Here is a 72089-nt window from a genome sequence, read left to right on the forward strand (position 1 = left end):
GATATCACAACATATGTAATTATTATTATTTTTTTTTTGTCTAAACACATGCATCTTCATTGACATAATCTTGATCGGGGTTTAGTCACAATTAGAGTTCCTCAACTCTGTATTTAGTAGGAATCCAACATGAAGTATCTTTTTACAAATTTGGTATGCATTGTCAACTAAGCTACTACCCGTAAGTTACGTAGTCAATAGTTTAATGGGCTAAAACTAATTTATTTATTTTTTTGGTAGAAAAGGAAAGGAAAGCAAAGCAAAACAAGCAACTACACCGGGATTAGCCTAGAAAAGCTAACCCCAATCCTATCCTCTAAAAGAAGAGGAGAAAGAGCGATAGGGGGAACGGTAAGGGTAGAAACACCTAACACCCCCTCATGGCCTGCCACCACCAAGTGATCTGCAACACGGTTCTACTCCCAGAAAATGTGGTTGAACTCAAGGATATCAAATGAGGGGCTAAGCCTCTTAATAGCTTTAATAAGGTTGCGGCTATGAAGACCCATGGCATGACTACCCAAAATCATATTGATGGCCTCCAAGTTATCTGACTCCACAGAAAGCCTCTTAACACCCAGCCTAATCGCCAGCTGGATCCCAAAGAGAATGCCCCAGAGCTCCGCAGAGAAGGAAGAACCCAAACCCAAATTCTGGGTAAACCCAGAAAGCCAGGCGCCTCCCGCATCCCTAAGAACACCTCCGGCAGCAATCTTACCATTACTGAGGCAGGAACCATTAGTATTCAGCTTCACAACCCCCTCTCTCGGCCTGCTCCAGCTCACGAGGTGGACATCACTACTCGGGGAAGATCTGGCAAGGGACTCACCTTTGAAACTATCAATAATAGAGGAGAGTTTCTTCAAGAAGAACTCAGCTAAGTTAGGCAAAAGCACAACTTTATTATCAAAAATCTCCTCGTTCCTCCATTTCCACACTTGATGACAAATAATGGCAAAGAAAATGTCCCCATGCTCCATATAAGACAATAACTTTCCCTTAATACCATCTGAGAACCAGTCGTTCACAGAATGGGACATGAAGGAAGAGAAAGTATGATGAGGGAGAATTTTCTTCCAAACCTCTTCACTCTTAGGGCAATCCCTAAGAGCGTGGCACAACGATTCAACATGGCCTATACATCTACCGCAAGCTCCAGAGGTCGCCAAATGCCTTCTGTATCTATCTGAGTTAGTAAGTAATCTGTCTTTAACGCCCAGCCACAGGAAGCTCCTCATGCGGTAGGGGATTTTAAGGGACCAAATGGTCTTCCAAATATCCGAGGGATTATCAGTCCTGTTAAGGGAAAAAGCTTCAAAGGCAGATTTGCAAGAATAGACTCCATTGTTAGTCAGCGCCCAGCAATGCTTATCCATGTCTTCCTCTTGATTACTCACCTTCACTCCTCTAATTCTAAGGAGAGTCTCAAGGCTAAAGAAAGAATCAAATTTAGGCCAAACCCAGTCCCCTTCAGAGTCCACCACATCGGCTAACCTCCAGTTTTGGATATCACTAGGCGGGGGGGAAGTGCACACATCCACTAAAGGTTTATCCCCAATCCAGGTATCAAACCAGAAGCTTATGGACTTACCATTACCCACATCCACACCAACCCCCGAGCAAAACTCAGCAAAAACGGCGCTAAGCCCTTTCCAGAGGAAGGAACAATTGATAACTCTCTCTTTCGGCCCCCCAAAGATCTTATCTTTTCGATACTTACCACAAAGAAGGCGAACCCAGAGAGAGGAGGGGCATTGCCACATACGCTAAAGGAGTTTCATTAATAAAACTTTATTATTATCCTTAGCTCTCCTAAAACTAATTTATTAATTACATAATATTAATATTTTATTTATTAAAATATAATATGTCATTCTCGTAAAAAAATATAATGTCATTAAATTATTAATTTAACTAATAAAATAGAAGCTAAAAGAGCAGTGGTATATTAAGCAGCGCACGGCATAATGCATAAGAAAAACAATTGGCTTAGTGGTAAGTGGTGTGGAGTGTAGATGAAGAGTGCCAGGATCAAACCCCATTAGTAGTAGTGTTTTTTTTTTAAATTTTCACCTTAAGGAGGTGTCCTTACCTAAAAAAGGGTTCTCACAGAAGCTCTCATATATATATATATATATATATATATATATATTCCTCCTTAATTAATCATAATTAATTAATATAGAAGATAAGTTGTTGCCACATCCTTTAGCAATGTTGTATTTTATCTTAATAATCAACACGGTTACCTTTATTTAATAAAAAAGACAGATTGATACTTAATTATTTCTCATAGATTGGTTAAGTAGATTATGATAAAGTTTTATTATATGCGTAGCAGGTTATTCACGCGTTAAGTTAATAATTTGATATCACAATATATGTAATTATTATTATTATTTTTTTTTGTCTAAACACATGCATCTTCATTGATATAATCTTGATCGGGGTTTAGTCACAATTAGAGTTCCTCAACTCTGTATTTAGTAGGAAACCTATCTGGTGCCTGTAGCAGATGCAGCGGCCATGTGGAAACCTTGTGCCATGCTTTGAGGGATTGCCCGAATAGTAGAAAGGTTTGGGAAGGGGTCCTTCCTCACCACATCATTCCTTCCTTTATGGGGTTCTCTGATATTGACTGGTTCTCTGAAGGTGTTAATGGGAATTTGTTGGCCAGTATGAAGCACGGGACTATTCTCTTTGCTATTATTTGTCACCAAATGTGGAAATGGAGGAATGAAGAGTTATTTGCTGAGAAGACTGTCTTTATTCCTGACCTCCGGTTTTACTTCTCGAAAAAACTCTCTGTTATTACAAAGAGTTTTGAAGGAGAGCCCCTGGTTCACCCCTCCCCGGTTAAAGAGGTCCAGTTAGTTGGTTGGAGGAAGCCCATGGAAGGGGTTGTCAAGTTGAATACGGATGGCTCCTGCCTTAGTAATGGCAGAATTGCTGCTGGTGGAGTTCTTCGGGATGCTGGTGGCGCCTGGCTGGCTGGGTTTACCCATAACTTAGGTACGGGCTCCTCCTTTACTGCGGAGCTCTGGGGGATCTTGTCTGGCATTAAACTCGCCATTCGCATGGTTGTTAAAAGACTTTCGGTGGAGTCTGAAAATTTGGAGGCTATCAACAGGATTTCGGATAGACAGGTTGTTTGTCTTAAGAGTCAGAATCTCATTAAAGCCATCTTGAGGCTTCGTCCTGCCTTCGATTCTCTTACCTTCTCCCATATTTATAGGGAGCAAAACCGCGTGGCGGGTCGCTTGGCAGCTGCTGGGCATGGGGGGATGTTAGGTATTTCTACCCTTTCCGTTCCTCCTTCTTTTCTGTTACCTTCTCTTCTTGAAGATAGGATTGGGGTCAGTCTTCCTAGACTGATCCCGGGTTAGGTTTTTGTTTGTTTGTTTTTTTTCTTCCATTCTTACCAAAAAAAATAATAATATGTGATTAATTTATTGTGGATTAGCTTTATAATACGAGTTAAAATGGTTGGTATTTAACTAACTAATAAACTGATCAAAGCGATGACTTGAGTGCTAAGAAACAATAGAATATTTTCTTTAAATATGTTAGACTAAGCCGCCAATAATATTTTGTTGTCTTGTCATGCAGTTTTCTTAATATATATATTATTAAAATTTAAAGATTATATTCAGTCATCTAATTATGTTTTCTTTATTTTGAATATTAATATATATTAATATTTATGTTTTCTTTATTTTGAATATTAATATATATTAATATATATCGAAGTGATTTACAGTAAAACCTCTATATAAGAATATATTTAAGATCAGGCTATTTATATAATAATTGTGAGATTATTACTAAATAGAGTTTGATAATAAAGGTTATTACCAAGTTGGGACCGAGTTTTTTTTATAACAAAATAGATGTTATTCCTATATAGAGTATTCATATATTGAGGTTTTACTGTATAAATTAAGCATTTATTTATTTAATATATATAGTTAATTATATTTTGATTTTTAAAAGTTACCAATGCCGGAAGAGGGAGGAGCAGAACCAGAGGTTCAAGGGCGGTCACGGCAAGGTGTAAGTGATAGATTATCATCAATTCCTAATTGGATCCCGCCACCGTGCAATTACCTGAAGTGCAATGTTGACGCCGCAATTTTCAACGAAGATGGAGCTATCGGTGCATGAGTTGTTCTACGCGACTGCATGGGTAGGCTCATTCAAGGCTATAGTACACACAAGCCGGGTGTGGTATCGGTCAAAATGGCGGAAGCAATGTCACTCAAGGAAAGTTTGGGTTGGGTTCTTTCTTTAGGTTACAAGTCAGTTATGGTCGAAAGCGATGCAAAAGTTATGTTGGATTCGATACGAACACAACATCGAGATCTCACTGAGTTTGGACAAATTATTCAAGACATTAGAGAGTTTCTTCATAATCACCCCATTTTTAAGATGAAGTTTGTTTTGTAGAGAATTTGTCACGTGATGGTCATCAATTGTCATGTGCTGATATTAAATAATACGGCACCGTTTTACTTAGTAGTATCTAGAAGCTGAGTTGTTTTCCTTCTTTGCTTTCAAGTTGTTATCATCTGTATATAAGACACTCTGGGCATTTTATTTTGAATAAGAGAATCCATAATTTCCTCTCCAAATTCATCTTTCGATTCATAGAATTTGAGATGTTTCAAGGTTAGCGAATGGGGCAGCTCATGCTATGGCACGAAATGCTCGTTCCTATGTTAATTCTTTCATTCATTGGACTAGTCCTGTATTCATTCGCAGCATTCTGCTTTTTTCTCTGTTATTAATATATTGCGATTTAAAAAAAAAAAAAAAAAGTTAATAATTTTTTTTTTTGGGTATGCATATATATATACTCCGTAGTATTAGGTGCTGTGCTGCATTCGACATTTTGGACTTTTTTTTTTTTAGATTTGACTTTATGGACTTAAATAAAGTATATTGTCAATTTTTTAGGACGTTGGCACCAGATTTTTTTTTTTTAATAGAAAATAAAACAAAAACGAATCAGATCTTTTTGTAGTAATATACATAAATATATAAATATATATAGTAAGTTATATTTATGGTATCTTAATTTTAGCCTTATTACTTTTATGGTCCCTAAATTAAAAAAAATCAGACATAAAAACTCTGTACTCTTTATTATTGCAGTAGTAGTCCCTTATGAAAGTAAACAAATTCAAAATAACTAATGAAAATTTCATAATAGAAAAATTCAAAGATTAAAATTGTTTTTTTTTTTTGGTTGGAAAAGATTAAAATTGTTTAAAACAACATTTATAATGACCAAATGAGTATAGCTTAGTTAGCACACTTTAGTTTTAGAGGTGGAAGCTGTGAATTCGAATTCATTCTCTAAAAAAATAAAAAACAATATTTATTATATATCGAGCCAACTTTTTTTGTCTAAACAATCAATAATTAATTTTTTTAAATATAATTTTTACTAACTCTATAATAAATGGTCCAATAAACGTAGATGTAACAGTAAATTACCAAATTTATTTGGTGATTAGGGTTGATTTGAATATTACAGTTGCTATTGGAGTGACCAAATATTAATGAAATTGGAGTGACCAACATCATTTGAATATTGCAGAGATGTTGGCTGCGGTTCATGGGCTCCGGTTGGCTCGAGACAGAGGTTGGAGACATGTTGAATTGGAACTGGACTGTAAGGCTGTGGTTGACGCAATGAATGGCGAAGGGCAGCAGTTCGGAGCTGGTTCAATGATCCTCGCGGACCTGCAGTATGAAGTGGACTTACTTGAAGACGTTGGAATCGGGCATGTGAAGCGGAGCGGCAATTGCGTGGCACATGAGCTTGCTCGACGCGCAAGAAGCCTAACTTTGCCTTTAATTTTAATTGAAGAAGTACCTGATGGCATGGAGAACTTGTGTTTAGCAGACAAGTATAGTGCCTGCTGAGTTTTCTGCAATTTTTGCAACTTTCCTCAAAAAAATCAGAGTTTCAAATGATGACTGGGTGAAAATATTAAATTTTTTATAAATATGCTTTTTCTACACATAATTAGAAAAAAAAAAAGATTCAGTTGGTGAAAATACTATACGATTTATAAACATAGGGTCAAAACCCTATAATTTTTTTTTTTTTTTTTATAGATACAATATATATATATATATGTTAATTTTTTTATACACATGAATATTCTAGATTCTAGATTTGAAGCTATTCCACAATGGAATCTTTAGTTTTGTTTTTTCGTAAAAACAAAAGGGTTATTTTTTTTTTAGAAATAATCGCACCTTAATTAAATATGAGCATCATCATGCACTTGCTATCTCACATATTGACTCATTTAGGAAGATTAATGGATAATAACAAAAGTTACTATTAAATTTTAGGGATAATGTGTAAAAATACTCCTAATATTTGTAATTAGAAGAAATTTTACCTAACGTCTAAAATTGTGCAATTTTATCCATAATATTGGCAGCCATGAGCAATTCTATCTCTAACGTTGTCAAGTTGGGTCAATTTGAGAAATAATTTATCAGACTGTTTTCTCGGTTATGAATTTTGTTATCTACACTTCACATATGAGTCATTTTATCACTTATACTTATTAGTAACATATTATAAATATATGATTAGACGTGGATTTTTTTAAAAAAATTTACTATCTTTTGTACGAGTTGGACAAAATTTTAAAATATTTCACAGAATTTATAAATATTAATCTCCAATTCTATTATTAAATCACAGAAAATATGAAATCTTTTTTTAAACAAACTGATATGCAACTGGTATAGAATAAGGTACACAATATCTGTGTTTTATAATAATGTCTGAAATTAACAAAACTTACCAATATTATAAGTAAAATTGCTCTTAGTTGACCAATGTTAAGAGTAAAATTACACCATTTTAAACGTTAATGATACAGATTAATTCGGGACGAGTTAGTTTTAATCGTAAACTAACAAAGATGTTCTTCTCAAGCTAAACTTGAAAGAGTGAATCCCGGGTTTTACGGACTAAATCCGTAGGAAATCAAAGATCCCCCATTGTTGAAGGTTTCAAACCTTAACAAACACTTCTTGAAGAAGATGATATAATTTTGATTGATAAAAAGTTCAGTATTACAAAGAGAAAGAGATGAATTTATATCACCTCAAAACCTAAATGACAAATTACAATAAAGAACAATTACATAGTTAATTAAACATGTAAAGATAAGGGTAAAATGAGTTGAATATAAAGGGGTGGCATGGATGGTAATTAAGGAGTGACATTTGTTGTAAATATGGAGGGATAGAGTTGTAATTAAGGAGGAAGCTGGAATAAGGAACAAGTTTTTTAAAATGAATCCACGTGGAGCGTGAATTTTTCGAGCGGAGCGTGGATTGATTGCTGGACTTTTCTCCGGATCATTCCTTCATTCACGCGGAGCGTGCCCAATCCAAGCGGAGCGTGGATTGGCTACTGGACTTTTTTTTTCTGGATCAAACTTTCCTTCACGCGGAGCGTGCCTTAGCTGCTGACCTGCCGTGTGACACTGTTTTGGCCTCTTTACTCGCTTGTTCGTTCGTGCTTGGTTCTTCCTCGGACTTTCCTCACCTGGACTCGATCCTCCAAGGAGATGCTCCGCATCAGTTAGGGATAAAATTACTCATAATATTTAATTTATTTAAACGACATATTGAAAAGGACTTTTGTATTATATTTCTAAAGTCAACTCTTATGTAGAATACATTCTTTTATATATAATTCTACGCATGTAGAGTAGATTTCAACATATAAGAGTTACTTTTGCTGATGCTAGAGGACTTTTATTATCCCATTCGTTGGGTGTAATATTTGTTTGCCTTCCACTTTTTTCTTCTCCTGATCTTGAGTCTTCCTTATCTATATATTAAAAAAAATTATTTCTTCAAAACCCGAATAAAATAAAATTAACTTTCAATTTTATATTAAATTATAGTAAGATATATATATTGTCTTCCAACAATCAGAAAAGGGTCAGGATCCAGCGAACCTTCTACGATACTTAAATCAGAATGATAATGGAGAAAGTGCAAAATTAATTTGAAAGCAATTGAATAAGAGAGATAGTATTGAGAATGACGTACCTAAGGTCTTGATTCCCAAGCTATTTATAGGTAATTCAGTTAGTTATACAAAGTTTATGTGCTTTACACGTGACAATTTCTTATTGAGTTCAAATCTTATCTTTCCTATTGTTCTGCATTAAGTGTGAGCTGGAAGCGTGTTTTTAGGATTCAAGACAATTATTGGTCCACGTGTTCATCTAGGCAGCTCCCAAAAAAGCTTTTTTTGATGTTAAGCTTTCTCGCTTCAACTCTTTATGGGCTTAATAAACTTACACCCAAATGCTAAATTCGGACCTTAAATTATTGCTTAAGCGTTCCAGGCCCATTTATTTGCTATTGTATATATATCCTAATTAAACACGTTATTTTTAATATTAATTTCTTAAATTTTTAGTGTATACACTACTGCTTAAATTAATTTTTAGTATATACAATTAACTTTTTTTTTGTTAGTAAAATTAATTGAATTAAACAAATATTACATACCCATTAAGTTATTTATATTTAGAAGTTTGGGAGAGGAATTGCCAACATAACTTCCACAAAAACTCTATTATGGTTTTGATCCATTATATTTTAACAATGAAAACAGGATAATTGTACCACCTTTTTCTTCGGGGGAAAGTATAAAAATAAACCTGTGGTTACACATGTTTTTGATCGCAAACACATACCAAATTTGTATTTTGAGGTTCATTCCATTAGCAAACACATACCAAATTGATTAATGGTGTTAAAAGTCAAAAGAAAAAGAGTTAATTTGGTCCTTATATTTATTTATTTATTTTATAAATTAACCTTCTTATTATCTAATTATCACAAACAAATCCCAAAATTAAAAATAAAAATCAAATACACCTTCTTCTCCATCTCTCTAATTTCTTATTTTTCTTCTTCTTTCTCTCTCTTATCTCTTTCCTCTCCAAATACAAAATCTAAGATAATCAAAGATACTATGGACTTAAAAGAAATATTCATTTTAATTAAAACGCCCAAAAACTCAAACACTTAAGTAAATAAGATGGACATAAATTCAGATAATGATATAGTAGCTTCACCTTCTTTAAGATGAGGAATGCAACATTAAATTCAATGGAAAAGACATTAATCAAATTGATAATTTAAGGCTCAGAAATTATAGATAAACAGAGTCATAACCGACAAAATTAAGAATATGAAGAGAGGAGAGGAGGAAAAGTTCCCTTACTAGAGATGAAGATCTAAAGGCAGAGAAGATGGAAATTGAGGGATCATCCTTCTTCAATGGCAATGTTGTAGGTCTGGAGAAAAATAAGAAATTAGAGAGAAATGGAGAAGAAGGTGTATTTGTTTTTTATTTTTAATTTTGGGGTTTGTTTGTGATAATTAGATAATAAGGGGATTAATTTATAAAATAAATAAATATAAAGACCAAATTAACTCTTTTCCTTTTGACTTTTAACACCGTTAGTCAATTTGGTATGTGTTTGCTAACAGAATGAACCTCAATGTACCATTTTATAAATTTTTAAACCACATGGCTGCGATCGAAAACAGATGTAACCACAAGGTTTATTTTTGTACTTTTTCCTTTTCTTTACACCAATGATTTTTCAATAAGGTAATATGTATCTCATTTCATTCATCGGATTTATTGCATCCAGTTTGTGTCATTTTTAATAAAATAATATCAAGTTCAGCATTCACCTAATTTTTTTTTAATCTTTTGGGCTAATTGATTTACCAAATGTCACTATAAATCAATTTGGTACTTAAAGTCTAAGTTTGGTGAATCAATTTAACCTCAGAACTAATGTTTTTGGAGTTTTAGTGTGATGTTGCAGGTCAAATATGGAAAGGGTAAGACGTCCAACACATAAAGGAGAAGAAATTCGCATTTTGGGACCCTAGGAGCCAGCTCGGCAAGCTGGACACCAAGGATGGCTTTTGCCAGCCAACAGGTTCAACTCGGCGAGTTGGACACCAGGGCTGGCTTTTTCCAGCCAACAAGTCCAGCTCGGCAAGCTGGACATGCGAAGCAGTCATAAGTGATTGATTCAAACCCCTTTTTAAGTGGGATTGAGTCTGTTAAATCCCATTTGATTCTTGTAACATAAACTTAGGTATTTTTAGGGTTTTATTTTCCTATTTAAATGCCTTGGGTGTTTATTCCTAAGGCACCGTGTAAATTATCCATCAATTAGTTTTCTTAGTTTTTATCAATTTATAATTAGTTTATCATCTTTTGCCATTGTAATCAATATTCCCCATCTTGAGAATTCATCCCTAAATTCCTTCATCTTCCATTGAAGCACAAAGGTTCCTTCCATCTCCATCTTCAATAATTCTCAAGCTCCATCCTACAGTCTCAGAAAGACGACTGCTTTAGTTGACATGTTTCAAAAAGGGATTTCTACCCTTTTAGTATCTGTTTACTTTAGATCTTTACTATGAATTTTGAGTTGGTTGTACCTTTAATTTAAATTTCAATTTGATTTCCCAATTGAGTTTCTTATTTGTTTGTTTATGTTTTACCTAATTGAATTGAATCATTCAAAAGTCCAAAGATAGACTAGGTTCATATTGCAAGTCTGATTTGATTTTCTATAATCAAAGCCTATGGAATTGACAACTCCATAGTAAATATGACCTAAATTCTTGAACCTCAGATCTAGCTACGACCTGTAACAAATGAATTGTGTGATAGAGACCTTAGAAAGTAAGTCAGTTTAATTGCCTTAGGTTTATGAAACTCAAATTAAATGATTGATTAGATTGGTTAATTAGGTTGATTTCTATATTATTGTGTCATTCTGCTTTGCTATTAGATTGATTGCTTGGCTTAAGGTCACCTTAGGAGCATAATAATTTAGATACAAAACCCCAATTCAACTTTCCACCACCTAAATAACATTAGAAACCGAGTAGTTTGGTAGTTGCGGTATATATCATGTGGATTCGATACCTTGACTTTCCAGATTTATTACTTGATAACGAAGGGGTATACTTATCCCTTAGTGAGTCTTTGAGCGTCAAATCAGGGTGTATCATTGGTCCAGAAAAATTCCAGTAAGGACTGTAGAGTTCGTGAGAATTATCACGCAGCAGGTAAGGTAGTAATTGAGTATGATAATGGTAACCCCTTGTCTCCAATCCTGACCAACGATCCTGCACTGAAAAAGAAGCTTTCGCGGCCTTGGTGGTCAAGTTACTGGGAAGAAACCTATGTTTTATTGCTTTGGAATGAAAAATCATGGAGCTCTGGAAACTGATAGAAGAACTGACGTTGATGGATATTGGAAACAGATTATTTTTAGCAAAATTTGATAATGAGCTAGACAGGGAATATGTGATCAAGAATGGACCCTGGATGGTCCAAGGGAATTACCTTATTGTACATACTTGGTGTGACTCCTTCTCCCCATCCGAGGCTCTTGTAGAAACAATTATAGTGTGGATACGACTGCCAAAACTCCCACTATGCTACTATGATGAGGATCTCCTCTTGGCCATTACCGAGGCTGTGGGTAAACCTGTGAAAGTTGATAAGAATACTACAAAGGCAACTCGAGGCAAGTTTGCTAGAATATGTGTGGAGTTTGATCTCATGAAACTATTGGTGGCAAAATTTCAGCTTGACGGGGTTGAACAATATGTGGAGTATGAAGGGTTGTGTATGGAATGTACTAAGTGCGGACGGTACGACCACCTTCGACAATCTTGTCTATTTGAGAGTGTTGCTTAGGAACCTGAACTCCTTGATTCGGCTATGAATATGGAGCAGACGGGTCTTGCGGTCACCTCGCCTTCGGATCAACCATAATCTCAAGAAACTGTATATGGCCCCTAGATGATCTTCTTGAGATGTAAGTTCAAAGCTCAATCTCGTACCGTGTAGATACCGAATGTCACCCCTCATCCTTCTATCTTAAAACGCCCAAAGAAGGAAATTTTGGAAACAATTCAGTTTTATTTCTCGGTAGAAGGAAATGGCGGGGAAAGCTCGAATAGTCGAGGTAGAGGTAAACACAACATGCATCATGCACGGGGAACTACTGTTTCTCTTATGAGTAACCGAGCATCGAGTTATAATTCGTTTGCAGCTATTGGGTTCTCGACTACCAATATACGTTCTCCTCATACTCATAGTGAGAGCGCTCTCGCACCCCATCAGAACTTGGATAGTGGTCAGAAGGGGAAGTGGTTTAGAGTTGACAAAGGGCCCGCACCTGACAATGGTATAGACATATACGGAATGGAAGAAGCTACTAGAGTCAGGCATGGGGTTACAGGGGACTTGAGAGGGTTGAATCTCACCTCTAATAGGGATGGGTTGGAAGTCAGTTCACTTTAGGCTAGAGCTTAATTTTGTTCGTGAAATTTCGACCTTTTAGCTGTGCTAATAAAATACATTTTTTTGGAATTGTTTTGCTACGGGGGGAGGGGGGGAGAAGCTTTCAGCGCATGCTTTTGAATTTGGTTCATTCTCAGGGGCCTAGGATGCTTACTCTATTCGAGACACAGATCCTAGGGTCTCGAGCTGCAAGCCTTTGTCGAAAACTAGACTTTACGGGATATGGAGATTATTAAAGTAGATGGATTCAGAGGTGGGATTTGGATGTTCTAGATGATAGTAGGGTTTCTATGTCGATTCTAGATCAGAATGAGCAATTCCTTCACTCTTTGGTCACTGTTAAAGGCAGGAGCCACCATGGCACGAAGTTTGAATTGATTGTTGTTTATGTTCATCCACATGCGCAGTTCAAACATGTCTTTATAGAAGATATGAGGAATCTAAAACTGAATATTTCCCCTCAATGGGTCTTGGCGGGTGATTTTGACTGTATTCCTTATGCTGATGAGAAGCAATAGGGGTCAATGTTGATTGTGAACTGATGTGCTCGTTTTGCAAATTGGATTAATGAGATGTCCCTGCTTGATGTTGGCTTTGTTGGACCTCCTTTTACATGGTTCAGAAGGCATTCCCCGGACGAGGGTTGCATGCAGGCTTGATTGTGCATTGTGTAGCATCTCATGGCGTCATCTATTCCCAAAGGCGACCCTTAGGCACCTTCCCCATTTCAACTCTGATCACGTTCCAATTTGTCTCCATATTTTGAGTGTGGTTCCTCCTAGGCTTGAGACACCTTTTCGATTCCAGGCAGCCTGGCTTCTGCACCCCAAGTTTTCGGGAGTTCTATGATAAAAATTGGGTGGATAGTGGAGACTCTAGTTCTGACCTATCTGTCATAGCAGACAAATTGCAAGACTGGAATATGAATGTTTTCGGGAATGTATTTTATAGGAAGAAAAGGCTCATGGCTCGGATTGATGGTGTGCAGCATAGGTTTTGTTCTCGGGTTTCCTATGGACTGTTGAAGTTAGAGAGGAAGCTACAAAATGAGTTGAATGCCGTCCTCAAACATGAGGAGTTGTACTGGTGTCAGAAATATAGGTTGGAGTGGGTTAGGTGCGGGGATCATAATACTTCATTTTCCCATTCTTTGACAATGATCAGACGGTGAAGAAATAAGATCGACGACATTCAAGACAATTTTGGAGGTTGGGTTTAGGAAGCCGTATGTCTGAAGTAGATGGAAGAGCTGTTTTTTCGTTCTACTTTCATGAAGGAGCAGCAGGTTGGGCCGGTTCTGCAGACTGTGTCTTCTTACCTGGGCTGGCATAAGGGAAGTTGTGGGAGGTAGACGTCCCCTTTCTCTTAGGAGTAGATCCAACGGGCTGTATTTTTTATGGGCCCCTGAAGGCTCCTGGACCCGACGAATTTTAGGCATCCGTTTACTAATGCCTTTAGCTGGTGCTACACCCTTTAGCGGGTAAATTTCATCAATGATGTACAACCTTTGCCTCATTTTACACTTTGGTGTACAACCTTCAATTTGTCTCACTAATATATACGACCTTACAGGTGACCTCCCACTATAGTGTACATCAGGTAAAAATGACCGGTCAACGCTCAGTCAATGCGCCACATCAGCTTTGACCGGTCAAAAAGTAAAAAAAAATCATAAATTACTTATATACTCTTTATTTAAAACTTTTTTCTTTATTAATTTTATCTTTCTCTATTAATTTTATCTCTCTTTGGGTTTTCTTTTTCTCTTACATTCTCTCTCTTCCTTTCTCTCTCTATGATAATAAGCTTGCAAAGCTTTTTCTTCATCTTTCTCATACCTGAAATACATATTTTCGCCCAAACAAAACTCTAATTCACACTTTCCATAATTCAATCAAAATGGAAGTGAACCACAAATATCAGATCTTTGTCCATTCCATGATGTGCTGGATACATGTGAGCTACTTCTGTTCCTTTCATTTTTTATTTTTATAAGTAACTAGAATTTGAAGAAAAAAAGAAGATCTAAAAAGGAGTAATGAATAAATTAATGATTATGACTTTCGCACATTAAACCATTCTTTTTTCAGTGAGGCGCAAAAGGCAAGGATGTTTCCTGCTATTTAAGAAAAAAGGGAAAAACTTAATCTGAATAGATAATAGGGTAGCAGCACCGGAGAAGCAGAATAATAATAGGGGAATAGATATCAACACAACCCTTGTAAAAATGAAGATGAAATTAGACTCATATAAAGATTTTTAGAGAGAGGGAGTTAGAGAGAGAGGGGTTAGAAATCAGTGGTCGTGGAGATTGGATGATAGACGATGGCCGTCAATAGGAAGTTAGGAATTAGTGGTGGTTCATTTATACGAGTTTTTAAAGAGAGAGTTAGAGAGAGAGAGAGAGGGTGTTAGAGAGAGAAAGGGAAAGATAGATAGAGGGTTCCAAGGAAGGGGATAAGGGTATAATGGTAATTGAATATAAGATAGGTCCCACATTTTGTAAGGAATGAGTTGAAAAAAATGTGAAATATCAGGTTTGACCGGTCATTTTTACCTGTTGTACACCATGTTGGGAGGTCACCTATAAGGTCGTACATATTAGTGAGACAAAAGGAAGGTTGTACACTAAAGTGTGAAATAGGGTAAAAGTCGTACACCATTAATGAAATTTACCCCCCTTTAGCTGGTGCTACACCCGTTTGTGCTTTGTTGTGTGAAAAGAGCCCCGAACAAAGGGATTTTGGGTGCTGGTATGAATGATACTCTTATTGTCTTAATTCCTAAACTCTCGAATCCCACCCAACAGTCACAGTTCCGGCCTATTAGCTTATGCAGTGTCATGTATAAAGTTGTCACCAAATGCATAGTCCAGAGATTGAAAGAGCACTTGTTGTGTAAGATTGGTCCTTTTCAGAGTATTTTTGTGCTAGGAAGACAAATAACTAATAGCTTCGTGATTTTACAAGAACTGATCCACGCGGCTCGGAGAAAAAAAGGGGAGGAAGGGTATAAATCTTACCTCTAACATTGATAAATTGGATTAATTTGAGAAATAATTCATCAAACTGTTTTCTCGATCATAAATCTTGTAATATATATTTCACATGTGCGTCATTTTATGACTAATTAGTAACAGATAATAAACATACGATTAGACGTGGAAAAAATAAAAAAAAATATTGTCTTTTATACGAGTTGGATAAAAAAATTCATATATTTCGCTGAATTTATAAATATTAATCTCCAATTCTATTATTAAATCATAAAAAATATGAAATAATTTTTTGGGAACCAACAGATATGTACTTGGTGCAGAATAAGGAACAAAATATCTGTGTTTTATAATAATGTCTGAAATTGACCTAACTTACCAACTTTAAAGATAAAATTGCTCTTTGTTGCCAAAGTTTTGGATAAAATTACATCATTTTAGACGTTATGGGTAAAATTGTTCATGGTTGTAAACGTTAAAGTATTTTTGCACTTTATCCCGTATAATATAAATGACAACAAAATGATACTTTTATCAAAATAGTTGCATTACCGAGTTATGTTATAAATTGCATGGTAAATAATTTATTAGTCCTTTTTTTACTTAACTTATTGTCTAGCTTTCCTATTTTAAAAAATATATTATAAAGTTCTTATCTTCTTTTTTTTGGTAAGAAGGGAAGAAAAAAAAACAAACAAACAAAAACCTAACCCGGGATCAGTCTAGGAAGACTGACCCCAATCCTATCCTCAAGAAGAGAAGGTAACAGAAAAGAAGGAGGAACGGAAAGGGTAGAAACACCTAACATCCCCCCATGCCCAGCAGCTGCCAAGCGATCCGCCACGCGGTTTTGCTCCCTATAAATATGGGAGAAGGTAAGAGAATCGAAGGCAGGACGAAGCCTCAAGATGGCTTTAATGAGATTCTGACTCTTAAGACAAACAGCCTGTCTATCCGAAATCCTGTTGATAGCCTCCAAATTGTCAGACTCCACCGAAAGTCTTTTAACACCCATGCGAATGGCGAGTTTAATGCCAGACAAGATCCCCCAGAGCTCTGCAGTAAAGGAGGAGCCCGTACCTAAGTTATGGGTAAACCCAGCCAGCCAGGCGCCACCAGCATCCCGAAGAACTCCACCAGCAGCAATTCTGCCATTACTAAGGCAGGAGCCATCCGTATTCAACTTGACAACCCCTTCCCTGGGCTTCCTCCAACCAACTAACTGGACCTCTTTAACCGGGGAGGGGTGAACCAGGGGCTCTCCTTCAAAACTCTTTGTAATAACAGAGAGTTTTTTCGAGAAGTAAAACCGGAGGTCAGGAATAAAGACAGTGTTCTCAGCAAATAACTCTTCATTCCTCCATTTCCACATTTGGTGACAAATAATAGCGAAGAGAATAGCCCCGTGCTCCATACTGGCCAACAAATTCCCATTAACGCCTTCAGAGAACCAGTCAATATCAGAGAACCCCATAAAGGAAGGAAGGATGTGGTGAGGAAGGACCCCTTCCCAAACCTTTCTACTATTCGGGCAATCCCTCAAAGCATGGCACAAGGTTTCCACATGGCCGCTGCATCTGCTACAGGCACCAGATACAGCCAAGTGCCTTCTGTGTCTATCTGCATTCGTGAGGAGCCTGTCTTTGACTCCCAGCCATAGGAAACTCCTAATGCGGTAGGGGACTTTGAGGGCCCAAATGGACTTCCAAATTTCCAAAGGAGGATCAGCCCTATTAGGGGTAAAAGCTTCATAGGCCGATTTGCAAGAATAAGAACCATTATTAGTCAAGGCCCAGCAGTGTCTGTCCTTATCCTCCTCCTGATTACTAATCTTCACACCTCTAATATTAAGGAGGGTCTCCAGGCTAAGAAAGGAGTCGAACTTAGACCAGATCCAGTCTCCCTCCGAGTCCACCACATCAGCAATTCTCCAGGAGAGGAGATCATTCGGCGGAGGGGCGATGCACACCTCAATCAACGGTTTGTCACCAATCCAGGTGTCATACCAGAAACTAATGGATCTCCCATTACCCACCTCCAAGCCAATCCCCGTACAGAACTCAGCAAAAACAGCACTAAGCCCTTTCCAGAGGAAGGAACAGCTGACAACCCTCTCCTTCGGGCCACCAAAGATTCTATCTTTCCTATACTTGCCGCACAGAAGACGAACCCAAAGGGAGGAGGGGGATTGCCACATTCTCCAAAGAAGCTTCATTAACAGGACTTTATTATTGTCCTTAGCTTGCCTTATACCAAGACCCCCCCTGCTCTTAGGCTGGCAGGCTTCCTTCCAAGGGACCAGGTGAATCTTCCTCCCATCCCCAGACTCTCCCCACAGAAAACGCCGATTAATTTTATCAAGGTCGTTGAGGACCGGCTCAGGGAGCTTACAGGCTTGCATGATGTGATTTGGAGCAGCGCAGTTGATAGACTGGATTAAAGTAAGGCGACCTGCAAGTGAAAGAGAATTAGCTTTCCAGCTAGCACACAAACCGTTAGATTTGTCCAAAATGTCTTTAAAAGAGGCTTTGGACACCCTGTCACTATGAAGAGGGACCCCAAGGTATTTCCCAAACGATTGAGTCAGGGGAATGCCAGACATCTCACTCAGTCTTCTACACAAGCTATTATCCATATTCTTGGAACAAAGCATACGAGATTTATGGATGTTAATCTTCTGGCCAGAAGCCTCACAAAAGCAGTCGAGGATATCCATCACAGCCTTAATTTGTTCCTCATTACCCTCCACAAAAAGCATGACATCATCAGCAAAGAGTAAATGGGTAACAGGGGGGCAATGTCTGTTGATGGAAACAGGGTGGAGAGTCCCTTTGCTCACCGCCTCTTGGATCAGGTGAGACAATCTTTCCATGGCAATAACAAAAAGGAATGGGCTCATAGGATCCCCTTGACGAATACCCCTGGATGGAGAGAACTCATCCGACATATCCCCATTGATCATAACCTGGAAAACAGGAGAGGAGATACACTTTCCAATAAAATTCCTCCAGTTCTCCGGGATACCAGCTTTGGCTAAACTATCCAGAAGAAAGCTCCAGTTCAACCTATCATAGGCTTTCTCCAGATCCAGCTTGAGAGCCACGATCCCTTTCTTGCCTTTCTTAATCTTCATAGAATGGACAACCTCCTGGGCAATAACAACGTTATCCATCAATTGTCTTCCAGGAACAAAGCTCCCTTGATTTTGGCTGATAATATCCGGAAGGAACTTCCAGATTCTATTAGCCACAATCTTAGTAATAGCTTTATACAAGACATTACAAAGACTGATGGGTCTCATCTGGAGAAAGGAAGACGGCTTGGCAACCTTAGGAATCAAGACAAGGAGGGTTTTATTAACCAAACTGATATCGTTCGAACCACCAAAGACACCTAACACAAAGCTGTATATACCCTCTTTAACAGTGTCCCAGTGTTTATGATAGAAACTAGCGGGGATACCATCAATACCAGGAGCCTTAGTGGAACCGATGCTGGAGAAGGCCAGATCAATCTCTTTAAGCTCAATGGGATGGAAAGCATTATTAATAGCATCCTCCCCCAAACGAGGAAAGGAAATGCCAGAGTGGGCACTCTCTAGGTCCACAGCTTCCTCTCTGAACAGGTCCTTGTAGAAATCAAGGGCAAGGCGCCGAATGTCCTCCTCCTCAAAAATCCACTCACCACTGGCGTCTTTAATAGCCTCGATCCTATTTCGCTGTCTCCTAATGATCGTTGAGAGGTGGAAAAACCTGGTATTCCGGTCCCCGTCTTGAATCCAAGCCTTCCTAGATTTCTGGAACCACAGAAGCTCTTCATGTCTAAGCACAGCTTCCAACTCGTTCTGAAGAGCTCTTAGGTGACCATTCAGGCTATGATCAAAACGAACCTCCAAGCAACGCTGAACACCTTCCATTCTCCTCAAGAGTTTGTTCTTCCTCCTGATAATATGACCAAAAGTATTTTTATTCCAAACAGCCACATTCCTCCTGAATTCCTCAGTAGCGAGGAAAACATCAGAGTGGGGATGCCAATTGCTTTTAACGAAATCCTTAAACTCGGGGTGAGACTCCCAAGCCACCAGATACCTAAAAGGTCTATTACCTTTCAGCCGATTTCCTTTGACCAAATTAATGAGGATAGGGCAATGGTCTGAGTGACGGAAAGGGAGATTAAGTACCTTGACCTCAGAAAACCTATAAATCGCTGCAACATTAGCGTACACCTTATCCAACCTAACAAACACACTATTCCTTTTCCAGGTAAATTTGTGGCCAGCAGCACCCAGGTCCGAAAGCCCGCACATATCCATACTTTGCTTATGATTAAGACACCGGTTCACATAATGATTACCCCCTCCTCTCTGATCACTCAAGAGGGCAATGTCATTAAAATCCCCGGCAACCAACCACGCCTCCACCATGTTAGAGCTAAAAGAATGAAGGATCTCCCACAGCCTTCTTCGGTTAGTCGAAACAGGATCAGCATAGACGAAGGTAATAAAGAAGGGTTTATTACCCGGGTAACACACCTTACTATGGATGAATTGACTGTCCATAGTAACAATATCAATATTGACTTGACCTGGCTTCCAAAAGAGCCAAATCCCCCCTGCCCGGCCAGTAGCCTCCGACCTGACGCAATTCCAATTCTTAAACTTTCTAACCACCTCATCTGCTTTGGCTCCACTAACCTTGGTCTCAAGAAGGACAAAGCAGGAAGGGTTAAACTGTTTAATGAGATCATTGACATGAATGCGGGTAGCCTTGCTCGCCGCACCTCTAACATTCCAAACGAAGAAGTCCATCAGAGGGGGAGACTACAGACGCAGGCCCAAACCCTAGATCAGGTATTTGTTTGGGGCTCCGGAGAGCCTAGAGGCGGTCCCAGAAGGACCCCTTTTATCCAAAGAATTCAAACCATGAAGGTTCTTTTTAGGTTTCCCTTTGGGATTCTTCATGTTTAACTTACTCACTCCTATAGTCTTACCAATAGGAGCATCAACAGGAGGATGTAGAGTACTCGCCTCCCTACTCAAACCCTTCCCAGCTGACAGGATAGACTGGGGAATCTCTTTGCCTTTAGCAGAAGCATTAGAGACAAAGAGAGGATTAATAGAATTACCCAGACTAGAGGCATGCTCTACCGACTCTAGACCAGGCATGCTTAAATCAATCTGCTTATCAGAAGGATCCGAGTCTTGATCTTCCTCCATAGACAAAACACCGAACCTTGACCCGGAACCCGAAGCTGAGTCCACTCCAGTCTCAATCCCCTTCTTAATATCCGGGGGTCTGACCTTGATCTCAGGAGCAATCTGGAGAGTAGTCATCTTCGTACTGATATCTGGTGAATGATTAGCATTAACATTAGCCCGTGGCTTCCTTCTCACTGGCCTCTTGGCAAGCATCCATGGGCCAAAGCTCCTTACTTCCCCTTGACTCTTCTCAGCTTCGCCTATGATAGGTTGCACCAACTCCTCCACGTCCTTCCTCCTCTTAGGACAACCCTCAAGGGTATGGCCAAACATACCACATTCATAGCAGATGTTGTGTATACCTTCATATTCAATATGATAGACCTTGTTTTGAGTACAGAACTGAGAAAGAAGAGGCTTAGCGAGATCAATATCGATACAGACCCTGGCAAACTTGCCTCTCACTGCCCCAATGGTAGTCTTATCAACATGGTGGACTTTCCCAATAAGGCTACCAATCTTGTTCAGGAACCTATCACTGTAGTATTCAAGAGGTAGGCCCGGGAACCTAACCCAAGTAAGGATCCTGTTAACAGAGCAATCATGGGGATCAAAATTTGGGACCCAAGGTCTCAGAGCCAACACATGATTGGAGATAATATACGGACCACCATTCACAACAGCATTGAAATCCTCAGCCCTTGTGAATTTAATGACATAATAGTCATTTTCAAGGTCTGTGATAGTAACCTTTCCTTTCTTTGCCCATTGAGCCTGGATCCTCTGGGCAAAATAATTGAAACTGATCCTTTTCCCCAACACAGTGACGATTAACGCCAATTTCCACTTCGATCTCATGACCCGCTTGTCATCTGAGGACAGCCGGATCCTAGGACACAGCGGGTTATCAGGCTCTCCATCCTCAGAATCGGAATCAGAGAGAAAATCCCCGGAATCATTCTCAAAAGCATCCACCTCCATCATGGGATCCTCCTTTGACACCCCTAGCAACTTATCCCTCCAGGAGGGGCCTCCCAAATCCACGGAAACTTCCGCTTGAGCGGCTTGCGTAGTCTGTGCGGCTTGCGCGGCCAGCACGGCCTGCGCGGCCAACGAAAGTCGCACGGCATGCTCATCCTGCTGGGGAGAGACGGCCGGTACTCCCTGTGGCCCAAGCACCGGAAGCGGCCCTCTAACTCCGGAATCATACACGCGTCCCTCCGCGAAAAACGAGTCCAAGGCCGCGGCCGCGGCACCAACACCTTCCAGCCCCCGATCGGCCGCCGCATCCCTAGAAGCCCCCAACGGCACCGATGCACCCCTAGCACCCCGTCGAAACCGCCGAATCTGTCTCCCCACCATCCACCCACTCCGATCTACTCCTATCCCTCGACCGATCCCTCTGAATCCCGCTGCTCCGCCTCCTCCCCCGAGGAGATCCCTCGGATCTCCCATCATCCGCCGCCGCCCACGCCTCATCGATCCCGGAGCCATTGCCCCGCCCGCGCCCCGCCACCACCAGATCCGACACAGGCCAGCCGCCTGCCTTCACCGACCCATCCCCCTTAACCTTCACGATCGCCTTGGTCATCGCCGAGAGAGAGAGAGAGAGAGAGATTTACTTTTCTTAAATTCTACTATTAGTTATAGTTAATTTAGTTATAACTAATTGAGAGAGAGAGAGAGAGAGAGAGAGAAAATTGAGTTATAAAATTGATCCTGTGTTTTAGAGAGAGAAGAGAGATCTGAAAGAGAGGAGATAGATCTAAAAGAGAGAAATAGATCTGAGAGAAAGAAGATAGATCTCAAAATTCTCCATCTTCATAAAAATTCTTCAACATGACAACAGATCTGAGAGAGAGAAGCCAGATCTGAAAAAGAGAAGATAGATCTAAAAGAGAGAGAAAGATCTAAAAGAGAAGAGATAGATCTCAAAACTCTCAATCTTCATAAAAATTCTTCACCATGACAACAGATCTGAGAGAAAGAAGACAGATCTATAAAGTTCTTATCTTCTACTATTAACCTTTTGGTCATTCTATTTATTTATTTTTTTAGATTTTTAATTATTATATTCGATATAAACAAATAGACAGAAAATAATAGAGTATAATATCATTTTCTATCGCATTATGATTATCCTAAAAACTAAGATATGCTTAATTTAAAATCTAAAAAAAATTGACAAAAATGACAAAAAAAAAAAAAAAAAAAATTAACCCTGACAAAAGATACGGAATTTATATGTATTTTTTCAAAATAGGGACTAATAAATGTATTATCCAGAAAATATATGGATTAATAAATTATTTTTATACATTTATATATAAAACTTTAACACTTTTCAGATTAAACAGCACTATCAATATGTGAAAATTTCTATGAACTCCAATATTATATAGATTCTTATCATCGAAAACTAGTGGTTGGACCCAGTAATCTTTCCTTTGTTTGGGTGTTTGATTTTCAATCATTAAAAACTTACAATATTCACAGTTACAGAGCATTCAAGCGTAATTTTCATATTTAAAAAACACCATCTTTCCCTTTAAATAGTCCCTCCATTTTCAAACTTTTTTGCGCTTCTTTCTTCTCCTTACGCAGTCTTATTCTTCATTTTCACCTTTCGCACAGAGAATAATAATTCAGTGGCACAATTCACCGAAAACCTTAATGGCCACCAAATTTCTGGCCCTGGCTTGCCTCCGCAATGACAGTCACGGCGAGTTATCTCCTAGATCACGCTATCCTTCTATGCCTAAGTATCCTAAAGGCGTATCCGTTCAAGAAACCAATGTTACCGGATCCGAGTCCAAGGCTTTATTCTCCGTCATCGGAATGACTTGTGCTGCTTGCGCTGGTTCAGTTGAGAAAGCTATTAAACGGCTTCCTGGTATTCGAGAAGCTGCCGTTGATGTCTTGAATAATCTTGCTCAAGTCCATTTCTACCCCGCTTTCGTTTCTGTAAGCTCTATAATTCTTCATTTCGATTTTGTTAGGATCGTGGTTCAGTTCTACGGAATTGAAATTTTGATCTATCTATATAGACTGTTTAGGGATTTAGCTTAATTAATTATGAAAAGTTGGCAACAGATTATTGTTTTTGTATTAAGAAACAAACCTTGATTGAATCCATATTTGATGATGAAAATGATTCTTGAGCTCTCATCTGTTGGTTTCAATTAAGTTTGATATAGACTAATATCGATATTGCATGTTATAATTTAATGTCAATGGTCCTGCATAAGTTGATTATCTTATGGTTCCTGTTTCCCCGGTGGAAAAACATATTAAGGGTGACATCTTTTTTGCTTTAAGCAACATAATTGTGATTTATTTAACTTTTGTTTGGTAGGATATGCGTACAAACAAACAAACTTGTGCTTTTTCTTAGCTTGAGATAGACACACGAAACGTCTGTCATGAACTTTGCCTTGGGTTTTATGCTTCTATATTACACCAGGTTATAGTGGACCCAAATCGAGACGATTTTAACCTTGGTTTTACAGGAGTGAGGACTTGTCATTTTCTGTATTTTTCTTTGGCCCAACTTGAGCCCAGTAGGCTATAAATTGGTTTCAATTGGACATATAATAGAACTGAGAAGCTTGTCCTATTGCAATTTGCAAGCTTGAATTTTAAGGCTAGATGCTCTCTATGTCCATACTTACTAGAATTTTGCTGAGAAGGGAGGCAAATCAGGCAATTAATATAAAATAAGTCATGTGTAGAATATTTGAACAAGTTCACCCAATAGGCTGTAGATGCACAGTTACTTCAAATTGTGATTTGAAATTTAAGTTGAAAGTAAGTGATCAATAGATATAGTGTAGCACTCTGTGCATGCCAATAACATTTCTATATTACTGCTGTAAGTTTTTCTGAAGAAGATGGTAGAATCCATGTGCAGCTGAATGCATTTGGCTTTTATGTGCTTAGTTATTTCAAGTTCATGACTTGCTGACTTAATTGATAATAGGAAGAGACAATTCGTGAGACGATTGAAGATGCAGGATTTGAGGCCACATTGATTGAAGATGAAAGCAGTGATAAGTCTACTCAAGTATGTCGAATACGAATAAATGGAATGACTTGCACTTCTTGTTCTTCCACAGTTGAGCAAGCTCTGCAAGCAATTCAAGGTGTACAGAAAGCTCAAGTGGCTTTAGCAACTGAAGAAGCCGAGGTTCATTATGATCCAAAGCTTTTGACCTATAAACATGTTTTAAAAGCCATAGAGGACACAGGATTTGAAGCCATACTAATCAGTACTGGTGAAGACATGGACAAGATACAACTCAAAGTTGAGGGTGTAACGACAGGAAATTCAATGAGAATGATTGAAAATTCTCTTCAAGCACTTCCTGGTGTTCAGAGAGTAGACATAGACCCTGAGCTCAACAAGCTCTCTCTTTCTTACAAACCAGAAATGACTGGTCCTAGGAATTTTATTAATGTGATTGAATCAACTGGATCCGGGCGATATAAGGCAATGATATTCCCTGAAGGAGCAGGAGGAAGAGAAAGTCATAGAAAAGAGGAGATTAAGCAATATTACAGATCCTTCCTGTGGAGTTTGGTCTTCACAATTCCTGTATTTTTAACATCCATGGTTTTTATGTACATCCCTGGAACTAAGCATGGATTGGAATCCAAAATAGTCAATATGCTGACTATAGGAGAAGTTTTGAGGTGGGTTTTATCCACTCCAGTGCAGTTCATCATTGGCCGGCGCTTCTATACCGGGGCCTATAAAGCATTGAAGCATGGTTCTGCTAATATGGATGTGCTGATTGCCCTAGGAACAAATGCAGCTTACTTTTATTCAGTCTATTCTGTGTTGAGAGCTGCTACATCTTCAGATTTCATGGGGACAGATTTCTTTGAGACTAGCTCTATGCTTATCTCGTTCATTCTTCTGGGTAAGTATCTAGAGGTTTTGGCTAAAGGAAAGACATCTGCAGCTATTGCTAAGCTTATGAACCTAACACCTGACACAGCAATATTATTGACTCTAGATGAAGATGGGAACGTCATTAAAGGGCGGCCCGGTCGCATTACGCGTCCCCGCTGAGCGAGGGTCCGGGGAGGGGTCCCACCACAAGGGTGTATTGGGGGCAAGCCTTCCCTTGCCAATTTAATTGGCAAGAGGCCGCTCCTAAGACTCGAACCCGTGACCTCAGGTCACAGCAATATTATTGACTCTAGATGAAGATGGGAACGTCATTAATGAAGAAGAAATTGACAGTAGGTTGATACAAAAGAATGATGTTATCAAAATAATTCCTGGTGCAAAAGTAGCTTCAGATGGCTTTGTTATATGGGGGCAGAGCCATGTGAATGAAAGCATGATAACAGGAGAAGCTCGACCGGTGGCAAAGAGGAAGGGTGACCCGGTGATTGGAGGTACAGTGAACGAGAATGGGGTTTTGCATATTAAGGCGACAAGGGTTGGATCCGAGAGTGCTCTTTCGCAGATTGTTCGTCTTGTTGAGTCAGCACAGATGGCTAAAGCTCCTGTGCAGAAGTTTGCTGATCGAATTTCCAAGTACTTTGTGCCTCTGGTATATGCATAAACTATGCATTTCATAGTTTCTTCTTTAATATGACCAATTTCTATATATGTAAATAATCAATTCTCTTGTTGCAGGTCATTGTTTTTTCATTCTCAACTTGGCTTGCTTGGTTTTTAGCTGGAAAGTTTCATGGCTATCCAGATTCTTGGATACCAAAGTCAATGGACAGCTTTCAACTTGCACTCCAATTCGGAATCTCTGTTATGGTCATAGCATGTCCATGTGCTCTTGGATTAGCAACCCCAACCGCTGTCATGGTTGGTACCGGTGTTGGTGCATCTCAGGGTGTGCTAATCAAAGGCGGTCAAGCATTAGAAAGTGCTCACAAGGTTCGAATTCTAACGTTATCTTGTTAACATTTTGTCTCATTATGTTCAGATACTGCTTCAACATTGTGTAGACCGCATATCAGTTCTCGATATTCTTCTAATCCGCTTAGTTATTGATCTTACAGGTGAATTGTATCGTCTTTGACAAGACAGGAACGCTTACAGTTGGAAAACCAGTGGTTGTTAACACAAAACTCTTCAAGAATATGGTACTCAGAGAGTTTTATGAACTTGTTGCTGCAACTGAGGTATGTTTTCCTTCTTAAAACCTCACTATCTGCTCGAACTTGTCTTTGTGTTTCTCAAGCAAACCCTTTACAACTTAGAGAAGCTGAAACTTTTAATGTCTGTGTAATGACTTATTAGGCAAATAGTGAGCATCCTTTAGCCAAAGCCGTCGTACAGTATGCTAAGAAATTCAGAGAAGATGAAGAAAATCCAGTGTGGTCAGAGGCACAAGATTTTGTCTCCATTACTGGTCATGGAGTGAAAGCTATTGTCAAGAACAGGGAAGTCATAATAGGAAACAGAAGCTTGATGTTTGACCACAACATTTCCATTCCAACTGATGCTGAAGAGATGCTAGCAGAAACTGAAGGATTGGCCCAAACTGGTATTTTAATAGCAATAGATCACGAAGTTACTGGAGTTCTAGCAATATCCGATCCTTTGAAATCTGGGGCACGTCAAGTCATTTCCATTCTAAAGTCTATGAAAGTTAGGAGCATCATGGTGACAGGTGATAACTGGGGAACTGCTAATTCCATTGCCAGGGAAGTTGGCATTGATGATGTCATTGCGGAAGCCAAGCCTGATCAGAAAGCTGAGAAAGTAAAGGAATTACAGGTACAATATATAGAACGTGCGTAATAGTGTGATTCAGTACCATGTAAATATTGTATGCTTTGACTTAAGTCTTATTCTTTGGGTCCCACACTTTAAAACACGTCGACATGTGTTAAGACACACACCTTATTATGCCCTCATAGCTAGAGACGGATCTAGAAGGGTCAGAAGCGGGTTTGAGCACCCACTAGTTACTGGAGAACTCCATTAAATAGGTGTATGTATCTTTAATTTGTTAGGGGACAGCATCCAAAAAAATTCAATCACACCCATAGCCAGTGGAATACCCATGTAAGTGAATAATGGGTCCATTGCTGCTCATAGCCATCCCCTAAGATCGCTTCTTGCACAGCCCTTCTACCTCGACTCTACCCCTTTAGGACCAGGTTGTGACAGGCCTACCAGTTTCCGCCTAGTTTATCCCCATCCCCAGGACCGCATTTTGAGTCCACTTTGGTACCAATTGTAACAATCCAGACTTAGCTAAAACGGACATATATAGTATTGGATCAGACTATTACAACGTGCGCCTTGATTTTTCGTCTAGGTATGAAGTTTTGAAAACCTTTTTGATCTTGGATTCATCCCATATGCAGGCTGCAGGATCCATAGTGGCAATGGTAGGTGATGGTATAAACGATTCACCAGCACTTGTAGCAGCAGATGTTGGAATGGCAATTGGTGCAGGCACAGATATAGCAATAGAAGCAGCTGACATAGTTCTAATGAAGAGCAACTTGGAAGATGTGATCACTGCTATAGACCTTTCCAGGAAGACATTTTCACGTATTCGTCTAAACTACATTTGGGCCTTGGGATATAACCTACTCGGCATCCCAATAGCCGCAGGAGCACTTTTCCCGAGCACCGGATTCCGGTTACCCCCTTGGATTGCTGGAGCTGCAATGGCAGCATCTTCAGTAAGTGTGGTTGTATGTTCTCTCCTGTTAAAGTATTACAAGAGACCCAAGAAGCTGGAAAACCTTGAGATTGGTGGTATAAGAATTGAATGATTGATGATTATATATGGTTTTCAGTTTCTGAATAAAATCTGTTCATATGATGGAAGAAGTTGGACTTTTGTGGAATAATGATTGAGTGATTGTCAAGTGGTTTCTGAATAAAATCTGTTAATATTTTGGTCAGATTTTATAGGATTAAGTTTGTGCAGAGAGCTCTGAGCTAAATGATGTGAAGGAGATGGAGTTCTGTTCTGTAATTGTATATATTAATGAAAGTTTGAGGTTTTGTAAGAATTTATTTTTTCTGTTGAGCTGTCTTCTATCAACTAATTGTATGGTAAACATCTGCATAGTCCCCTCCAACTTTGAAAAAAATCTCCACCAACTGCATTTGGGATTAATTGCACAATGACTCATGAACTATAATAGTCCACTAAACTTTATTTGTTTATATAAAATTCCTTGACTTTATATTACTATAATATTAAAATTTAAATCAACAAAGGACAAGTTTCACTACATTAGTGACTTTTTTTAGGTAAAAATATGTTGAGCCCATGATTTTTATTTTTGTTCATTATGCCTCTAAAAATATAGAGGAAATTACATAAAATATCAGATTTTATGTATTTTATCATTATACGATTTTAATTCTTAAATATCACAACTTTAATTTTGTCTTTGTCAATTTTTCAGTTAATTATTTATAGGAAAAAAAAAACAGTTTTTTAAAAAAACCACCAGATTTGACATTTTAATAAATTTGTTTAAGAAAATGAGACACTTGTAAATAATTTATCAGTTCTGACTATTGTGTAATTTACCCAAAAATATATTGAGGCCCATGATTTTTATTTTTGTTCATTATGCTCTTAATGTTTATTTCTATACATTAAATCTCTGTTTTTTTATTTTTGTGACATTAAGCTATTGTTGATTAAAAAAAGTGAGTATGTTTCGAACTTAAAATTTGATTAACAGAGTGATTTTGACATTTATGTTTTTCACTGATGTTGATGTGACTATAAGGAAACTTTACAAAAGTTTATTTCAAACGGTAACAAAACATAATTTCATATATTAAATGAATAACGCATTTTTAATCGAATTAGATATTCACATCTAACTAATTTGGCAAGCAAGAACTTATTGTGATAAAAAATAATTAGAGACTTAATGTGTCTAAATAGAAAAAATCAAGAGTTTAATGAACTAAAAACCGAAAGAGCAAAGCCTCAGAATGCCTTTTGCCTTTATTTAAAGCATTCATGGGAAATTATGGTAAATTATGGCTAAATATCTATTTTATCCTAATATGGAGTAAATTGCATCTATGATCATTAAAATTTAGTGTTAGTTTCAAAAGAATGGTTGGACTTCATTTTATTTCAATAAAGTCATTACAACTTTGCTTTTTATTTTAGTAAAGGCATATCAACCAATTCAGATAGAAAAGGTTTGTGATGTGGCAACCACATTGGAGAAAACTTCAGTATATAATGCTAACCCGATAATCGACACAACATTAACCCGACAATTGCCACCTCTATAAGCAACAGTACTCCAAAAGTTTCTCTCTCACTCAGTGTCTTGCAAATAACACGTATCCATAAGAGAACATTATCTTTCTCAATTTGCCCAGTGGCCCCCAACTTGGCAAAAGTTTCCACAAGGCTTTTACTCATTCAAACTTGTACAGTTTATAATTTTCTAGGAAATAGAGAAGAAAGGAAAAGGAAACAGACCTTCACCATTGAATAGGAGAAATCATTCACACTGTCATATAAAAGCCTGTGAACTTTCAGAGCAAACAATCTTCTTCAGGCACATAAACCTTAATGATAATTGCCATAAAATATAATTGACATGTTTACTTATTGCAGTGATTGATAACATTATTCTGCCAAATTCGTAAATTTTTCATGTTTTTCGGTTCAAGATATACATTTCAGTTTGAGGGCAATCACAAAATCATCCAACAACCCTCACATTTTCGAGTGTATCGTTGGTTTGAAGCTTGATTGAGTTTCGGTTTCTGACTCCTTCGGAAGCTGCTTTTTCAGTCTTGCTTTGGCTTTAAAGAGGAGTTTGTGCACTTCATCAAAATGAGGTATCGTCGCATTTCTTGTATCTTCAATCCATTGCTGAACTTTCTTGTGAGGACCAAGGATTCGGTTTCGATCCTCTTCATCTACAACCTAAACCCAAAACTCTTTTACAATGAGATCATACTACATGCTTCATCATTTTTCATATTAATAGTAATTCAAAAATAATTTTGAATTACACAACTAGTCAATAGAAAAATAAAGAATAAAGAAAGATAAATGTGATGATTTAATCTCTTTGAAACTGAATCACTGAATATGTAAGAAAATGATGAATCTTTGTTATGTGAATACCTCGAGTTGCATTATTTCACAAACAAGGCTTAGATCTGCTATGGATGGTTGATTTCCACCCAGCAGAAACCGCCCGCGTCCCTTGAGCCAAAAAGATTCTATCTTTGAAAGGGACGAAGTTAGAACTTTCTCAGCTTCAGCAGCAGCTTGTGGATTTAAAGGTAGGCCAAGTGCAGGTGCTAGTACAGTATTCAAAACATATCCAGCTAAACAAAAACATCAAATTGAAAAGCACCAGCTCATTAGATTAGGGTAAGACCTGTACAGTAAACAATTGCCTACAATTAATTTATATGTGACTCTATTCCAATTTATGTCCAAAGAGGCGAGTGTGTGGTCTTGTGTGAGGTGAAGGAGGGGAGATGGCTGCAGAGAAAGGATGCTCCTAAAGGAATACTTCGAAACGAAATGTTTCATCATAGTAGCAAATAGCTCAACAATGTAGAATTGCAGGAATTTCAATACGACTGAACTATGAAGTACCTGCCCCCCTGCGTAAATTTGAGTGATGCCAATCCAACACAGACTGAATCTTAGCTTTCTTAAAAAGATCAGCTGGATACCTTAATGTGTAAATAGGAAAAATGTCAATAACTGAGCTGTGACCATATAAACTCGAGACTCAATACGAAGTATAATAAACATTTCACATATGCTTACGGCTTCAATAGAAACTATACATGCTTGAGTCATAGTCATCAGTTGGTCCAACTCACTAAAGAAACAAGATGCAAGTAAGGCATATGATTGTTTACAGGTATCAGATTCATAAAACCCATGGCTGATTAAGATATAGAGGGATGGATATAAGATTTAACCTATTAGCATTCTAGATTTAGATCCCGAGTCAAGCGATCATGATGAACATATCAACAATTTAGTAGGAGGCCTTAATCATGCTAAGTAGTGATGCTTGCCTTTTTTTCTCCGTTGCTAAGCCAACAAAATCTCAACATTATACCTCATAATAAGTTCTTAATGCAGCATCTCGTAAACCAGAAAAAGAAAATTATAACTGATAAACAACTATACATACCAATGATCAGCAACTCCGGGAAATACAGTAGCAAGATAAATAAGGATTGCGTGACTGCAAAAAGAAACCAAGTAAACCTATGAGAGGAGAAACGAATAGAAATTTTTAAGATACCAATGTGATTTATGATGTATGACATATAACTAAATACAAAACTAAAATTGTGAGGGGCAACTATTCCATACTAGATTTGCACAAAGTATTCATGAGAAAACGTTTAAGTTACCTTTCAAACAACTTGAATCTTCCATCAACTACAGCTGGTACTTTTCCCAAAGGGTTTATCTCTGAAATTTCAATATTGAGTAAAGTGAATTACAAGTTGCCACTTCTTACCTTACACGCAGTAGAAACACAAGCAATTTTTTCATTTATGAAATTGAGTATTCAGAGTAACTCTTTGAATTAAGGGTCAAAATGGCTCCTAAATGATCAATTTAGGTCATATCGAATTTTAGGCATGAACTCAGCCTGCAAATCGACAATATTTGACAAATTACCCCAAATACAATTCATTTTAGTTACTAAAATTTGCCCTAATTTGTCAAATATTGAGGATTGAGTTCATACCTAAAATTCTATTTAAACTAAATTGATCATGTCTACCAACTTTGGGAGCCATTTTGACCCTTAATTCGTAATTCTTTATGCTACAAGGCGAATTTTGAAGAAACTAAATGAAGCATAAGCATAAAATACAAAGCACAAGATATGAAATATCATATTTCCAGGTTAAATTAGTACGTCGATGTTTAAAATTACTACTGGAAAATGACAAAGTAGAAAACAAACACCAAACCAGTGCTTCAGTATTCAGGCCAAAATGTTCCATGAGGATTAATCTTAACCAAAAGAGACTAGAAAACTAGAAAAATTGAAACCAAAAAGGCGAAGAAAGGCTTATACCTTTGAATTCAGGAGTTAATTGCTGACGCTTGGCTAAATCTATTCTAATCTCCTCGAAGTCTATCCCGTTTACCCTGTATAGAAATCACTCAGATTAAATATACTCAATAAGAACAAGAACCCAAATTTGAATTTGCAGCCACAACAATTAATAAGGAATTGAAGTATTTGAAAATGGAGAATTACTTGCAGAAGATGATAACAGCCCGCGATGGCTGAGACATTCGGTCTGCATATACTTTGAGTTTCATCGTCTTCACTAGCTTGGCTCTCTATCTGAATATTCAGAGGATTGAAATTTGAGTTTTTGGTTCCTAATTTCTTTTGGTACGGAAAGCTCATCTATTATTGAATTGAATGCGAACAATTGCAGTTTGTGAATTTTCAAAATGGGCCCAACTGAGGAGGTAAGGCTTTTAAAGTGTGAATAGATATAAGGGTCGACTTCATGAAAATTACAATTAAGTCGTATCATCAAATTTAATTTTTAATATGTCATTATTTTCGAGTAAATTACATACGTGGTGTACAACATTTACCCTAAATCACACTTTGATGTACAACCAAAATTTTGTCACACTAAACCGTATGAACTTCAGGTGACCTCTCACTAAAATGTACAGCTGGTTTTTATGACCGGTCAACGCTAGTCAAAGTTGCCACATCATCATTTTCCATTATAGCATTAAAAAAAGTGGGACCCACTCTAAATAGAATTACTAAAATAGCATGATACTTTATGAAAATTACTAAATTACCCTAATCTTCTTCCTTCAACTCCTCTCTCTCTCTACCATTTCTCTCTCACTCCTCTCTCTCTCTCACCACTTTTCATTCCAAAAGCTAATGAAACGACCTTAAGCACTCGACCTACCTCTTTGTTCAAGACCTTGGAACCTCGACCATACTCTTCCAAGTACAAAATTGAGTTGAAGCATATCTGAACATAACACTTTCATCAGGGAAAAATAAATATTGAAGAGAACATGAAGTATAAAATTCTTGTATCCATCATCTGGATTGTCTACAATAAATCTGCATATATATAGTATAAAATTTAATTAGAAAAACTTTAATTTATTAGCCAAATATGGCACGCATCTGAACCTGATTTTCAACCATTAAAAAGAAGTTAGCTTTCCATTTTACCATTAATATGAGATAATGAGTTTGGTGCAACCACCACCAATCAAGCAAATTCAATTTCAAACACTTTATATAAAATAAAGAGGCTAGCTTGCCTTCCATTTTACCATTAATCTGCAGAAAATAAAATAGTATAGCTTCAAATTTGTCAGGTTCTAGTAACCACAACCTCGCTCATATCGCTCTTGTACCAAGTGCTGGAATGGGTCATCTCACACCCTTCCTTAGACTTCCTTAGACTTGCTTCTTTACTTTCATCCCATAATAATCTCAAAGTAACTATCATAACCCCATCTCCATCTGTTTCTCTTTCTGAATTCTTCACTTCATTTCTGGAAGACTGGGCATATGTGGGTGAGAGAGTGAGAGAGGAGTGAGAGAGAAATGGTAAAGAGAGAGAGAGGAGTTGAAGAAGGAAAATGATGGTAATTTAGTAATTTTTATAAGGGATAATGCTATTTTAGTAATTCTATAAAGAGTGGGTCCCACTTTTTTAATGCTATAATGAAAAAATGATGATGTAGAAACTTTGACCAGCGTTGACCGGTCATAAAAACCGGTTGTACACTTTAGTGTGAGGTCATCTGAAGTTCATACGGTTTAGTGTGACAAAATTTTGGTTGTACACCAAAGTGTGATTTAGGGTAAAGGTTATACACCACGTATGTAATTTACCCCATTATTCTCTATATATTATAATATATAATTTTATACCATCATTTAAAAAATCTAGACTCTAATTCATAAATCATAAACCCTAAAAAATATATTCTAGACTTCTAATTTATAAATTCTAATCCTTAAAATATATTAAAAGTACTGATTTTACTAGTTTGACATAATCCAAAATTATGACTTGACATAGTTGTAAATAGTTTTTAGAATATGAATTTGTGTTATGCACATTTCAAACCCATTAACATCTGCGTGTGAGGATGTGTCAGATATTAATATAAATTGAACTATTAACTTAAGTTTTTAGTTCAGTTGGTTCAATGACATTGTGTAACAGAGTAGAAATATTTTCTAAAACTCGTTGGGACAAGATTTACTTCGACTTCGACAAGCTAAAACAAAATTCCTGAGAGGTGTTTGATGTAATGCCGCAAAGAATTATGTAGTCCAGGCATGTGTTCGTTCAGATCTTGTCCGAGTGGGAAGTTTGCATACAATGCAAGTATCCTTAATGAAGCACAATTAAGTAGTTCATGTATTAGAAAGGATTTGAAGATTTGCTTGCCTTGTGGTACGAAATGTTCTCAAGGCCTTTTTCCCCTCCATCATGTGCAATGAGAATGCTGATAGAGTATGTTCTTCGTGTTCGCTATGCCAGAACAACTCTTGTGCGGGTTATTGTGGCCTTCCTTCTTCATTAAAGAGTAGGCAAACGGTACACCAACAGATAAAGGAGTTAATGATTATCTTCGGCTCTTCAATGGTAGTTGCCTTGCTTATTTTGATTGGTTGGGTGTTGTTCCCCGAAACACTGAACACGGTAAGAAAATCTATCGTTTCCATTTCAGTGTCCCATTCTATGTCACTTTCACAAAAAGTGGTCCCAGGTCCTCTTGACTCACAAAATATATTATTTTAATTAAGTGGATACCACTTTTATGAGAGAAACATGGAAGGGGACACTGAAATGGGAACATTAGATTTTCTTCCCTAAACACGATGGAAACACAACAAATCGATGCACATTTTGTCAAGCCACATAGTTTTTTGGGTTGAGTTTTTCCAAAATTTATTATCTGTCTTGTGAGCATTGTTTTGGTTTATGAGTCGAGTTTTACTATAATTAATTATGATCATGAGAAGATAGAAAAGAACACCATCTCTACAACTTATATGAGAGCTGATGGGAAACTTGGAGATATCTTTATTATAGCTCTAAATGGAGTTCGGGTAAACTATATCTCTAACAAGCTAGGTAAGATATTTATCTATGTCCATCTTGAGAGGGAGTGTAAAAGTGTGAATAGATGTCAATAGGCAATAGTCAAAATGTATAAATTTATTAGTTTTCCTTATTTCACTTTTTACCACTTGTATAAATACATACAACTAATGAGTAGAACATTTTTCAACCTCTCTATTGTTCTTTACAATATTTATAAGTGTTTAATTGAAAACTTTTAGATACCTATTTAAAAAAAAATTAAAACTCGATATATAAGTTTAATGGAATTTTCTGATCACCAGTGGCCCCCCGACTCTTAATTTTGTCCCTACTAATAATCAAAGATTCAAATTGTGTCCATCTATTGGCTCATAAAGAATAATATTCTATTTAGAGATGTCAAAATGGATGAATGGATTGACCCAACGTATATAATAAAGGGATAATTACTAAACTAGCCCCTTTTAGGGGGTTAGTTTACATTTCTAGCTCCTTTCAAATTTTTTTCCACAACTAACATATTTTAACAAATTCTTCCAACTTTGCCATCGTCATTAATGAATGAACTCCATCTCTCTAACGTATCAAAACGCTGCGATGGGAAGAGGAGGAAGAACAAGAAGCGACGGCGGCACACTCGGAGAGGTGGAGAAGCGAAAGGCGGCGATAGGAAGAGGAAGAGAAGCGAACGGAGAGGAGAAAGAAGGAAAAGCGAATGGCGGCGATAGGAAGAGGAGGAGAAGAAGGCGAACGGCGAACGGAAGAGGATGATGAAGGCGACCCTTTTTCCGGCAATCTCATCCTAATATATATTGTTTCTCTTCCTTTTTCATGTTTTTTCTAGTCGTGCGAACCCCAAAAATAGTGGCATTGTTGTCTGAAAATGCATTTTGGTTGGAATATCAGTTTCAGATTTTTCTCCGACAATGTCGATATTTGTCTATATTTGTCGATATTTGTTGTCGATATTGACAAATATCGACAGATATCGACATATAGGATCGTATCGATATTGGTCGATATCTATCGATATTGTATTTGTCGATATTTATTGTCGATATTTGTTGTCCATATTTATCAATATCTGTCGATATTTGTCGATATTTGTCGATATGTGTTGTCGATATCGACAAATATCGACAGATATCGACACCGTCGGAGAAAAATCTGAAACTGATATTTCAACTAAAATGCATTTTCAGATAACAATGTCATTGTTTTTGGGGTTCGCACGACCAGAAAAAACATGAAAAAGGAAGAGAAACAATATATATTGGGTTCGTAGTCGTTCTGTTCTTTAGAGAGAGAGAGTGAAAGACACGAAGTTCTGTTTAGGAAGAAGATGAGGACGTTGGAAGTTGTCTGTTGAAATATGTTAGTTTTGTAAAAAAAAATTTGAAAGAGGCTATAAATGTAAACTAACCTCTTAAAGACGGCTAGTTCAGTAATTGTCCCTATAATAAATGGATTGATTCATTTAACCCAATTAACTAGATATAATAAAAAAAACATAAAAATGAAAAAAACATTAAAAAAAGAAAACGTGAAAATTTGAAAATGTAAATAAAGATGTAACCAATGGTTCCCGATAATGGGGAAAAGGTTGAGCTTCAGACGGGAAAAGATTATGTAATTCCAATGGAAGTTCAGAAAATACTGAAATTTCATTATTTTCTCAGATTGTAGAATTCTAAGAATTTGAAATTCCTATGAGTATTTTCTGGTACTCAAGAAAAAAAAAAGTAGTAAGAGGAGGAGAAATCACAAGGTTATTCCACATGTACGAAAACGTGAAATCATAGATTTTTTTTTAAATTAACTTTTGATTTTATTAGCTTAAAGTAAGAATTTTGTATTATTAATTAATTTGAATTTGGATTAGGCTATACTAGACCTATTCATGCGCCTGACTCAATGGGCTTTTATCTAAAAATGCTTAGTACAGGCTCAACCCAGCCTGCTGTTAATTTAGGCGGGCTCGACATGGGCTGGGCTTGGCTCAAAAATCAAATCACAATATTAGCCATATAAATCCACCTAAATATATATGTATAATTTTTACTAATAAAAAAAAAATTATACTTAAAAATAAATATTAAAGACATCCAAGCCAACGATAGTCTTTTGGTCCAATTCCAGCACATTGTAAATAAACATGAGATTATGCTTTCTGAAAAGAAGAGCACAATTTATTAATTAATTAATATTAATAGGCGGATCGGACTGGGTTGGTCCATACTATTTTTATAAATCTTAAACCCGTCCAAAATATAAGCGGGCTTTAGTAGGTCTGGGCCGGCCTGGACCTAAGAACAATTTTTCTTGTCCAAGACCAGCCCATAGAATATGGACCGTTGTGAACAGGTCTAGGCCATAAATATCATCATTTCATTAGAAAAAACATGTCTGCCGAATCCAATTAATAGTCACCGCGAGATTATTTCACTTTTGACATTCATATTTTCTATATATATAATTTCCGTTTTTCACCGAAGTTTTTCACATTTTCATATATTTTTGGTTTTTTTGTTCTTTTTAACAAATTATTAAATAGATTAATAGATCAACCCCCAACTAAATCGTTACACAACTCATTTATTATATGAGTAAGAATGACTAAGATAGATCGATTCGTTTATGACCCAACTTATAAATGGATGAATCCAACTCATTTATTCTTTAGGTTAAATGAATCATTAAATAGATTATAATTCATTTTCACACTTCTAATCGTTAATCACTGCCTTAAAAGGAAAGTTAAAGCCAACACAAAGGTTATTTTTATGAAGCTAGATATCTTGCTTGATAATGTTAATGTTCCGTGCATTACAAATAACATTACTTAAAAGAGAAATCCATTCTTATCATAGCTAACAAAATCAGTATAGATAATCTAATTAATTTTTTTTTTTCTATTGTAATCTAACTAGTTTTGATTACAATTAATTTAGTTCATGGATTCTTCCAAAAAAAATCAATTTATAAAAAAAACAGAAGTTATAAAAATAAGGACATAAGAGTCATTCCGTATATAATATTTACTTTACTTTACCATCAAACTCACAAGTCACTTGCTTTACCTTACATTAACTTACTTTAATTATACTCCATCCAAACAAAATCTAAATATACATAGAAGCAACATATTCTTTATTCTTGAAATGCATCATTTCCCGTTTTCATGGAAGATTACGCCTCACTCTTCTCTCCTGTTGACTGCTGTTTCTTTGCCATAGCACGGACTTGGCGAAAAATGGTTTCATGCACTTCATTAAAGTGAGGGCTTGCTGCGTTTTTTGTATTCTCAACCCACTGCTGAACTTTCTTGAATGGCCCTAGTATACGTTTCCGATCATCTTCTTCCAAGAACTATATCGAAAATAATATTCATCCATGAAAAATATGTTCAATTTCACAAGCAATTATGAATTATCACAGCAAAAATAATGCAAACAAGAAAGTATATCTCATATGATGAGGAAAATGATTTAGGAAAGAATACAATTACTTACATCAAGTTGCATAATTTCACAGGCAAGGCTGAGATCTGCTATTGATGGCTTATCTGCTCCAACTAAAAACTTACCACTTTCGCTAAGCCAAAATGACTCTAGTTTCGAAAGTGATTCAGACAAAACCTTTTCACCTTCTGCAGCTGCTTGTGGGTTTAGGGGCAAGCCAAAAGCCGGAGCGAATTTCACGTTAAAAGTATAGGTAACTGGAAAAAAAAAAGAGAAGCAAATAATCTCGCTTAGGACATCATTGTAAGGGTTTTGACAGGAATCTTGCAAGAGAAATATAGTTTCAGAGAGTTCAGCAAATGAAACAGAATCTGAACTTTGCATTGCTAATCTTATAATAATCTCCCAAACATAACACACACAGACAATTGAAAAGATAAGGCTGATCAAGGCAATGCGTAATTGGTCATATAACAAATAAGGAAGAATGAAGCTAGACCAAAATTATGCTGAAACTGAACAGCATCATACAGGCAATGAATTCATCTTCTTAGTAACCGAGAAAGAAAGCAATAGGTCTTGGAAGATTAAGCTTTTTCCTATTATAGCATCAGGAATACAGAAGCTAATGCATTGCTACGAAATCTAATGAATCACCTGAGCCACGGCGTAAGTTGGAGTGATGCCAGTCCAACACGGATTGAACCTTTGCTCTTTGGATAAGATCACTTGGATACCTTTAGTGTAAGGGAAGAATTGTAAGAAATGAGTGCATAAAATGAAAAATTGGGTTAAAATATATAGTAGTTTCATGCCATTTCATAGTGTTACAGAAAACATATAGTTTGAATAGCATTAGAACAAGATGTGCAATTGCAAATATGTTGATGTGTTCACATGTATCTAGCCATCAAAATTTATCTCATCTGAATCTGATCATAAGTATGTTCTGAAATTTATGTCCCGGTTTCTAATTTTAATCCTGTTTTATCTAGGCTCAACAACTTCAGACATCTGAAAAGGTTTCATTTCATAGAAGACAGGGTAAAAGAAATTGATTGCATCAATAAGAAATTCAGCTTACCAATGATCTGCAACTTTGGGGAATGCAGAGGCAAGATAGCTAAGGATTGCATGGCTGAAAAGTGGGGGAAAACATATTAGTCGGTACCCAAATTTCAATTGAAAGATATAACTATTGAATTTCATTGCCTGTCCTCAAAAACATGTAATTAAAAAAGATGATTTTCATTGTTTCTTACACACTCCTAAAACCTGATTCATTTATGGAGGAAGGAGAATTAGAGAAAGAGTTGGATATCATACCTTTCAAATAGCTTAAAATCTCCATGAACCATAGCTGGGACTTGCCCCATGGGATTTATCTCTGAATTTTATCAGTTAAAGGATTTAATAAAAATAGATAATGCATACTCATAAATTACTCTAAAGCAATTCAATAACCAAAAAAGAATACCTAGAAATTCTGGAGATTTGTGTTGTTTCTTAGTTAAATCGATAAAAACTTCCTCAAATTCAATCTCATTAACCCTAAAAAAAGAAAAAACATTAGTCATCAAAAGGAACATCAATCATCATGACTCAGCTTACAGTATACAGACGAGATTCGATCTGAAAAACCGAACCTAAAATCATAAATTGACGGATGAAGAGAAGAAATTAAATTACTTGCAGAAGATGACCAAAGCCCGCGACGGCTGAGACGCACGATGCACATACAATTTCAATGCCATTTTCTCCTGTTTCTGCTCTCACTCCGGTGATCTCAGTCGATTCACTGTCCATTCTCTGTAACTCGAGTTTAATTTATAGCGAATATAAGATCGTATGAACTTGGTATATGAACGGGTTGACCCATAGACCAGGAATTTTTCAATGCATTTTGTTAAATTTCAGCGGCATTGAATAGTACCATCAAGTTTACAATTCAACGATTGTGACGCAGAATAGGCGTCGGCATTACCAAATAATAACCTTCCAAGAATTCTTCTGGAAAATGACTGATAAACAGTCAACATCCACACCGAACTGATGCAATTCGATGCTTCAGTTTCAGTATTCAGGCCAAAATGTTCCGCTTGCACTGATCCGAGTTTTTATTAACCAAAACAGACTGAAGTATAAAATTTGAAACCGAAAGGTAAGGGCAACTCCAACCCTCACCAAATGAGGGTTGTAGATGCTTAATTGGCGGTGGTTGGCACTCTAACCACCGCCAATTCTCCGGGCCAATGAGGGGGTGGAGTGGAGTGTAGTCAGGGGCAGAATTAGGATCCAGATAGGGTCCAAATATATCAGAAAAAAAAAAAAAAAAAAGTGAAAACGTAAAAAAAATCGAAATTAACTGTACAGTTGATGGTAAATTTCTTAGAGCTGGACAAAGAAAATTAAATATGTTTAATTTTTTTTTTATGGTAAAGACATAATAAAAATGAATATTTAAATATTTTTAATGGTAAACACATATTAAAAATGAATTCAAAAGTGTTATCAAAATAAAAATAAAGAATTCATTTAGAAGCAAGCATTCTTAACCATCTCAACTACCTTTAAATATTGAAATAATATTATATAGAGTCAATATAATTCTTTCCAAAATATTAGGAAACACCATTACTAAAAAAAATTCTCAATTCTCCGGCCGCCTGCCGAGACTCGAGCCCCCCAACCTCCTCCCCTGGTTCCGCCCCTGCATGGAGTGCCAACTTTAACCATTTTTGGTTGAAGTTGGTTGTTCCACCAAATGGGTGGAACAATTATTTCATTAATTTTTTTTTAATTCCGTAATTTTTATGTTTTAACGAAAATTATTAATTTGTTTTTCTCAAACAATATTTTGTTAATTTAGGTTTAATTTTAAATATTTTTTAATTAAATGTTATTAAAAATTATAGGGCTAAGATGCAAAAATATCCCTAACATTTTGGATTAGAAGTAATTTGATCCCTAACGTTTAAAATGGTGCAATTTTATCCCTAATATTTGTAGCCAAGAATAATTTTACCCCTAACGTTGATAATTTGGGATTAAATTATTTCTCAAATCGACTCAAATCATCAACGTTAGGGGTAAAATTGCTTGTGGCTAAAACTTTAGGGGTAAAATTGTAACATTTTAAACGTTAGGGATAAAATTGTACATGATCCAAAATGTTAATGGTATTTTTGCACCTTAACCCATAATTATATTGTGTAGTATATATTTTTTTTTATAAATTAATGTATATTTTGGATCAGATTGCAAATGATTAAATTAAATTATATATTTAAAAATCATATAATAAAACTAACGATAATTAAGATAACGTTCAATTTAAAATAACATTAATTAAGATAACACTACAAATGCATAATTTAAAACAACAACAATAATAATAAGCTAAACACTGCACAATTAAAACAAAACGACATGACTATTGGAACATGTTACAACAATAATACTAGAGACACAATTTAAATAAAATAACGATATGACTATTGAAACACTAATCTATTCCATGAAAAAATTATAATCTGGTAACTCATGGTTTGGTGGTTGAAGATTGTTCAAATAACTAAAGTTGTTCATGTTGGATGGCGGAGGCGGTTCAGACGGTTGAGATTGTTCTGCAATTCTAGCTTGCAAAACTTTTTGTTTTTCTAGCTTTTAATATTCACGTTCAACTGGATATTGATATCCTTTAATATTATGTAGTAGGAGATGCACCACTTATCCTCATCCATTCAATTTGTCGGATGCATCCTCTGAACTTTCTTATAGCCTTCTCAATTTTTCCTACTCGGAACTCTAATGATCTCCAGTTTCTCTCCTCCCAACTCATTTGTTTCCTTCCATTGTATGCAATTTCTACTCGTTTCCACATTTCTTGTCTATTTTGATTTGTCCCCGTAATCGGATCTTGTGTAATCTCCATATAAGTAGAGCATAAAAGCTCGTCTTCTGCATGAGTGAATCCATCTCCACGAGTCATTATGTAAAACTATATGTAAGAATAAGTGTTTTGAATAAAGTGAATGCAATTTAAATCTAACGATTAAGGTATTTATAGAAGAAAAAAAAATTCTTTTCTCAATATACTAATTCTTCCCGATATACTAACTGTGCCCAAATCTTTCTGATATATAGTAACTGTGCCCAAAGTTTCATTGAAGAAAAAATATTTATTTTCTCTAGATTCTAACTCTGCCCAATAAACCAAATGATGACATCTTTTTCAATACTTTCATGGACATGTCTTTTTCAATATATACTTATGATGTACTTTTTTTTTTAATCCAGGAGCTACCTGCTCATTTCTCAATTTCTTGTGGAAGTAATTTGATACTTGCACTTCAAACACAATCAGAAACACATGTACATTCATTAATATATAATTAACCATTTTTACCCAATATAATATAATTTATACAACACTTATTATAAATTTCATATAAAAATATTTAATTTTTATTTCAATACTTAATATTATTTTCATAAAAGTAAATAATTAACTAATCATCATGGAATTGAAAAAATAATCAGTAATTAATTAATAATTATTAATTGAAAAAACGCGTTTATAATAATTAATACCGATTGAAAATAATACATTATTACAAAAAGCTTAAAATGCATAATTGTACAAAATTAGGTAAAAAAAAATAACATAACACGTTAAGATGATGGAGTTTTGAATTGTCATATGGGAATAGCTAGGAATTTGTCGCATGAGAATAGTTATGAATTGCCATCATCATTCATAATAGAGTTTCCACACGTAATAGTTATGCAATTTATCTATTTAAGGTATACACAATGGCTCATCACAAAACCTGTAATTACCAATAACTGCATCTTATTTCACTATTGCCTTCCCCAACTTCTTTCCTAAGAAAAACATAGTTTCCACATTAAATAAGATTGAGTGCACCGAGAAGATGTTTCACTATCAATATACGGGTATATGGAGAGACCTATACTACTCCAATAATATTTCATCCGGAAACTCCATTTATGTATTGTTTCAAGTTTCCGTATGGTGGATAATTTCCAATATACTCATTGCATATGCTATGGTTCTTATGTCATATGCATTACAGGTCATTCGAATTTGCTTGAGTGAAATGGTCGAATAGTTTGATTGAAGGACATATTCATCTCCATGTTCAAACATTTCTCAAATGGTTTATGCATATTGATGAATAGAAAGCTTTATTCCTTAGGTTATTGTTAGATAATCAAAGGAGAATTATCCCTAGAAAAAAAATTCAACGCCATCATGGCGGTCAAAGAAACAAAACACATTCTCTCGTTCTTCTTCAGAAGCCGAATACAGGTTCATGGCGTCTACTTCATGTGAACTTCATTGACTCACAACACTTCTCCACGACTTCGATCTCTCACCAAAGACGGTCTCTCTTCTCTTCTGTGACAATAATCCGCCATGCATATAGCCCAGAACCTCGTTTTTCACGAACGGACGAAGCGCATAGACATTGATTGTCATGTGATTTGCGAACGAGTTCAGACAGGACTCATACGGTTGATGTCGATTTCATCTGCATTACATCTAGCTGATCTGTTTACCAAAGCTCACACTCTCCACACCTTCACTTTCTCTTGGACAAACTAGGCTTGAAGAATCCCTATAAAATCTAGTTTGAGGGAGGATATTAGAGTAATCGGTTCGAATGAAGAATGAAGGAGAAGCAGGAATCAAACGAAGAAGAAAAGGATTTCTTGAAGAACAAAAAATAAATGCAAGTACAAGTCCCAAGCTTTTATTATTTCGGCCAACCTTTCATCTACCAGGGACACTTTAGTAATTTTTGCTCCTTAGTAGATTCTAGAAGTAGCTCACCATGTCTACAATACACCTCAACACACTCTATTACTCACTCAACAAATCTCAACCATCCATCACAAGGAGTTGTGATCAACAACTATCATCCACACACTTGTCCCTTGTCCATGTTCCCTTAGTGTAGATATTTCTTGATCAACACACCTAGTATCAAATATATAATGTAAAGTTTAGCGCATTATTTCCTTAATGAGAATTATAAGAATATTAATTTCTTACCTCATTCACTTTCATAATATAACATGTAGCGCAAAATACAACTAATTTTATCATAATTCACTATAAATTATTAAAAAAAATCTTTGAATCCTATATTTTAAGTATGACTATATGTGTTATCTTCATGGTTAAAAAACAAAAGAATTTTCGATCCAAATATGTTAATATATATTATACGTATAATTTTATTAAAATCAAGTTATTTCCAATTCAATTTAGTAAAAATAAATAATTTAATATAAGATATAGCACCATTTATATGAAATATATCCATTACGAGTAATTTTATAATTGTGATTTCCATTATAAACTCTTTTGCTAGGATTTGAATAATTCTATTAGAATTATTAGAATCAAATAGTGTAGGGTATTTATGACATCGTGTTGTTTTTAATTTTTGGTGTGGATATAGAAAGGATGCAATTTTTAAACTAAGGTTTTGACAGGACGAAGGGTTTGAAGGGGTTAAAAAGAGAAAGGTTTCCAAGTATCAAGAACAAATTTTGTAAAATTTATTCTTGCCTCCTCAATCTTTCCCTTCTTAATCCCTGCAAACCATTCACCCAATAAAAGAATAATGGATCAAGAAAAGGGTAAATTACACCCATGGCTACTGAGCTTTATCCATTTTCACATTATGGCCATTGAACTTCATTTCTTTCTGGTATGACCACTGAACTTTACACTTTTTAACATCAGTGGCCACTCAATTTTAACCAACTTCTTAAAATGACCATTAACGATCGTTAACGACCTTAAAATGAAAATTTTCAAGAATTAAAGTTGTTCAGAACGACATTTACCATGGAACCACATTTTTTATTTTCGAAAATCACAATTTTTTGAGCTTTCTCTCTCTAAAAATTCACTTTCTCTCTCCTAACAAAACAACACCGAAATGACCTCAAAATGAAAATTTTCAAGAATTAAAGTTTCTTAGAATATCATTAACGCTTTGGATTTTTTATTTTTAGCCGACAACGGTCGTTTTGAGGCGTTAAGTAGCCACCGATATTAAAAAGTGTAAAGTTCAGTGGCCATACCGGGAAGAAATGAAGTTTAGTGGCCATAATGTGATAATGGGTAAAGCTCAGTGGCCATGGGTGTAATTTACCCATCAAGAAAACTTTTAAATACTAGTGTAAAACACCCAACCAAATAAAAGAATAATGGATATAAAATGATGATTGGTTGAATGTATTGCAGAAATAAAGTATGAAAATGGGCCCAATGAAAAATTAAAGGATAAAGGACTTCTAACAGAAAGGCATTTGCATATTTGACTTTGTGCATTCCTTTGTAGCCCAAGTCCATCAAACCTTGGCCACTCTTATGGTGAAATTTGATTCTTGATTTAGGTACTAGAATTCGAGGGTGTTTGTTTCTCCTTTTGCATCTACTTTTTGACTTTTCACTGCTAACAGGAGTTATTTTAGTGTTTGGTTAGGAATTAAAAGAGGCAGCTGATTACTGTTTGAACAAGAATAGACTGCTTTTTCAATAAGCAGCAAATTGCTGCTTTTTCCGTATAAAAAGTCCTGATCATATTTTGTTTCCTTCATTACCCTTTACGTTTTACAATTAAAATAAACCCAGCAGTCCTTAGAAAGTCAATGTTTCATTTCTGTAAATTGATGTACATGAGAATTAGATCGGCTCCAATTTTTTTTTTTGAAATATCATACAACATATTATTATTTTTTTATCTAAATAATTTTGAGCGGATGATACTTATTTAATTTGAGCATAATATTATAATAATATTTAAAGTAAATCAGCTCCAATTTTGTAATTTTATTTAGTTATTTAAATTAATTTTATTATTTTTAAAATTAATTTTATATATTTATTTAAAACATGTCCATATTAGTCATTTTACATACTAACTGCAACAGTCGATCATAATTTTACCAAACACTAATAATCAAACAGCAAATAGTAAACAGCAAACAGCAAACCGGAACAGCAAACAGCAAACCTGAACAGCAAACAGCAGGTAAACCAAACAGACCCTTCATATAAATTTCATCATATTCTTGATTCAACGACAACTAGGCCTCTTTGGTAAATGCATGACTTCATTTGGGTTTTGGATGAAAAAGACATCCAATTTTTTGATCAACAAGGCATCATTTTGATTCCGTGCATGAAGTCTTTTAAGTAAAGAGACATCGTCAACCAAATTTTACATATCCATGTGATCAAAATCGCATCATCATATATATCGAAAAGCAAACAACACTACTCGGAAGAGAGAGCCATTCTTATCACGTTTATTAAGTAAACATAAGGAGCAACACATTCTTATTCTTGAAACGCAGCAGCATCACTCCGTTTAAGTGGAAGATTAGGCCTCACTTCATCATCGTAGCACGGGCTTGGAAAAGGGTTTCATGCACTTCATCAAAATGAGGGTTTGTTGCGTTTTTTGTATCCTCAATCCACTGCTGAACTTTCTTGAACGGCTCCAATATACGCTTGCGAACATCTTCTTCCAAGAACTATATCAAGAAAAGTACTTAAACGTCACGAAAATGCAAAGAAGAAAAAGGATTGCTCATAAAAATTGAACAGAGTAAAGAATGACTTGGAAAGAAAAAAAATTGCTTGCCTCAAGTTGCATGAGTTCACAAACAAGGCTGAGATCTGCTACAGATGGCTTATCCTGTCCAACCAAAAACTTCCCACCATCGTTGAGCCAAAAAGACTCTAATGTCGACAGAGATGCAGACAAAGTTTTTTCACCTTCAGCAGCAGCTTCTAGGTTCAGGGGCATGCCAAAGACAGGAGCTAGTTTCGAGTTAAAGATATAGGTAACTGGAAAGAAGACAGCAGATAATCTCCGTTAGCGAAATACCGTTTCAGAGAATTCAGTAAATGAATCAACTAAGTACATTCAGAAACAGAATCTAAACTCGGTGGTGCTAATGGTATAATAATCTCTTAAACATCATAGACGTAGACGATTGAAAAAGACAAGCTCAATGCTATGCATAGTCCGCATAAAAGAGCCTAGTAAGATTGAAGTTGGACCTAACTTATGCTGCACATCATACCGGCGGTGAATTAATCCTCAAGGTAAGCGAGAAAACAAAAAGATGTTGGGAGAATGAGATATTTCTGACTTAATTAGCATCTAGACAGAAGCTGATGCATTAATATAAAATCTAATAAATCACCTGCGCCACGGCGTAAATTGGAGTGATGCCAGTCGAGCACAGATTGAACCTTTGCTCTTTGTTTAATATCACTTGGGTACCTTCAGTTTAAAGTGAAGAATCATAAGAAGCTAATGTAGAATGAAAAATTGATCAAACACATAATTCGGATAACAACAGAGCAAGATGTTCACTTGCAACCATGTTGAAATGTTCATGTGCATCTAAGCATCAAAATTCATGTTCTTGTTATAGGTGTGTTGTGAAATATATGTCCCAGTTACTATGTTTGTCCTGTTTTTAGCTCAATAACTTCAAACATTAGCAATTTTGATTAGACCTAACACATCATTGAGAAACTCAGCTTACCAATTATCTGCAACTTGGGGAAATGCAGCGACAAGATAGGTAAGGATTGCATGGCTGCAAAGACAGCATAAAGATATTAGTAGTTGATAGCAACTTTTTACTTTAGTTGAAGGAGAATAACTAATAAAATTCGAGTCAACTATCAACATGTATAAGAAAATTCTTTTCTTCATTTCCTAAAACCAGATTAAGGATAAATTTTACAAATCCAAGTGTTGGCTGGATTAACAGACTTTAAACAAGTAAATTATCAGACATTAAGAAAGTCATTAACAGTCACACAGTATATGGTTTGCTGATAAGAGTTTGATAGATCATTCATTTGAGCCATGATACTCTTCTTTAACTGTAAACCATAAATAATTAACTACTAGGCTTAATACATCAGGATCAGGGGCACTCTGTACATGCCCAAATAACATTAGCCCTTTAATTTTGTCTAAATTGATCTATTAACCCTGTACTTTCTTAAAGTGATAGGAAATTGCTTAAATCTCCACTTTTCTTTACACATATGACTCAAACAAAGTTCAGGGCCAATCAGATTATCTGACCAAGGGGCGAGGGAGTGATGTATTAGCCTAACAACTAGAATACATTTACAAAAATCAGACCTGCAAGTGTAATAGATGCATAACAATTAATAAGAGTACATGGAGGAAGAAGAAAGAGTTTGATATCATACCTTTCAAATAGCTTAAAATCTCCGTGAACCATTGCTGGGACTTGCCCCATAGGATTAATCTCTGAATATCATCAATGAAAAGAAATAACATCAATCAACATAAATGTCAAAAACATCCAAAATAATTAGATAGTTAGCATATTTAAATCATAGATTGCTCTAGAAAATACTCTTAGAACAATTCTGTAGCAAAAGGAAAGAAAAATCAGAGACGGATATAAATAAAGATACCGAGAAATTCTGGAGATTTGTGTTGTTTCTTAGTAAGATCAATAAAGACCTCCTCAAATTCAATTCCATTCGACCTAAAAAAAAGAATAATCAGATTATTAAGTACAGGATTAATCACCCAGCTTGCAGTCTGAAAAGGTCAAAGCTATCGGATGAAACGAAGAGAAATATTACTTGCAGAAGATAACCAAAGCGCGGGAAGGTTGAGACACGCGATGTACATGTAACTGCAACGCCATTTTCTACTGTTTCCGTCGATCTCCGGTGGTTCACTATTAGCTCGTGTTTTATAGACAAGATGAGAGAAAGGTATAAATGGTGTATTCCTGTGATTGGGAGGGACTGTTTCCGATAAATACTTGAGATTTTATGTTAATCGGGTAAATTACATGTATGATTCCTCAATTTTATACTTTCTTTCATGATGATTACTGAATTTCAAAACCTGCCATTATAACCCTTAAACTTTAAAACAGGATTTTATAGCTCCTATGTTTTACACTGACCATTTTTAATATGATCAAGTCAAAATTACTAATGAAGAATTCAAAACCCGAAACTTTTAGAAATTAAAATTGTATAATTGTTTCCAATTTTTCAAATTATTATTATTATTATTATTTTTTTTTACTTTACTTTGTCTTCAAATTATTGTTGCTGATTTTCCAGCTTTCTTGGCTTCTTGTATTGAAACTGATATTTTTGGATAATATAAGTTGCTTTCTTCATCAAAAAAAAAATTATTATTTTTTTAAAAAATTTCTCTTCTAACGAAACAGTTTTTAAATTACCTCAAAACCAAATTTAAAAAAATTAAAATTACTTAAAATACTATTTATTTATTTATATAACATATACTATTTATTAGAGCGATGATTTTGATTAAAGTAAAAGAAGTTACTACTAATATTTGGTTCGAAAGTTTAAGATCCATAATCAAATAATGAAAAAGTTGAAGATTGACAAAAAAAAAAAAAAAAAAAAAAAAAAATATCATTAGATGATCCATAATTTAGATCTTTGGTTTTTCACTTTTTGGTTCATTAAACTCTTGAATTTTTATTTGGATAAATTAAGCTTCTGATCATTTATTTTTTATCTCAGGTGCCGTTTGATAAAACTGAAAATTAAGTGCTGAAAAAATAAGTACTGAATTTTAAGTGCTGAATATTATAAGTGCTGAAAATATTGAATGATATAACTTTTATAAAAATATTAGTTGATAATGTTTAACTTAAAAGGTTAAGTTAAATATTTTGACTTATCAAAATACGTGATTTTTAACTTAATTAACTAATTTAAGTGGTGGAGAAACAACCGTTATCAAACGCACTTAAATTAAATTAAGTAATTAAGTGCTTTATCAAACAAGACCTCATTAAACTCTTGATGATCAAATTAGTAAGTTGTGAACATCTAATTCTGTTAAAAATACGTTACTAACTTTATCTGTATTTAAAATTATTAAAAAAAAATTACAGTTTGAATTAAGGGTTATACAGTTTTCCTATGGATAAATTACACATCCAAATTTGCTTTTAAACAGTTAAAAAATACAAATTTTGAATGCAAGTACAATAAATAATAGTTTGTTAACCAAATTTTATGTTCACAACTTACTAATTTGGTTATCAAGAGGTTAATGAGGCCAAAAATAAATGATCAGAAACTTAATGTATCCAAATAAAAATTTAAGGACTTAATGAACTAAAAAATGAAAGATCAAAATCTAATAATACTTTGTCTTTTAAATTTAAACTCAACAATATGAAATGGAATTATTATTTTTTCAATTCAAACAGTTAGAGCATCTCCAATAGGGTGACATGGCTCTCTAAATTGTCAAATTTAGCTAGCTATTTAGAGAGTGATCACTCCAACAAGGTGACATGACTCTCTAAAGTAAATAGCTAGCCATTTTCACTAGCTAAATTTGGCTAGTCTCTTTGGCTAGCTATTTCTATTTTTTATTCATTCTTTCTCTTTTCTACTTTTTCTTTTTTTTTTTTTAAATTTAATCACTTTTAATGATAAAATAATCAAATAGAGAGTCAAATAGCTAGCATGGTTGGAACAGGACATAAATTTAGCTAGCTAAATTTGACTAAACTAATATTTTATATTATTTTAGAGAGTCAAATAGCTAATTAGTGTTGGAGATGCTCTTAAAAGCCAATTCCACGCCAGAAATTGTTGATACAATTTGAATTTTATCCCTATTAAATAGGATTCCTTAAAATAAAACCCAATTCAAAAATATCCGAATCTGAAATTTGGAATAAACCAATCCGGAGGCTCTGCATATGTGAACGGCACGGCACAGGCACAGCACAGCACAATAGAAACTTAAAATTTAAAACCATTTGGGTGATGTGACGCAATTGAACGCGTCAGCCATTTCCAAATCCGAATAATTAATCCTCCTGCCACATTTTTGTCCCTAGTCAATTAACTGTATATTACGCTTAAAAATAATTGTACATTGATATTTTAATATTTTTTTTTTACGAAATTTTTTTTTAAGTTTATAACATCAGTAATTTATTTAATGTTAATAAGTTAATTAATTTCAGACATCATTATAAAATACAAATATTTTATTTCTTATTCTACATTGATTACACATCAACTGGTTTTATAAAAAAAAGTTTACATTTGTTGTGATTTAATTATAAAATTAGAGTTTTCTTATAATAATAATAATAATAAAAATTAGAGATTAATATTTTTAAAATTTAGCGAAACATTTAGGTTGTGTTTCTTTACCTATTTTTCACTTACGTTTCTGTTTGTCTTTTTCACTTTTAAATTTTTTTATCCAACTCGTATAAAATACAATATCATTTTTTTTTATTTTTTCAAAGTATGAAACACGTTTAATTTCAGATATCAAAGTATGAAACACGTTAAATTTCAGGTATCATAAATTTAATTTATCTCAGCACCTTATTTTAATAGGTTTAAAAATGCTTCTTTCATTTTGTACATGAAGTCTAAATTTATTTTCTTTAATAACCATAAGACTACTTTTGTAACTTTATCTCCTATCTACAAAGTTAGATGTTAATTTAATATCAATCCAATAATTATTCATTATCTCCTCCATCGATTGTGACGCTCTTTTAGACGGGGAAGACATTTTCCTCGTGGTGGTGGCACGTGTTCCATCGACTTTGCATCTTCACCGAACAACTAGGGTATTATTGCTTTTTGAGATCTACCGTATTGCCATTAATGACAACTGTAATTTTATCTGAACAAAAGTAACTAGATTTGCTTGGACAAGCTTCCTTCTTGCTTTTCACATCTATGTTTTATCTCCACTTTTTTTAGCGTTCTTTCATTTGTCAGTGTTTTCATTTCAGTTGAATCCATACATTTCATTGGATTTTTTTCCGTCTAATTGCTAAATAACGGAAACGTATTATCTTATATGTAGAATACTAGATCTACATGGTTGCACCAGTAAAAAGGACTCATGTCCGACTATCCAAAAGAAACAATTATAAAAATTGGTTTGTAGCTACTTTTCTACAGAATTGACTTTATGAGAAATATGAAATTTGTGATCTTTTTATTTTAGTTTACATTTTATAGCTTTTATTATCTTATGTGATCGTTTCCTTTCCTTCCGTGAATCTTATACCTGTTGTAACTATATTTGTACTTTAATGTAATGAAATATGCTTTTTCATAAATAAAAAAAAATTATTCATTATTTATTTAATAAAATACCAATATACTAATTGATGTTGGGTTCGTATTTGGAATTTGTATACAATTATCACCCACCAATAATTACAGAATATCATTAAAGTTGTTGAATAGAAAAATATATGGTGGGTATTGATTTGAATTAGATAAAGATAATAATGTTAAAAGAAAAAACAAAAGATATGTATTGCCAAAATCAAAATATATGCTTAATACATTATGAAAAAAAGTTGTTTGTTCCTGAATTTATAAAGTGTTATGTTAATCCCCTAATTAAAGTCACATAATTGTTAGAGATAATGTTCCTATTATCTCTGTAAATAGATTCTTATCTAGTTAGAGTTTCCATTTGTCTATAACCCTAGCTAGGTAAAGTTCTAATATGATTATACTTGTGTATTGTATTCCTATACAAACTACTATTGGTTCACTATAAATACAAGGCCTCTGAGCCATAATCACGAAGGTGATTCAAACCATTATTGTGTTATCAATTCTCTCTTTATCTCCATAATATTCCCGTATATCAAACTATACATTCAACAATAATTAATACCAGTGAGAGACACCTTTCACTAAATCGATTTTGAGCTCTTAAAGTCATGAGGCGCATTGCTTGCCATCGCTAACCAAGGAAGCTCTTCTTTGTTATCTAGTCAGCCCGGATTTAGATAAATTTAAATATACTTTAGGTAAATTAATAGGTTAATAAATCATAAGCAAATTCAGTAAACTTATTAAGATGATGAGCTACTGATTTATTAAGCCCCAAAATATAACTGAAAAAAAAGGTAAATTGGCAAGTAGGTACCATAGCAAGCAAAATTTTGAGAAATAAATAGTTGGTTAACGACTCCATTTTTTTGGTTTAAAATTTAATTAGTTTCTTAAGTTATACTTTAAAATATCAATTAAGTTTATATTTTGAAAATTAATTACATTCTTTTTGTTGGGTAAGAAGGAAGGCAAAGCCCAAAAGAAACAAAAACAGTAAAAATTAAATTCTTTTCTTAGTGGCCCGTCCATCGCGGTTCTCGTTGAGAAGGTTCTGGAGGCCTACAGGAAGCACATCACACTCGTGATAACCCATAGAGCATTTTCATGCGAAATTTGTCATCCAGTCAGCTACCTGATTTCCTTCTCGATACGTATGTGAGAATGAAACCTCTCAATCTCTATCAACTAGGCTTTGGCACCTCAGGACAAGTCCAGCATAATGTGCATGACTAATCCCATTTTCCTGAATTGCTATTACCACATCTTTTGAATCCGTTTCAACTATTACTTTCCGGAAGCCCTTCTCCCACGCCAGACATAATCCATGAGCAACCCCCCATAGTTCGGCAGAAAAAGCAGTTCCAATTCCCAGATTGACCATAAATCCACCAAGCCAAGAGCCCCTATGGTCCCGTGGAATACCTCCAGCGGATGCAATTCCCATGTCCCCTTTACTGGCTCCGTTCGAATTAATTAGATTCTAAAATCACTAATTAGTTTCTAATTGATTTTTTTGTTTTATTTCTTTTTTATCTCAGTTCGCTATAATATTTTCGTTTCGATTTGGTTATTTTATATTTTTGGCTTGGTTTTGACATTATTTTACAATATTTTTTGTTAATAAAACTGAACTGATTATTATTAATTTGATTCTTATCTAGTTAGGGTCTGTTTGGTTCAACTGTTAGCTAATAGCTGTTGCGGTTGCTGTTAGCTGTTTGCAGTTGCAGTTAGCTGTTGTTGTTAACTGTTTGTTATTAGTTGTTTACTTACTAGTGTTTGGTAAAATTATATTGAACTGTTGCTGTTCAGATTTAAAATATCTAAAATGAGCATGTTTTAAATCAATCAACGATGAAATTATAAAAGGAAAAATATGAAAAAATACCCATAAAATTGCTTTTGACTGCCAACATTAGAAATATAATTGCACAATTTTAGACGTTAAGGATAAAATTGCTCGTAGCTACAAATGTTAGGGGTATTTTTGCACCTTATCCTATTATAAAATAAAAAAATATATTACACAAATTAATAAAAATAATTTATATAAAATATATTGAACGCAATAAAACCTTGTCCTTCCGGTAATTATGTTATAGTAATATAAATAATGTTAAAAAATAAACATATTTTGTGGAAATAAGAAGAATAATTTTATCAATAACATATAACTACAAACAACTGTTTATGAAAAACTCCAAATATGAGCTTTTCGTGAAACGCTCCAAAACGCTGCAGTTTCCAGAAAAAAATGCCAAACGCTGCGGTTTTATAAACCTAACCAAACGTTATATTTTCTGCGGTTTGGAGTGAAACGCTAAACGCTCATCCGAAAAGCTGAAACAAACACCCTCTTAGTGTTTATATTTGTCCATATATAACACGTATTGTATATTCCTATTCCTACACTAACTCATGTATTTACCACTATAAATAGAAAGTTTTAGGCCTAACCCTAATCAAGGGAATTCATTACATTCTTATACTTAATTCTCTCTATCTCCATTACATATTTCTAAAATATATTCATCGTATACCCAGTATACATTCAACATTCAGCTTTCTCATCCTCCGAATCAACTGTTGTTCCTCAATCCACATCTTATAACCCGACGTCTACCTCTCCCTCCATCACAGCCGCACCGCCTCCGCCTCCGGTTCCTACACATTTGTCACGGACTCGGTAGCTTCCCTTCAACCAAGTTTCGGATGGCGATTTGAGTCTCCCTTCAATCCAAATCCTGATGTACCGTCTGCAACAGCTGCAGCCACCGCTGAACCGCTCACGACATCTGTCCTAGACAGGCTGTCGAGGCCGAAGTCCTCCGTTTGGGCGCAGAAGCGATCGTTGTTGCTCACCGTGCATCGTCGCATCCCACTGCCGTCGATCCTTCGGCTGCCGCAAAACCCGTCGCTGAACAGTTGCACCGCGTTGAACAATCATCTGATTCCTCTCTGCCTCCGTCAATCCTCGCGGCGCTAGCCGCATACTGGGCCGCTGAACAGGCCGCAGCCCTCCACACATCAACACCGAGGCCACCGTTCCGATTCCATCTTTCTCTCCACAAATAAAAAACATGGGACAAATCTCAATCCGTCAGCAACTTATCTCCATTTGTCTTTTCTAATCAGGTTAGACCTAATTTTGTTTCACCACCTTATTTTTCCTCAGACACGGTTAGTAATCCACTCCTAATCCCTCCTGCACGTTTTCAATCTAACCTTGTACCTCCTCCAACTTATCCATTTAATTATTTAAATACTATTCAACCTAAGTGTTGCATCTCCCTTCAATTTGTTTATTGTGTCATCATTAACTCTTTAAATCCTGTTGCAGAGTAAAATATGATTTGAATAACATTAAAATGTACATCACTAAGCAATTTTAGAAACCAATATATTTGTATAAGCAAATCCAAAGTAGTTAATACGTCAATTTAATAAATTTAAGTAGCTAATATATTAATTTAAACAAATTGAAAAAGGCTAACTAAATACTTTTTAAATTAAGAGGGCATTGAACTAATTAAGTTTGATGTATCGCAAATTTTAAGTAGGTCTGACAGTTATCGTGTTCGAGTAAATCCAAACTCAACTCAAAAACTTTCATGTCACAATCGTGTTAATCTGATCGGGTTAGTGTCAATTTCGTACCATGTTTAATGATGACTTTAAAATATAAAAAGTATGATACTATTTTTAAATACTCTAAGCTCGTTTGCTTTGCGGAATAGAGAGGGAATAAAATAGTTATTCCTAACGAATAGTTATACCCATATTTGATTCAATTTTTTTGATGGGATATTCCATGAAATATCAATTCTTTATTTTTATCTATTCTTCAGTTTATCCAAAAAATAATTATTCTTAATATTATATTTTTGTAATTTACAAAATTACCCTTCATTAAATCCTCAATCTTCTCTCTAGTCATTTTCTTAAATCCTATAAATTTTAGTAAATCTATAATTTATATCATAAAAAACATGAAAAATGGGTAAAACATTAAAAAAATGTAAAAATATGAAAAATATGAAACACGAAAAACGTGAATAGCGTGAAAACGTTACAAAACACAAGAATATAAAAAAAATGCGAAAAATATGAAAATGTAACAAACACGAAAAACAAGAAAATTCAAAAAAGTAAACACACGAAAAACAAAAAACATGAATAACACGAAAAAATGACAAAACATAAAATATATAAAAACGTGAAAAATACGAAAAATGCTAAAGCATAAAAACGTGACAATACGTGAAAAACACGATAAACATGAAAATACGAAAAACGCGAACAAAACACGAAAAATGGGGTAAATTACATACGTAGTGTACAACTTTTACCCATTTTCACACTTTAGTGTACAACCTTCAATTTTGAACACTAAAGTGTACAACCTTCTAGTGACATCCCACTAAAGTGTACAACAAGTAAAAATGACCGGTCAACCCTGTTAACCACTTGGTCAACATGACACTTCATCAATTTTCACTACTTAAAAATTAAAAGTGATCCCCATATATTATTAAATTACTTTTATACCCTTAATTAAAAAAAAAATTCCCAATTCCCTCTTCTAATTTTTCTCACATTTTCTCACTCTAATTTTTTTTCAATCCATTCTCTCTCATAAAATTTATTTTGTCTAAAACATCTCTCCTCTCTCTCTTCACAATTTTTTCATATGCAGGAACTGTTGGGCTTAGCCCAAGTAAAATTTATGAAATAAAGCCCTTTCAAGTGTATTTATGTTTTTTCAAGTGAAAAACATCCCACATTGCTTTCAAAGCACTTGGTGGAGATGTTTATAAAGAAGGTCCTCACATGCTTGGGGTGTGCCCCAAGGGGTACCCACTTTTGTGAAAGGGTGAGGACGTATCTCTTTGGTTGACCACCACACACGCGCGCGCGCCGTCCGACCGAACCGGGCCGGGTTGGTGTGGTGTAAAATGTATAATTTTTTATTAAAAAAATTAATAATAATTTTAATATTCTTTTTTATTAATTTCGGCAATTTACTTTCATTCATTCTTTATTTTTTCGAAAACTGAGCAAGTTAAACAGAGAGTGTATACAGAACGATTTTCGTACGGTGCAATACGAAAATCGTATTTAAGAGGGCTGTTTTATACTGGAGGCGACCGGAGTTCATACTGTTTGCTAAATTCCGGCAGTTCCGCGAACGTCTTAAAGAAAGCGACATTGTCCGCGACTCTGCCCATTTAATTTTGTTCGGTCTGTTCCTATTTTCTGAGTTCGAGCTACAACAATTTTAAGACGTTTCAATTACTGCTGATGGCTACCGAACAATCAAATGGGATTGCTGAGATTAACAAACCATTCCGGTTTGAAGGAGCTCATTTCCGAAGATGGAGACAGAAGATGTTGTTCTACCTCACAACAAAGAAGGTAGCTTCTGTTCTGACTTCGGAAAAACCAATTGTTCCTGAAGATGGTGACGAGGCAGATGTTCGTGCTGCTGAGAGATGGACAGAAAATGATTTTCTGTGCAAAAATTATATACTCAATAGACTGACTGACGATCTGTATGATTACTACACTGCTGAAGAAAAAACAGCAAAAGAAATTTGGGAAGCTCTGCAGAGGAAGTATGACACTGAGGAGGCCGGATCGAAAAAATACGCTGTAAGTCGCTACCTCAAATTCCAGATGACTAATGACAAGTCAGTGGAAATTCAATCTCATGAATTACAAAAGATAACACATGAAATTATTTCAGAAGGTATGCCTTTAAACGATCAATTTCAAGTTGCTGTCATAATTGACAAATTGCCTCCTTCGTGGAAAGATTTTAAAATGTTTTGAGGCACAAAACAAAAGAATTTTCGATGGAAAGTCTGATTACACGCCTCCGAATTGAGGAGGAAGCTCGAAAACAAGATTTAAAAGAAGAAGTGCTTATTGTTTCTAATAACACTAAAAGGTCCACTGCGGTTCTGAAACCCACTCAAAAGAATTTTAAGAATCAGAACCGTAAACCAATCCAAAACCGCAACACCCGAGTTAACTTGAATTGGAACCTTCAAAGGAACCAAAATAGGCCATAGCAACTACCACCTAGAAATGATGCTGCTTTCCTATGCTTTAATTGTGGGAAACCAGGTCATATGGCACGTAAGTGCAGGAACAGGTCAAACACTACTCCTAGTGTTAACCTGACTGAAGAGCAACATAATTTTGTTGCTATGATTTCTGAGATCAACCTCATAGGTGGATCAGATGGGTGGTGGGTAGACACTGGTGCTTCTCGCCATGTCTGCTATGATAGAAGTATGTTCAAAACATACAGTGCTGTAACCGAAGATAAGAAAGTGTTATTGGGTGATTCCCATACCACTATTGTTGCTGGAATTGGTAGTGTGGAATTGAACTTCACATCTGGAAAAACCTTAACTTTGAAGGATGTGATGCATACTCCAGAAATGAGGAAAAATTTGGTTTCGGGCTATCTTCTCAACAAGGCTGGTTTTACTCAGACTATAGGAGCAGATTTATTTACTTTGACTAAGAACAATGTATTTGTAGGAAAAGGTTATGCTACTAAAGGCATGTTTAAGTTGAATGTTGAGGTTAATAAAGTGAATGCTTCTGTTTACTCCTTGTGTACTTTTAATGTTTGGCATGCTCGTTTTTGTCATGTTAATAAGCGAATCATTAAAAATATGAGTAACTTAGGGTTAATTTCAAAATTGAATTTGAATGAATTTCTTAAATGTGATTATTGTAGTCAGGCAAAAATCACAAAAACACCTCATAAATCTGTTGTTAGGGATTCTGAACCTCTAGATTTAATTCATTTAGATATATGTGAATTAGATGGAAAGTTGACTAGAAATGACAAACGGTACTTTATAACCTTTATTGATGATTGTTCTGACTTTACTTTTGTTTATCTTATGAAAAATAAAAGTGAAGCGTTTGACATGTTTAAGTTGTTCATAGTTGAAATAGAAAATCAATACAATAGGAAAGTCAAGAGACTTCATAGCGATAGAGGCACAGAATATGGTTCTAGCCTGTTTATTGATTTCTATAAAACACATGGTATTATACATGAAACCACATCACCTTATTCACCAGAAATGAACGGAAAGGCTGAAAGGAAAAATAGGACACTTACCGAATCTGTAGTAGCTATTATGCTTAGTTCAGGTGCCGCCTCACATTGGTGGGGAGAAATCCTTTTGACTGTTTGCTATGTGCTAAATAGGGTCCCTAAATCCAGAAGCAAAATCTCTCCTTATGAGATCTTGAAAAATAAAACACCTAGTCTATCATATTTTAGAACTTGGGGTTGTTTGGCTTATGTTAGGATTCCTGACCCTAAGAGAGTCAAACTTGCTAGTAGGGCTTATGAATGTGTGTTTATTGGATATGTTGTGAATAGCAAAGCATATAGGTTCTATGATTTGAATGCGAAAGTCATATTGGAGTCGAACGATGCTGACTTTTATGAAGATAGATTTCCTTTTAAGTTGAGAAATAGTGGGGGTGCATCATCTAGTAGCATACCTGCTACTAGACCTATAGTGCAAAAAGAGATTGAGGAATCTGAACCTAGGAGAAGTAAGAGACCTAGAGTATCTAAAGACTTTTGCTCTGACTTTTATGCTTTCACAGTAGAAGAGGATCCACTTACTATACAAGAAGCTTTAACCTCATTAGATGCTGATTTATGGCAAGAAGCCATTAATGATGAAATGGACTCACTTGAGTCAAACCAAACTTGGCACTTAGTAGACTTACCACCAGGTTGTAAACCAATAGGTTGTAAATGGATCCTTAAGAAGAAACTGAAACCTGATGGTTCAGTAGATAAGTTTAAGGCTCGCCTTGTAGCTAAAGGCTTTAGACAAAGAGAAAATGTTGATTTTTTTGATACTTATTCACCTGTCACTAGGATTACGTCTATATGTGTTTTGATTGCTATTGCTTCTGTGCACAATCTAGTGGTGCACCAAATGGATGTTAAAACTGCGTTTTTGAATGGTGAACTAGAAGAAGAGGTTTATATGGATCAACCTGAGGGCTTTGTAGTCTTTGGTCAAGCCCATAAGGTATGTAAGTTAGATAAGTCTTTATATGGGCTAAAACAAGCACCTAAGCAATGGCATGCAAAGTTTGATAACTTGATTATTTCAAATGGCTTTAAGGTGAATGAAAGTGATAAGTGTATCTACTATAAATATGAAAATGGTCTTTGCACCATTATTTGCTTGTATGTTGATGACTTGCTTATTTTTGGATCTAATATTCATGTTGTGAATGCTGTTAAGTCAATGTTGTGTGAAAACTTTGACATGAAAGATTTAGGAGAAGCGAACGTCATTCTTGGCATAAAGATAACTAGGTCTGAAACTGGAATTTCTTTAGATCAATCTCACTACATTGAGAAGATACTAAAGAAATATAACTACTTTGACTGTAAACCTGCATGTACACCTTATGACCCTAGTATAAAACTTTTTAAGAACACTGGAGACAGTGTAAGACAATCAGAGTATGCTAGCATAATTGGCAGTCTTCGTTATGCCACTGATTGTACTAGACCCGACATCGCGTATGTCGTAGGACTGCTATGCATATTTACTAGTAGACCTAGTGTGGAGCATTGGAATGCTATAGAAAGGGTCATGAGATACCTTAAAAGAACCATGAAACTTGGATTACATTATCAAAGGTTTCCAGTAGTCCTTGAAGGATATAGTGATGCTGACTGGAATACCTTATCAGATGATTCCAAGGCTACTAGTGGCTATATTTTCAATATAGCTGGTGGTGCTGTTTCATGAAAGTCTAAGAAATAGACTATTCTAGCCCAATCAACCATGGAATCAGAACTGATTGCACTAGCTGTGGCTAGTGAAGAAGCAGGTTGGTTGAGAAGTCTGTTAGCTGAGATTCCCCTTTGGGAAAAACCGATTCCAGCTGTATTGATCCACTGCGATAGTATCGCGGCTATTGCTAAGATTCAGAATCGTTACTACAACGATAAGAAACGACAGATACGTCATAAGCACAACACTGTGAGAGAGCTACTCACAAAAGGAGCTGTTAGAGTGGATCACATACGCTCAGAAGAGAATTTAGCCGATCCTTTGACGAAAGGATTAGCTAGAGAGAAAGTCCATAATACGGCAAAGAGTATGGGACTTATGCCCCTACAGTGATGAGTTACACACAATGGTAACCCAACCTATAGACTGGAGATCCCAAGAAATAGGTTCAAAGGGTAATAACAAGTTGTGTTGTAATATGAGTCAGATCATGCAATTAGAAGCATGCATATCCTGAAGCGATTTGAGGTTGAGATAATAGAAACTCTTAATGAAGTCTATACTCCATTTGGAGTGAAGTACATAGCTACAAGAGTACTTTTGATAGACTCACCTATATGAATGTGGAAGTGAGGCCGCTTCCTATGAGTTTAGGGCAAAACTCTAGAGCATTCATTAAACCGGGATAGACGTGCAAGGCCATAAACGCACGGGCTACTAGAACTACACTCTGAAAAGGTTATGGCGTGATATACGTCAGAGATAGAGTTCAAGACTACGAGTCACTCTAGTAAAATCTGACCTATACTCACTACGCAAAGGTTCAAATCGAAAGATACCTTTGTTTATGTCTGACCTTATGTAACTGCTAAGTAAAACGTTTTCAAAAAATTTAGTGGGGGATTGTTGGGCTTAGCCCAAGTAAAATTTATGAAATAAAGCCCTTTCAAGTGTCTTTATGTTTTTTCAAGTGAAAAACATCCCACATTGCTTTCAAAGCACTTGGTGGAGATGTTTATAAAGAAGGTCCTCACATGCTTGGGGTGTGCCCCAAGGGGTACCCACTTTTGTGAAAGGGTGGGGACCTATCTCTTTGGTTGACCACCATACACGCGCGCGCGCCGTCCGTCCGACCGAACCGGGTTGGGTTGGGTTGGTGTGGTGTAAAATGTATAATTTTTTATTAAAAAAATTAATAATAATTTTAATATTCTTTTTTATTAATTTCGGAAATAATTTTTTATTTAATTATTTACATTTTGATTCAGTCTTTGTGAACGTTATTCACAACCCAGTCTTCCTGGTTTTCCTCCTTCACCTTCTCCATGAAATCAGAGCTCTCAACAGCTCTTTTTTCTTGTATAAATAGGTGATGAGAGACTGCCTTCAAACACAATTTACTTTCATTCATTCTTTATTTTTTCGAAAACTGAGCAAGTTAAACAGAGAGTGTATACAGAACGATTTCGTACGGTGCAATACGAAAATTGTATTTAAGAGGGCTGTTTTATCCTAGAGGCGACCGGAGGTCATACTGTTTGCTAAATTCCGACAGTTCCGCGAACGTCTTAAAGAAAGCGACATTGTCCGCGACTCTGCCCATTTAATTTTGTTCGGTCTATTCCTATTTTCTGAGTTCGAGCTACAACAGGAAATATGTGAGAAAAATCATTGTCACTCTCTCTACCTTATTTCTCAATTTCACAATTTCAGAAAGAGGGAGAACGAATATGGAGGTTTGTTCACTGTTTTTATAATTGCAATCGTTTCCAAAAAACAGTAGTGAGAGAAAATCAACAGTGAGGGAAAATTGCAGGTGAAGGAAAATCGTAGGTGAGGAAAAATCAGCAGTGAGGGAAAATCGCAGGTGAGGGAAAATTGGCAGTGAGGGAAAATCAACAGTGAGGGAAAATCAGTACTCGTGATTCAGTTGCAGGTTTGAAAGAAATCGCATTCAAAATCGAAACGAGGAAGGCTTCAACAAGCTCCGATGCGTTTGATTCAACTTCCATGGCTGCCGGTTTTTCTTTTTTCCATTTTTTTTTCTTCCTTTCTTTTTGTTTGAAATTAAAATGTATTTATAAGTAATTGATAAATTTTAGAATGCATTTCAAAAAAAAAAAAGAGGAACAAAGCTGGTATATTTAAAAGAGGAGATTGTGGGGGGTTATATCGGGGTTAACCATGGCTCTGGCGAACCAGACAAGAAAAATCATCGTCGAGTCGGATTGCTACGAGGTAGTCAAGTTTATCAATCACCCATGTCCGACGCACCACCCATCCAGAGCGCTAATTAGACACATTTAGGACCTGCTAGGAGAATTCGAGGAAGTCGAAGTGGTTCATATTCATAGGGAAAAAACAGGTGTGCAGATCGCCTCGCAACGGCAGCATTCGATTCTCCCCTTGGAGCCAACGAGTTGGAACAGGCCCCTGCGTTTGTAGAAAAACTCATTAAAGAGGACTACATGGGAACTGCGTTTCCTAGGAACATAGCTACTTAGAGTAGCCTGTAGTTGAGCAGGAGAGATAGAGGAGAGAGAGATCGATGGGAGAGAATATTTGAAAAAATAAAATTTAGAGAGAGAAAATGTGAAAAAATTAGAAAGATAGAATTATGGAATTTTTTTATTAAGGGTATAAAAGTAATTTAATAATATGTGGGGACCACTTTTAATTTGTAAGGATTGAAAATTGATGAGGTGTCACATTGACCAAGTGTTTAACAGGTTTGACCGGTCATTTTTACCTGTTGTACATTTTAGTGGGAAGTCATTAGAAGGTTGTACACTTTAGTGTGCAAAATTGAAGGTTGTGAAAACGGATAAAAGTTGTACACCACGTATGTAATTTACCCCGAAAAAATACGAAAACATAAAAAAACGTGAATAACACGAAAAAGTAGCAAAATGCAAAAATACAAAAACACGACAAAGGGAAAAACCGAAAAACTAAAACATGAAAATGCGAAAAAACACAATAACATGAATAACACGAACGTGACAAAACGCTAAAAATACGAAAATATGAATAAACGCGAAAGACAAAAAAAAACTTAAAAAGCATGGAAAAACGTAAAAAAAATACCAAAAACACGAAAATATGAAAAAACGTTATAAACACATTTTTCACATTTTTGTGTTTTTAACATATTTTCACGTTTTCGTGTTTTTCGATTTTTTTTCACCTTTTCGCTTTTTTTAACATTTTCGTGTTTTTTCACTTTTTCTATATTTTGCTGTTTTTAACATTTTTTTTACTTTTCGTGATTTATGTATTTTTCACTTTTTGTGTTTTTAACAAATTTTCATATTTTTTTACGTTTTTTCACATTCTTCCGTTTTCCATATTTTTTCAGGTTTTCGTGTTTTTAACATTTTTAACATTTTCGTGTTTTCAACATCTTTTCATGTTTTTTTGTTTGTATTTTTACATTTTCACAACTTTCCACATCTCTACATTCTTTTGTGTGTTATTGTTTGCACGTTTTTTTTGTGTATTTTTTTCATGTTTTGCGTGTTATTTTTTGTGTTAACTCTTTTATATGTTTGTCGCATTTTCAACATTTTCCACTTTTATTTCGTTTTTAATGTTTTTTTACATTTTTACATTTTGTGTTTTTACTGTTTTCCACCTATCTTTTTTGTGTTTTTACCATTTTTCCATTTTTCATATTTTTATTATTTTTCCGTTTTAATGTTTTTTTTTTCTATTTTTCGTGTTTTCCATTTTTTATATATTTTTTAAAATAATATATATTAAATATTAATTTATAGTAATATATATTTTTTATATTGAATAATTTGAGGGTAATGTTGGCTTTTGAAAAAAAATTTCTTCTATCTTATTCCACCAACCAAACATACGAATAGTTTTTCCTAAAAAAAATTATTCAATTTTTTTTGCTATTTTATTCATTTGGAATAACCATTCTATTCTATTCCGCGAACCAAACGATAACTTTATGTTTTGTTTAGATTAGTATGTTAACACAAATTATTGAAAAATCCATTAATATCATGTTATGGGACCATGCAATGTGTTTATAATAATTTAGAATGTTCAAATCATATTTGCAAGTAGTAATTATAATTTTATTATCTTTATTAATAAAGTGACGTACAAAGATATGGTAAAGGCTATGCTTACTTTGTTTTTTTATAAAGTAAGTCTTATTTTGTGTGTTTTCACCATTGGATTAATTTTATGCTCCATCATCCAATGGTGAAAACACACCAAGTAATGGTACTTTGTAAAAAAACAAAGTAACATAGAAGGCACCCAAAGATATAAGAGAATATAATAATAATTTTAAGGGTTTGTTAGACAAACAATTATGTCTGTCTTAAGAATGTTGGATGTAATTAACCAAAAAACAAATAGAACACAAAAACATACGCATAATAAAAACAGAAAATTAATAGAAAAGAGTTAGACAAAGTTGAAGCATGTATTGACAGTTTTCTTAAGACAGATGTTGTCGCTATATTGACGATCGTCTCCCAGGATACAACAGATTACGCAAGCGAACTCAAACCGTGTGCAGACTAGTTATCACCGGAGTAAGAAAACAACAACATTACGAACAGATAAAGAGCAGAAAAATTCCAGAGAATATTTTTTTACAATAGTCAAGACTTTTGTCTTTAAATTTGACAATTCTATTCTATATAAATAGAACCCAAACAATATGTCTTCTCACGAACAAACATGACTGTACACGGACAGACACGACTGTTCAGAACGGTCACGACTGTTCACGACGGTCACGACTGTTCATGAAAGGAGGTGTTTGTTGGTATATAAATTAATTATATAATTTTATTCAATTTTTCCAACAGGGTTAATTTCAAGTAAATCCCATGTGGTTTGACATTTTTTACAGATACATGTGGTTGGTAAAGTTTTCATTTTTCCAAATTGATCGATAACGATTTCAAAATAAAAAATTTCAAAAATTAAAGTTATTTAGTATCATATTTAATATGAAATCACATTTTTTTATTTTTCAATATCATCATTTTTAGAGGTTTTTCTCTCTAAATATTAACTTTCTCTTTTATAAAAACACCACCTAAATGATCTCAAACCTAAAAAGTTGAAGAATTAAAATTGCTTAAAATGTAATTTAATTCTTGAAAATTTTCATTTTGAAGTCGTTATCAACCAAATTTGAAAAAATAAAAATTTTGCCAACCACATGTATCGTATATAAAAAAAATATAAAACCACACGATTTTATTTAAAATTAACTCTAATTTTAAATATTTATATCGTTTCATGTAGTTTTCAGGTTAACATGTGAATTTTAATCCAATCCAAAATTTATGTATCATTTTTATATCAACAAAAAATGACATACTGTCTATTAACTAAATCCAAATACTAAAATTTTTACACTTATAAATTCTAATTGTAATCATGGAATCAGATCACACTGTTTAGAGTAGAAGCAGCCGAAGAAATTTTATCTGGCACGCTGAACAAAAAGCTGATCCTGCAATACAATCACCGTGGTCAAAGTCTGGCCTACATGGTAATAAAATGAAGTCGTTCACAGAGTATCATTTCCTCTAATAAACCGGGAAATGTTTGAAAAAATAAAATAAAATCGAAGCTGGTAAATGCAGTCAGCCATATTGAAGACAGTAGCAGCAACATCAATTGCAAAGCCTTAAAAAAGAAAAAAAAATCAAATCTCCATAGCCATAACTCTATCTCTCTCATCGTTACTCGCGCCTGCCATTACACACATGCTCTTTCCCTATGCTCCCCCCATCTTCTACTCTTAAATGCACCTCTCCGTCTTGTTTTTCAAAGTTCCACATCATGATTTCATCTAAATGTCTGCATCTCAAGATTTTTTCTGAATCACTCAGGTGAATTTTTCTTCTCTGCTTCCTTTTCTCGATTCTTCTCAAATTAGCTCATGGACGTATAGGTGAGGTGAACATCTAAACAATTTTTTGACTATTGAATTGAGCTGAATGGCTGTGTGTTTTCTTTCTGTACATGAAACTTGAGCTTTTTTCATCATCTGTTGTGTGAATCAGCTTCTTTAGTTTTTTGAAGTTTTCTTAAGAAGATAAAAGGTTAGCTGATTTATGAATTATGATCTCTAAAAGCTGTATTTAATTCATCATTTATTAATTATCATATTCTTGTAACGTTTCTTAGTAGTCGGCATCTTGAAAGAGGAATGCTATTTGTCTTCTTTCATTTTTCATTTCCTTTGATGGGGTCACTGTTTGGTTGATGAAAACCGGAGTAGAACCTGAAATCCGGTTTCTGGTTTATAAATTGTACTAGTTTCTCCGCTTTATAATTTTTGGCCCTTATTTTTGTTGCCTTTGCTTGATTTTAAGGGGATCATAAAGGTCAAAGTCCAAAAGCTGTCTTTTTGTGATTTTGTGGGCGGTGGAATCGTCTTCTGGATTAAGAAAAGCTCATGTGTCTTGAGCGTGCTTTTTGGATCTTATTATTTGTTTATTATATGTGTTTTGGATCTTAGTAGCTTCGTTTGATAAAAAGCATACACGTTTCATTTCTCCAAATCTCAGTCTCTATTTCCTATTGACACATACCTGTTCTTTAAGTCTTTCACTTTCAGCATTTTAAGTCACTGGTAATCTTGCTCTACTTTTTATGCAGTTTTTAACTAGTTCATGTTTATCTCTTATCCTTTATTTTTTTTGGAACTGGTGAAAGGAAACTTAGGTGATTGATATATACAAATAGTACTATCTTTGTCATTATTTGCCTTTGATTTTTGCTATGTAAAACTTTATTTTAATATCTATAAAGTATATTCTATCTAGAAAGGATTACACGTGATTTAACCACCATTAATTGATGAATTAAGCCTCTTGGAGGCATGCATTTGTTTTATTTTGAGAAGAAGACACAGAGGAAATCAACTCAAAGATGAAAGAAATGGGAAAGAAAGCAAATTCTAGTAAAATTTTACTTCTTTATTTATTTTCCTGTATTCCTTCTCTTGATGCCTAAAGAGAATGGTTCTTTCATTAAAAAGACAAAGTTGAAAGTACCCTCCATTTTTATACTGGAAAGAAATGCATATCCTTCACTCTGAAATTTTGCCTGTGCCAAGTGAGATAAGTAACCTCCAAGCTTGCCCTTCTGTTCTTCCCAACCCCCATTTCCCATCTTTTCATTCTTCTTGGGAGTCCATAATATTTTAATATTCTATTATTCATCTTTGAAATAGACTTAAACAGATCAAATGAATCTGAAACCTATGTTTCTAACTTGATGTGCATGTTATTACTAGTCTAATTTCATGTGTTTTCCAATACTAGCTTGTTGAATAGCTGAATCTAGCTTGTATTCATCTCTGTCCATATCATAGCATGGGAATTCAACTAATGACAATGAATGTGGGCATCAGATTTGTATGATTTTCTATATCAAGTTTCTGTTCGCTAAGCGATTGCTGCTTGTTGCCTGTTATTATTGTTAAAATTTGATAGATTTGAATTGATTGTTTAATTATTTAGTTGAAATATTTGTATATTTTGAATCATTCTGATTAATCACCAGCATGTAATAATAATAATCTCTGTGCATAAAATACCTTCATCAACCATTTCAACACTTCTAATATTCACCTTTTTCTTGTTATTATCGAAAGATATATAGTTCTATGTTTTCTGTTATGTTCCTGGAAGTTCTGCAAACCCATAGTTTAGGTGTGCAAGTTAACTTGTGATTCTTGTATGATTACATTTTCCTAAGTTATTTTTTTTTATTAGAGGTTGCTATATTGCTTATTACATAACTTGTTTGATCTTGTGCATTCCTTCTTAATCACCTATTTTTATCTTACTCAATCATTGCATTACAGGCTGTTAATTAACATGATATAGTCTTTCACTTCTCTGCAGGTAATTGTAGTTACCTCAAGTCCTGCTGGTAGTTCACATATTGGTAAAGAAGCTCACTTGCCTTTTTATCAATCATGAGCCACCTTAAGCTAGGGATAGATGTGGTTAGCGCTCACAATCTATTGCCAAAAGACGGGGAAGGTTCGTCAAGTGCATTTGTGGAACTCTACTTTGATGGTCAAAGGTTTCGGACCACAATCAAAGAGAAAGATCTGAATCCAGTTTGGAATGAGAGTTTTTACTTCAACATTTCTGATCCTAGCAACCTTCACTATCTTACTCTTGATGTCTATGTTTACAACAATTTAAGAGCTACTAACTCCAGATCCTTCCTGGGAAAGGTTAGCCTCACAGGGAATTCTTTTGTGCCCTACTCAGATGCTGTTGTCTTGCACTATCCCCTGGAAAAGCGTGGCATTTTCTCACGTGTTAGAGGAGAGCTTGGCCTGAAAGTTTATATTACCAATGATGCTTCCATAAAATCCTCTACTCCACTCCCTGCAGTTGAATCGGTGCAAGTAAATGATGGAGGTTTGACTCATGGAGAAGTTCGTACAGGTCATCCTGTTTCGAATTCCATATCTCGCAATAGAGTTGAGAGACACACTTTTCATCACCTCCCCAACCCCAGTCTTCAGCAACATCAACATCAGCATCATTCTTCAGCTCCAACAGTCACTCATCATGTACCACAGTATGTGGCTGATGAGATGAAAGCTGCAGCACAACAACCTCCACAATTGGTTCGTATGTACTCTGCATCAGCATCACAACCTGCTGACTATGCACTAAAGGAGACAAGCCCTCTTCTTGGCGGGGGAAGAGTTGTTGGTGGTCGTGTTATTCATGGAGACAAAACTGCAAGCACTTATGATCTTGTTGAGCGGATGTACTTTTTGTATGTTAGAGTAGTCAAGGCTCGTGACCTTCCCGCCATGGATGTTACAGGAAGCATTGATCCCTTTGTTGAAGTGAAAATTGGAAACTACAAAGGAATTACAAGGCACTTTGAGAAAAAGCAAAACCCTGAGTGGAACCAAGTTTTTGCTTTTTCGAAGGACCGCATGCAAGCTTCTGTATTAGAAGTTGTGATTAAGGATAAGGATCTCATTAAAGATGATTTTGCAGGCATTGTAAGGTTTGATATCAATGAGATTCCACTGCGAGTTCCGCCTGATAGTCCTTTGGCTCCTGAGTGGTATCGACTTGAGGATAAGAAGGGGGAAAAGATCAAGGGAGAGCTGATGCTTGCTGTCTGGATTGGCACCCAAGCAGATGAGGCTTTTTCAGACGCATGGCATTCTGATGCAGCTATGCCTGTAGATAGTTCTGCAGCAGCCTCAACAGTAATACGCTCAAAGGTATATCATGCACCACGTTTATGGTACGTGCGTGTAAATATTGTTGAGGCACAAGACTTGATCCCTGCAGAGAAGAACCATTTCCCTGATGTGTATGCTAAGGTACAGATAGGAAATCAGGTTTTGAAGACCAAGACATGTCAGGCTCGTGGTTTTAATGCTTTCTGGAATGAAGATCTTTTATTCGTTGCAGCTGAACCCTTTGACGACCATCTGGTTCTTTCTGTTGAGGACCGCGTGGGTCCTGGAAAAGATGAGATCATTGGGAGGCTCATTATACCATTGAACTCTGTGGAGAAACGTGCTGATGATAGGATACTACATTCCCGTTGGTTTAACCTGGAAAAACCCGTTGCTGTGGATGTTGATCAGTTAAAGAAAGAGAAGTTCTCTAGCCGTATCCAACTTCGAGTCTGCCTAGATGGAGGATACCATGTTCTTGATGAGTCTACTCATTATAGCAGCGATCTACGCCCCACAGCAAAACAGCTCTGGAGGCCACCAATGGGGTTATTGGAGCTCGGCATCCTAAATGCTGTAGGATTACATCCTATGAAAACAAGAGATGGAAGGGGCACATCAGACACGTATTGTGTGGCAAAGTATGGTCACAAAT

At 35.5% G+C, this 72089-nt stretch overlaps 5 protein-coding genes across 9 annotated transcripts in view; 2 read left to right on the forward strand and 3 right to left on the reverse strand.

Moving 5' to 3' along the window:
* Positions 1–23070: 23070 nt before the first annotated feature.
* On the forward strand, positions 23071–28623 carry LOC136210778 (probable copper-transporting ATPase HMA5). Its single transcript, XM_066002182.1, has 7 exons — positions 23071–23568; positions 24584–25658; positions 25819–26168; positions 26255–26509; positions 26635–26757; positions 26876–27355; positions 27952–28623. Exons 1-7 carry the CDS (start codon positions 23278–23280, stop codon positions 28366–28368), a joined length of 2991 nt encoding a protein of 996 aa, XP_065858254.1. The 5' UTR covers positions 23071–23277; the 3' UTR covers positions 28369–28623.
* Positions 28624–30146: 1523 nt separating this feature from the next.
* Positions 30147–33053, reverse strand: LOC136210779 (glutathione S-transferase T1-like). Its single transcript, XM_066002183.1, has 7 exons — positions 32848–33053; positions 32662–32735; positions 31982–32042; positions 31756–31809; positions 31203–31282; positions 30720–30925; positions 30147–30515 (listed from the first exon to the last, which is right to left on the reverse strand). Exons 1-7 carry the CDS (start codon positions 32910–32912, stop codon positions 30303–30305), a joined length of 753 nt encoding a protein of 250 aa, XP_065858255.1. The 5' UTR covers positions 32913–33053; the 3' UTR covers positions 30147–30302.
* Positions 33054–38735: 5682 nt separating this feature from the next.
* LOC136210780 (glutathione S-transferase T1-like) lies at positions 38736–41283 on the reverse strand. Its single transcript, XM_066002185.1, has 7 exons — positions 40858–41283; positions 40646–40719; positions 40495–40555; positions 40253–40306; positions 39826–39905; positions 39220–39425; positions 38736–39076 (listed from the first exon to the last, which is right to left on the reverse strand). The coding sequence occupies exons 1-7, from the start codon at positions 40920–40922 to the stop codon at positions 38897–38899; spliced, it is 720 nt and encodes a 239-aa protein (XP_065858257.1). The 5' UTR covers positions 40923–41283; the 3' UTR covers positions 38736–38896.
* A 6138-nt stretch (positions 41284–47421) lies between these two features.
* Positions 47422–50032, reverse strand: LOC136210781 (glutathione S-transferase T1-like). The gene is made up of 7 exons (XM_066002186.1): positions 49868–50032; positions 49694–49767; positions 49463–49523; positions 48778–48831; positions 48430–48509; positions 47862–48067; positions 47422–47751 (listed from the first exon to the last, which is right to left on the reverse strand). The coding sequence occupies exons 1-7, from the start codon at positions 49930–49932 to the stop codon at positions 47605–47607; spliced, it is 687 nt and encodes a 228-aa protein (XP_065858258.1). The 5' UTR covers positions 49933–50032; the 3' UTR covers positions 47422–47604.
* Positions 50033–67879: 17847 nt separating this feature from the next.
* LOC136210782 (multiple C2 domain and transmembrane region protein 7) overlaps positions 67880–72089 on the forward strand; it is a 5634-nt gene continuing 1424 nt past the window's right edge. For 2 of the 5 annotated variants that reach the window (XM_066002187.1, XM_066002191.1), the window contains exons 1-2: positions 67880–68087; positions 70113–72089. The exon at positions 70113–72089 is cut by the window's right edge. In XM_066002187.1, the coding sequence (XP_065858259.1) occupies positions 70187–72089 (1903 nt within the window). In that variant the 5' untranslated portion in view covers positions 67880–68087; positions 70113–70186. Of the gene's footprint in view, positions 68155–68722; positions 68834–68990; positions 69164–70112 lie in introns of those variants that run through there. The other 3 variants (XM_066002188.1, XM_066002189.1, XM_066002190.1) reach the window with 3 other exon arrangements.

Source organism: Euphorbia lathyris, chromosome 1 (assembly GCF_963576675.1).
Source record: "Euphorbia lathyris chromosome 1, ddEupLath1.1, whole genome shotgun sequence".
NCBI classification, from domain to species: Eukaryota; Viridiplantae; Streptophyta; class Magnoliopsida; order Malpighiales; family Euphorbiaceae; genus Euphorbia; species Euphorbia lathyris.

Bases quoted from the DNA above. Each gene is read 5' to 3' on its own strand.
- LOC136210778 (XM_066002182.1), top strand. From the start codon at position 23,278: ATGGCCACCAAATTTCTGGCCCTGGCTTGCCTCCGCAATGACAGTCAC. The intron at 25,659-25,818 runs GCATTACGCGTC...CTCTAGATGAAG, and splicing joins CATTAAAGGGCGGCCCGGTC to ATGGGAACGTCATTAATGAA. The intron at 26,510-26,634 runs GTTCGAATTCTA...TTGATCTTACAG, and splicing joins CATTAGAAAGTGCTCACAAG to GTGAATTGTATCGTCTTTGA.
- LOC136210779 (XM_066002183.1), bottom strand. From the start codon at position 32,912: ATGAAACTCAAAGTATATGCAGACCGAATGTCTCAGCCATCGCGGGCT. The intron at 32,043-32,661 runs GTATAAGCCTTT...TTGAAATTTCAG, and splicing joins ATTAACTCCTGAATTCAAAG to AGATAAACCCTTTGGGAAAA. The intron at 30,516-30,719 runs GTATTCACATAA...TTTTGGGTTTAG, and splicing joins GTGAAATAATGCAACTCGAG to GTTGTAGATGAAGAGGATCG.
- LOC136210780 (XM_066002185.1), bottom strand. From the start codon at position 40,922: ATGGCATTGAAATTGTATGTGCATCGTGCGTCTCAGCCGTCGCGGGCT. The intron at 40,556-40,645 runs GTATTCTTTTTT...GATAAAATTCAG, and splicing joins CAAATCTCCAGAATTTCTAG to AGATAAATCCCATGGGGCAA. The intron at 39,426-39,825 runs GTGATTCATTAG...TTTTTTTTCCAG, and splicing joins CAACTTACGCCGTGGCTCAG to TTACCTATACTTTTAACGTG.
- LOC136210781 (XM_066002186.1), bottom strand. From the start codon at position 49,932: ATGGCGTTGCAGTTACATGTACATCGCGTGTCTCAACCTTCCCGCGCT. The intron at 49,768-49,867 runs GTAATATTTCTC...TCTTTTTTTTAG, and splicing joins GCTTTGGTTATCTTCTGCAA to GTCGAATGGAATTGAATTTG. The intron at 48,068-48,429 runs GTGATTTATTAG...TCTTCTTTCCAG, and splicing joins CAATTTACGCCGTGGCGCAG to TTACCTATATCTTTAACTCG.